Raw genomic sequence first — 72,089 nt, forward strand, 5'->3', positions numbered from 1 at the left:
ATTTTTCAAACGTATCTACACAGTTTAATTCAATGTTTTCTTTTTCAAATACACATTAATACCTCACTGTCATCATCAAACATTGCCTAATTCTCTATTGCCTCTACAATAAATTATTAATGCCTTACTGGCCCTATATAGAGTTTTATTTTTGTTGAGTATAATACATTTTAAAGATTTATTTTATTGAAGTGTTAGTTGATTTACAATGTTGTGTTAATTTCTGCTGTCCAGCAAAATGACTCAGTTATACATATATATATACATTCTTTTTTTTAACATCTTTATTGGAGTATAATTGCTTTATAGTGTTCTGTTAGTTTCTGCTGTATAACAAAGTAAATCAGCTATATGCATACATATATCCCCATATCCCCTCCCTCTTGCATCTCCCTCCCACCCTCCTTATCCCACCCCTCTAGGTGGTCACAAAGCACGGAGCTGATCTCCCTGTGCTATGCGGCTGCTTCTCACTAGCCATCTGTTTTACATTTGGTAGTGTATATATGTCCGTGCTACTCTCTCGCTTCGTCCCAGCTTACCCTTCCCCCTCCCCGTGTCCTCAAGTCCATACTCTATTCAGTCTGCGTCTTTATTCCTGCCCCTAGGTTCTTCAGAACCATTTTTTTTTTAGACTCCATATGTATGTGTTAGCATATGGTATTAGTTTTTCTCTTTCTGTCTGACTTCACTCTGTATGACAGACTCTAGGTCCATCCACCTCACTACAGATAGCTCAATTTCGTTTCTTTTTATGACTAAGTAATATTCCATTGTATATATGTGCCACATCTTCTTTATCCATTCGTCTGTCGATAGACACTTAGGTTGTTTCCATGTCCTGGCTATTGTAAATAGAGCTGCAGTGAACATTGTGGTACATGACTCTTTCTGAATTATGGTTTTCTCAGGGTATAGGCCCAGTAGTGGGTTTGCTGGATCATATGGTAGTCCTATTTTTAGTTTTTTAAGGAACCTCCATACTGTTCTCCATAGTGGCTGTATCAATTTACATTCCCACTAACAGTGCAAGAGGGTTCCCTTTTCTCCACACCCTCTCCAGCATTTATTGTTTGTAGATTTTTTGATGATGGCCATTCTGACTGGTGTGAGGTGATACCTCATTGTGGTTTTGATTTGCATTTCTCTCATGATTAATGATATTGAGCATCCTTTCATGTGTTTGTTGGCAATCTGTATATCTTCTTTGGAGAAATGTCTATTTAGGTCTTCTGCCCATTTTTGGATTGGGTTGTTAGTTTTTTTGATATTGAGCTGCATGAGCTGCTTGTAAATTTTGGAGATTAATCCTTTGTCAGTTGCTTCATTTGCAAATATTTTCTCCCATCCTGAGGGTTGTCTTTTCGTCTTGTGGTTTCCTTTGCTGTGCAAAAGCTTTGAAGTTTCCTAAGGTCCCATTTGTTTATTTTTGTTTTTATTTCCATTTCTCTAGGAGGTGGGTCAAAAAGGATCTTGCTGTGATTTATGTCATAGAGTGTTCTGCCTGTGTTTTCCTCTAAGAGTTTTATAGCGTCTGGCCTTACATTTAGGACTTTAATCCATTTTGAGTTTATTTTTGTGTATGGTGTTAGGAAGTGTTCTAATTTCATTCTTTTACATGTAGCTGTCCAGTTTTCCCAGCACCACTTTACATTCTTTTTCATATTTTCCATTATGGTTTATCCCAGGATTTTGAATATAGTTCCCTGTGCTATACAGTAGGACCTTGTTGTTTATCCATTCTCTATATAATAGTTTTCATCTGCTAATCCCAAACTCCCAATCCATTCCTCCCCCATTTTTAATAAACTTTATTTTTAGAGAAGTTTCATATTCACAGCAAAATTGAAGGAAAATACAGAGGTTTCCCATAGACCTGCTGACCCTACACATACCCCTAGTTTGATCTAAAGAGTTGACAGTTTCCAAAGATAATCCAATGCTGCTTGTGTTGTTTTTGTTCTACCACCATTGTTTAAACTGGCAAGTTTATTCTAAAGATAATATGAAAACGCAAAAAATATAGAATATCCAAATCGATCTTTAAAAATTGAATGACTTGTCATAATTAACATTCATGATTTAGGGTGAATCTTTTCATCCATCTTGTGAAGTTTCTCTTTATTATTTTGCCCAATTTGCCATTTGGTTTTTGGTCTTTTTCTCATTTTTAGAGCATTCTGATGCTATCCTTTTATCTGTCTTATATATTAAGGTCCCCTGAATCCTGTCTGAATGTCTAGGAATACTACTTCCTGAGATAAATCCTCAAAATAGAGAAGGAAAGACTGGTTGTCCAATGAGAGACAGGGGAGCAGTCCTCTTTTTTTTTCTTTCCTTAGTTTTTTTGGCCGTGCCACGTGGCTTGTGGGATCTTAGTTCCCCGACCAGGGATTGAACCCGAGGCCCTGCAGTGAAAGCGCTGAGTCCTAACCACTGGACTGCCAGGGAGTTCCTGGAAGCAGTCCTCTCTGGGTGATTTACGTAGCACATCACGTTCCCCAGTGGAATCAGGTGGACATTAGGGATGCTCACGGATTCTGAGGTGGGATACACTAACTTTACATGGGATACCCTCCAGGCTTAAAAGACCTGGGGCTACCTGTAGCAGGAATCATGGTACTTAAGGGAGAGGCCAGATTCCAGATCAAATGGAAATGTTCAGTATGAGCCAATCATAGGTGATAGTCTGATTTGAGAGACATGAGAGCATTGACCAAAATGCCCATTGGGAGTTCACGGCAGCACTATTCACAATAGCCAAGACATAGAAGCAACCTACGTGTCCGTCGACAGAGGAATGGATAAAGAAGAGGTGGTACATCTATACAATGGAATATTACTCAGCCAGAAAAAAGAACAAAATAATGCCATTTGCAGCAACATGGATGTACCTAGAGATTATCATACTAAATGAAGTAAAGCCAGACACAGAAAGACAAATATATGCTATCACTTATATGTGGAATCTAAAATATGACACAAATGAACTTGTTTACAAAACAGAAAGAGACTCAGACATAGAAAACAAACTTATGGTTACCAAAGGGAGAAGGGTGGGGAGGGATAAATTAGGAGATTGGGATTAACATATACACACTACTATATGTAAGATAGATAACGAATAAGAACCTACTGTATAGCACAGGGAACTATATTCAATAAGGGAATAGAATCTGTAAGGGAAAAGAATCTGAAAAAGAACATATATATAATGTATATGAACATATTATATGTATTATACATATATATATCTGAGTCACTTTGCTGTACACCTGAAACTAACACAACATTGTAAATCAACTATACTTCAATTAAAAAAAATTTTAAAAATGCCCATTGGGAAAAACCATATAGTTGTATAGTAGTGTAAAAGGAACCCTAGACCCAACCTCTAGTTCCAACTCCACCACAGATTACGACTTTGACTCTGAATTTCCACAGGGAATGTGGAAAATTTTCCTGCCCTCTGCTCAGCTGCTCATGTAGATCTTCTCAGTAATTGCCAGGAGTTGTCACTGATCCCCAGACGTGGGTGACGGTGATGAGCACTGAGGATACGGTTTCCTCCTCACTGGAGGTGCCCCAGACTCTCCACGCAGACAGTGTCACCTCTACTACAGATGACATGATAATGGCATCTCTGTGGGGAGATCGGGTCCAGGCACCCTGTCCCTCTAACTATGGCCCATCCTGATTGACAGTTCCCTGCACAGAGCGCTGGAGCCAAGTCCAGGCAGGCGACTGCTTCCTTGTGTTCAATCTCAGGGCAGAAAGCAGGACAGAAGGGCTCTCCAACAGGAGAGGAACTCAGGGCTGTGCTGTTAGCACAATTGGGCAGGACAGGTGCTCACCCTGCCTTGTCCTGGGGTGCCCCATTCATGCCCTAGCTGGCCTGGTATCTGGTGGGCATGTGCTGGGGAGTGTTGCAGGGTGAGACCACGATGGTGAGATTCACTGTAGGTCGTTCAGTCCTAGTGTTGACAATAGAGAAGAAAGGGTGGCGTCTCTTTGGAATCTCAGTCAGTCGTGCATGACCAGAGCCACTGAGCAACTCAGCCATGTACAAAAGTGTCTGCTTATTTTCTCAGACCTAACAGATGTTTTGGCTTGCGTGTGAATACATATGGGAAATGGATGTGCAAATTCTGGGTTATAACTTCAAACTCCTGACACATCAGATAAGTTCCACTGACATATATTTACTTACATGCACAGACAGATATTCACAGAGAAAAACAGGGTGTGGTAAAATGACATTATGTTTCTTTTTTTTTTCTTTTCTGAAACCTTTTGCAGTAGGACGCAGTTGACTCAGTGTTCCTCTAAAGATTTGGGGGGTCAGATTTTTCTTATGTTCTGTATTATGTGTGTGTGTGAGGCACCAAGGGGAGAAAGAAAACATTGAATGAGAAGAACTCTATTAAATTTTCCAGTCTCAGAAAGAGTGTTACCGGTGGAGCATACCTGACCTATCCTTCCCACTTTACATTTTAATATCCTTCCCTCCTATTCTTAGTAGTGAAGGATAATCAAACAGTATTTACTATAGTTTTTACTACTACTTCTACTAATGCTAGATTAGAACAAACTTTGTTCAAGCCACTATGATCAACAATGAACATGAAAAACGTGTTCACGCCAGCCTTGTTTTCTGTTTTTTTCAAAATGAAATAATTTTTTTTCTTGAGAAGAGCTTTGATTATTATTTTTTTTTACTAGAAAAGAATTTTTAATGTTCCTTTAAAAAGGCACCATGTAGTGACAGGAATCAATCATTCCTTGTCCCATTTGACCCCAAACTTTCCACCCCCATTCCTGGAAAATGGAAGAGGGTGACCCAGAATTGCGTGAGTTCAATCACTGCCCTCTGGCTATAGCATATATATGATTATATGGTTTTCAGGTTTTTTCCCTTACAGGTTATTACAAAATATTGAATATACTTCCCTGTTCTATACAGTAGGTCCTTGCTGTTTACCTGTCTTATATATAGTAGTGTGTATCTGTTAATCGCAATCTCCTAATTTATCCCTTCCCCCACCTTTCTTCCCCTTTGGTCACCATCAGTTTGTTTTCTGTGTCTGCGAGTCTCTTTCTGCTGCAAATGGAAGTTATCTTCTGATGCAAATAATTCCAACATGCACAGCCATATGGACAGGAGTTTTGAGGTCTCATTTTCATTTCACTGTCACGCCAGCCTTTGGATCTATGTTCTGCATTAATGCCTACTTTACATTTCTTATGAGGAATAGAGACACAGAGTGATAAATAAAATTCCCCAAGTCGGACTAAGCTAACAAGTGATCTTGACATAAAACAAGAACTCTCTGGTCCAGAGGCTGAAATTTTAACATATGCATGGCTTCTACCCACTGTGCTGTTAATACCCCATATTATAAATGAGGGAATAAGGTTTTGAGACTTTAAAGAGGTCCCAGCACCAGTGAGGGGGCAGTCAAGAAAAAGATCTGGTGAATCACAAGCTGATGGTCATAAGCTCTTCACTGTGCCACTTCCCTCGATTTTGCATAGATCATCACAAGACACACCGATTTTCCAGAAGAGGAGGGAATTTTGGTAACTCTGGGATTTTTTTGCAAATTCTTATCTCCTTTCCTATACCTGACAATGGCTTCTGAATCCTACAGAAATATTACAGATTACTGCCTCTGGGACACATTACTCCCTAAATCAGAATATGTCAACCTTTGTGCTCTGATGGAAACTTGTTACTCATGAGGGCTCAGATCAAACTTTAACATGACACCTTAGGTGCTGTGGGTGATTTTGAGCTCAGATAGCTAGCTGACTCTGATTTGTAAAACCCAGAACAAAGTAAAAAGTCAGAGAAGATGTAGGAACACGAAAGCTAATGAAGGTGTAAAACGATCTGCTGTGTAATGGGTCTAACGTTCAAAATGTTAATTTTTTTAATTTTTAAAAAATATTCATATTTATTGTGTATTTTCAGGTTTATAGTATAAATATAATTTTCCAATAGCATTTTTTAATTCTCTGAATATGTGCATAAGTGTGGATAATCATAATATTATATTTTCAGAGAGAGAAAATATCTTTTAAATGGAAGAGTTTATTTATGTAAACCAGGAATTTATATTAGTGAAATTCACTTTGTCTCTGCTCATTCTATTTCGAAGTGATTCCATTATACTGAAACCAGATTACCAGACAAGATTTTAAACTGAACTGTTAAGCATTGTCTAATAATATTATATTATCCGTTTGTTTTTTGTAGATATCCTAAGGTACATTCCCACCAACAGTGCAAGAGGGTTCCCTTTTCTCCACACCCTGTCCACCATTTATTGTTTGTAGATTTTTTTTTTTTTCGCGGTATGCGAGCCTCTTGCTGCTGTGGCCTCTCCCGTTGCGGAGCGCAGGCTCCGGACGCGCAGGCTCAACGGCCATGGCTCACGGGCCCAGCCGCTCCGCGGCATGTGGGATCTTCCCGGACCGGGGCACGAACCCATGTGCCCTGCATCGGCAGGCGGACTCTCAACCACTGCGCCACCAGGCAAGCCCTGCCCCAGGTTTGAACAATGGAAAATCTAAAGCTCCCATAATTTAACAAAAGGAATTGTTGCAGGCTTCTCAGGTACTGGTCCAGATGTATCAGTCATTTCACCAAAGAATACTGATTCCTTCAAATGGAGATCTGATTTTAGAATCCAAGGTCTACTATTAGCTTTGCCCACTGCTGCCAGTAGGTTTCTGGTTCCGGGAACTCTCAGCAAAAAGAGCTCAGAGTTACTTTGGCTTCATGCACGTGCACACACACATCCCAAATGCACAGACATATTTATAACGAGCTATGAGTTACTCATAATTCCTCCAATTCAGAGCGAACCCCAAGAACTCATTCTAGCCTTTCCCTCTTCTATACTTGTAAATATGCCACCAAAAGTGAGACTCCTGGACTACATCCACCTTAACATATTGGCTCAGTCTTTTTCTTGCAAGTTTAGGGTCCCAGTCTCACAGCCACACTGCCTCTCTCATCTTGCCCACCCCCACATCTCCTCAGCACCCGCCTGTAATGCAGGTTCACTGCTGCCATTCCTTCACACGGCTCCCCACCCCCTCACGGCAGCATCCCTGCCTTGTGACGAAAACACCCAACGACAAGGTCACCATGCCCACTCCCTCCCTCACTGCCCTGCCTATCCCACTACCAACGTGCGTATCTGCAGCTATGCCAACACCATCATGGCCTAAGAGGTGAGAGGAAATGACAAGAAAGGGATGAAGTGGATAAAGAGAAATACAGAGAAGAAGGTGTCGCCCTAACATCTGAAGATTGTTCTCACTGGATGCAAAATTCTGGGCTGACCCTTGGTTTCTTTCATTTACTCGAGCTATAACAGCAGGGCCAGGATTCGAAAATAGATAGGTCTGATAGGGAGTAGGAAATGTAAAAGGGATGATGCAAGTCGAACAGAGTGGTTGGCAACCACTGTAGAAAAAATACAATTGTTTTATAGCTATTAAAAAAATCTGTCGCACGACCCTGTGACTAGACCAAAAGGATCCTCTCTACTCAGTCCCAGAGTTGTTTTGGGGGGAAGCTGATTCAGTCCTGACACTGGCCAACCAAAGGGTATGAGCTTCTGCTCTGACTCTCCCTGAAGACAGTGTCACTGACACAGCAGATGATGTGATAATGGCATCGGTGCGGAGAGATCAGGGCCAGGAGCCTGGTCCCTATATCTGTGGCCTCAGGGCCCAGGGCTCATCCTGAGCGACACGTCCCTGCAAGGAGCTCTGAAACAAAGACCAGCCAGGTGAGTGCTTTTTTCTGTTCAATCTCAGGGCAAAAACCAGGAGGGAAGATATCTCCAACAAGAGGAACTGCATTAAAATTGGGCAGGACAGATGCAAACCCTGCCTCCCTCTGAGCGTCCCATCCATGCCCTGGCTGGGTGGAGGGTGTGTGTGCGCTGGGCAGTGTCTCAGGGTGGGACCAGGATGGTGTGGTTTGCTGGAAATTCCTGGGCCCTGGAGTTCTAAAACTGAGAGAAGAGGGCTGTGGTCTCTTTGGAGTCTGTGCCAAGCCTTGGATGACCAGAGTCACTGAGCTCCCCCTTGTGGCCGACAAGGACTCTGCTCTTTTTATCGGACCTCGTGGATCTCGGCTTGCAGGTGAACGAGTTCCCCCGCCCCTGTTCTCAGTGCGTCTCTGTCCAGGGCCTTATTCCGGTTCCTTTAGTCCCGCTGCCCTGGGCTCATGAAGATGCTCTAAGCAGCTCCTTCTCAGCTCTGCCTCAGCGCTTTGCTGCAAACCAGCCCCGGTTTCTGAGCTCACCTGTGATGAGTTACACACTCTGTTACCAGCGCATCAGAATTAATTCCTGCTTCCACTGTGCTGTAGGCATTTGTACTAACAGAAGTTTTAAAATCCCACAAGATACGAGGGAGCTAGTGGAGGAGAAAGAGCTCAGGCACAAGAGAGACACAAGTTTTGAAAAGCAAAACTTTTTAAATTTTTAAAATTAAAAAAATTTTTTTTCACAAAATTTTGCCTGTGAAAGCAGAGCTGTGTCCTCAGAAAAGGTGCTGGAAAAGAGGGCTTTGGGCTTCTCTCTATTTTCCTCGTAAAAGTTGCCTCCAGCTTGTCCTGTTCCATGGACACTGAGCTGCCCACGCCGGTCCCCGACTCCTGTGGGTGAAGAGCGGCTCGGGGGGCGGCGGCGGCGGCGCTGGGACGTGCGTTCCCGTCAGAGCACAAGGGCCCCTTCTGCAGCTTCCTTTGATGCTGGCTGTGGTGGTGCCCCGTGTGTGACCGTGTGGGGCTGGGGGTGATTCTCTGTGCAGGGTCAGGCGTGTCCTTCTGCGGTTCTGCCTGGTGATTGATGGTGTCGGGGAGACGCCTCACCTGTGGCTTGGTCTCTGCTGCACCGAATCTGCAGCTGGTAGGTCTGAGCACATCGCTCACCCCAGTAAACTCTCAGCCCCACGGGCGGGAGGCCATGGGCCATGTTCGTGGGAGGAGAGGTGCAAGGGGATGAGGGGACCCGCATGCGCTTAGGAGTCGCTGGGAGGTGTGAGGTAGGGAGCAGGGAGGGGGGTTTCGGGGGGATCCCGTGAGGATTTACTGGGCGTGAGACGCCAGTCATACATTTTGGCCTGTAAGATTCAGCAGGATGCGCTGAGGCCAGGGTAAAAGCTAGCACCTGGAGTGCCGGGGCCTTTCAGTTAATTACAACGAAAGGAGCGCTCTGGCCGCCGTAGGAGCAGACATGCAGCAGCGGTTCCCTGCGTCCAGGCCCTGTGGGCCGAGCATCTGCGAGGCAATAAGGAAACTCTTCCTTGCCTCTTACAGCTCTCAGATTATTAGGAAGACACAGGATGGAGAAGCAAAAGAACAAAAGAGGTATGACTTCCCTTCTGAGGTGAAGAGAGCGAATCAGTTATCAGCGTGACCGACGCTGACGGTCAGGTGATTGTGAGCAGGTGAAGTCAGCTGGGCCGGAGCCCAAGAAGGAGCAAAACAGTGGAAGTGATGGGAGAGGGGGTTCCAGGAAGAGGGAGGGTGGCAGCTCCTGGGATGCATCCATACGCGCTTCTGGTTTTGTAAAGACAGGAGTTCAGCTGCCGCTAGCAGGAGAAGGGAGAGAGGACGGGGCGAAGCTAGAAACGCCGGAGGTGCCCGACCGTGAATGTTCTCCCTCACGCTCCTGCCGGTGGTGAGTGACAAAACGAATGCTAATCCTATCAAAAACCCAGCTCTTGGTTTCACGGATCTTTTCTATTGTTTTCCTGGTGTCTTTTCATTTATTTGCGCTCTGATCTTTGTTATTTGCTTCCTTCTGCTAACTTTGGGCGTAGTTTGCTTGCCAGGAGGAGGGGAAGGGTGGTGGTGGTTCTCGTTTTCAGTTCCTTGAGGTGTAAGTGAGCTTGTTTATTGAGATTTCTTTTTTCTTATTGTGGGTTTTATTGCAATAAATTTTCCGATTAGAATAGCTTTTGCTGAATCCCATAACTTTTGGTGTGTTGCATTTCCATTCATGCTTGTCTCAAGATACTTTTAATTTTCCTTTTGATTTTTTCTTTGACACATCTGTTGTTTAGGAGTGCGTTGTTTCATCTCCATATATCTGTGAATTTTCCAGTTGAACTTAGGCATTGCCAGTCCTCCAGTGAATCTGGGGCAAGGCAAGGGAAACTCTGACTACAGACACATGGATAGAAAATTCTCTTTTTTTCTTAAACATCTTTATTGGAGTATAATTGCTTTACAATGGTGTGTTAGTTTCTGCTTTATAACAAAGTGAATCAGTTATACATATACACATGTTCCCATATCTCTTCCCTCTTGCATCTCCCTCCCTCCCACCCTCCCTATCCCACCCCTCTAGGTTGGTCACAAAGCACCGAGCTGATCTCCCTGTGTGATAGAAAATTCTTGTCTGCACATAGCCAAAGCTATGAACCTTTCTGCTTGTTACATGTAGGGTACAAATGTAGAGCAGAAAATTATGGAACAGTTAATGAATCATAAACAGAAATCATTTCCTATAAATAGAACATTGTATTTCCTATATTAAGTATTCTTATTGAAGTATAGTTGATTTACAATATTGTATTAGTTTCATTTGTACAGCATAGTGATTCACTATTTTTAGAGATTATACTCCATTAAAAGTTATTACAGGTTAATGGCTATAATTCCCTGCGCTATACAATATATCCTTGTTTTTCTGTTTTATACATAGTATATTGTATCTCTTAATCACACATCCCTCCCTATCTTGTACTTCCCCCCAAGAGAAAAGAGAGGGGAAACTCTACCCACTGGTAACCACGAGTTTGTTCTCTATATATGTGAGTCTCTTTCTGTTTTGTTATATACATTTATTTGGTTTATTTTACAGATTTACATATCTGATAACATACAGTGTTTGCCTTTCTCTGTCTGACTTATTTCATGAAGCATAATAATCTCTAGCTCCATCCACATTGCTGCAATGGTGGAATTTCATTTTTATGGCTGAGTAGTACTCCATTGTGCCTATACAGACCACATCTTTATCCATTCATCTGTTGATGGACACTCAGGTTGCTTCCATATCTTGGCTGTTGTAAATAATGCTGCCATGAACATTGGGGTTCATGAATCTTTTCAAATTGGTGTTTTCATTTTTTTGGATATACACCCAGGACAGGAATTTCTGGATTACATTATAGTTTTTGACGAACCTCCATAAAGTGTTCCATAGTGGCTGCACCAATTTATATTTGAAAAACAGTGTACAAGGGTCCCCTTTTTGCCACATATTCTCCAACATTTGTTATTTGTAGACATTTTGATGATGGCCATTCTGACAGGTGTGAGGTGATACCTTAATATGTTTTGAATTTGCATTTCTCTGAAGATTAGCAGTGTTGACCAACTTTTCACGTGTCTGTTGGCCATCTGTATGTTGTCTATGGAAAATTTTCCATTCAGGTCTTCTGCCCATTTTCAATTGGCTTTTTAATATTTAGTTGCATGAACAGTTTATGTATTATGGATATTAACCCCTTACCAGTCATATCATTTGCAAATATTTTTTTCCCATTCACTACATTGTCTTTTCATTTTGTTGATAGTAACCTTTTCTGTGGAAAAGCTTTTAAGTTTAATTAGGTCTCATTTGTTTGTTTTTGCTACATTGAACCTGAGGGCCAGGTTCAATCCCTGCTCTGGAATTAAAATCCCACAAGCATTACAGCACCGGTTTTAAAGTTGTTGTTACAGGAATCGGCCACAAGGCGGCAGCATTTCCCCAGGCCCAACTCTGGTTACAGTAGCAAGAGCCTTAGGGAGAGTCCTGCTTGGTTTCCCGGTAGGAAGGCCTGGGGGGATCTGGAGAGTGTGGTACCATGCAGAGAGGACAAGGCACTCCGAGTGCAAAGGGGGCCCGTTTGCCTGCACATCCTCCCAGCTCCCTCAGCCGCTCGACAGTCCAGCCTTGGGACCCAAGACTTGTCCGGCTCCAGGCCTGTGACATCAGCCAATGTCACCAAGGCCTCGGTTAGCGTCGGTGTTTCTTTTCTTTCTTTCCTTCCTTTTATTTTTTATTTTGTCTTGGGACGTAGGTGAATTATAATGCTGTGGAGGGTTTTTTGGGGGGCGTGGGTGATTTCCATCCCCTTGTTTCACTTATACCTAGACGTTTATATGTACTTTTTTAATCCCTGAAGATAGGACGGCACGTGTCCTTTCGAATTATGATTTTTTTCCGGATCCAAGCCCAGGAGTGGATTGCCACATCATAGGGTAACTCTGTGTTTACATTTTTAAGGAACCTCCTTAGAGTTCTCCATAGTGACTGCACGCATTTACATCCCCACCAATGGTGGAGGAGGATTCTCTTTCGCCCACGGATTCTCCAGCATGTACTCTTGTAGATTTTTTTGAGGATGGCCATTCTGAGCGCTGTGAGGTGACTTCTTACCGTTTTGATATGCATTCCTTTCGTAATTAGTGCTGTTGCCTATCCTTTCGTGTGCTTTTTTCGTTTTTTAATACATTGTGAGTAAAATTTACGTCTTGAAAGTGGCTTCTTCATCGTCGGCCCTGTTTTGCCTCTTTTTCCGATGATTTACCCCAGGATATTTCCTGAGGGCCGGCGTCAACTGCAACCCGCAGGCCTTGTGAATATTAAGTGGCCGTCAGCACAGGTTTTACAGTTGTTGTTGCGGAGAACGGCCACAAGGCGGCAGCATTTCCTCATGCCCGACTTTGGTTACTGTGGCAACAAGAGCCTTAGGGAGAGTCCTGCTCCTGGCTTGTCAGTTGCTGTGGAATCCGCCAGAAGAAGCACCCAAGGCTTGTGTCTCCTGACTTCTTCTCCCTTAGCCTTAACCCCGCCCCCGGATGTCTCCCAAGTGCTGCAACACCTCTCTGCTGAGGGTGCCGTCGTCTGTAGGTGGGGCGACCCAAAGGAACGAGGCTGGAGGAGGGAACCCCAGCACCAGGAGACGCGGAGCCCAAGGGACTCTTGAATGCTCTTCCAGCCCAGATGCTCCACCATCCTCTGGGTGCACGAGGCTTGGTTTCACGGTAGGAGGGCCTGCGGGGATCTGGAGAGTGTGGTCCCATGCAGAGAGGACCGGGCACTCCGAGTGCAAAGGGGGCCCGTTTGCCTGCACATCCTCCCAGCTCCCTCAACTGCTCGATAGTCCAGCCTTGGGACCCAAGACTTGTCCGGCTCCAGGGCTGTGACACCAGCCAATGTCACCAAGGCCACGGTTAGCGTCGGTGTTTCTTTTCTTTCTTTCCTTCCTTTTATTTTGTCTTGGGGCGTAGGTGAGTTATAATGCTGTGGAGGGCTTTTTTTGGGGGGGGTGATTTCCAGCTCCTTGTTTCACTTATACCTAGACGTTTATATGTCCTTTTTTGGCTTCCCTTCCCATAGAGCTTATCCCACAGTGTCTAGTAGGGTCCCCTGTGCTCTACAGTGGGTCCTTTTTGATTATTTTATAAAGACTAGTGTGTACATATTCATCTCAACTGGCTGATTTCTCCCTGCCCACCACCTTTCCCTTTTGGTAACCATAAGTTGTTTGTTTTCTAGGTCTGTGAGTCTGTTTCTCTTTTGTAAAGACGTTTATTTGTATCCATTTCTCAGCTCCACCTATAGGTGATATTATATGAGACTTTTGTTTCCCAGTTTCCCTTAGTTGACTTAGTAGCATCATCTCTACTTCCTTCCCCGTGGCTGGAAATGGCATTCTTTCATCCTGTATTATGGCTGAGGAATATGCCATGGAGTGTATGGACCACGTCTTCCTTATCCATTCATCTGTCCTTCTCCGCGTAGGTTGCTTGCTCGTCTTGGCTATTGTACACAGTGCTGCCAGGATCGTTGGGGTGCAGCTGTCTTCTAAGAGTTTGTTTTTCTCCGGATCCATGCCCAGGAGTGGGGCGGCTGTGTCACATGGTACTTGTATGTTTAGTGTTTTAATGAACCTCCACAGTGTTGTCCGTAGCGGAGGCACGGATATACGTCCCCACCAAGCGTGTAGGGGGTTCCCTCTCTCCATAGCCTCTCCAGCATTTATTGTTGTCCATTTTTGCATGACGGCCATTGTGACCTGTGTGAGGTGCTACCGCATTTTCCCCACTGATTAGCATTTCTCTCCTAATCGGGAATGCTGAGCACCTTTTCATGTGGTTTATGGTCATCTGTGCGTCTTCTTTGCAGAAATGTCCATTTAGTTTTTCTGCCCATTTTTTCCTGGGTTGTTTGTTTTTTAGATATTGAGCTACATGAGCTGCTTGTTTGTTATGGAGGTGAATTCCTTGTGGGTGTCTTGGTTTCCACTATTGTTTTCCCATTGTGAGGGTTGTCCTTTTCTTTCGTTTCTGGTTTCCTTTGCTGTGCCAATGCTTTTATGTTAGATTAGGTCCCATTTGTTTATTTTGTATTTATTTTTCATTGTTCTAAGATATGGATTGAAAGAGAACTTGCTGCAATTTATGTCAAAGCATGCTCTGCGTAGGTTTTCCTCAAGAGTTTTATGGTATGAGGCCTAAAGTTTAGAACTTTAACGTCTTCGGAGTTTACTTTTGTGTACGGTGGTGGGGAGTGTTCTAATTTCATTGTCTTCTTGATCGTCTAGGCACCCTCCCCACTGGGGCCCATAGTGGCTGTTACAAGTTTATATCCCCACCGATAGTGTAGGAGCGTATCATTTTCTCCACACCCTCTTCAGCATCTATTGTTTGTAGACTTGTTGACGGTGGCCATTCTGACCAGTGTGAGGTTATACCTCGCTTTAGTTTTGATTAGCATCTCTCTACTGTTTATCGACGTGGACCTCTTTTCATGTGGTATTTTGTAAGCAGGGTGAGTAAAACTAACTTCTTGAAATTGGCTTCTGGAATGTGGTCCCGGTTTTGAATTCCTTCTCGCTGACCTACACGAGGACGTTTCTTGAGCGCAGGTGTTTCTTCTTTACAGCCCCGCAGGCCCTGTGAAGAGCAAGTACCCATCAGCCCAGGTGTTCAAGGTGTAACTATGGAAAACAGCCACAAGGCAGCAGCTTTTCTACATGCCCCTCCTTTTTTGTTTTTCTCCTTTTTCGTTTTTTATTTAATTTTTATTTCACATCAGTGTACCGTTGATTTCCAATGTTGTGTTTGTGGTAGGTGTACATGAACTGGATTCAGTTATCCATAGATGTATATTGATTCTTTGAAGGGTTCTTATCCCATGTAGGTTATTAAAGTATGTTCAGAAGACTTCCCTGTGCTTTTCAGTAGGTCCTTGTGGATTACTTACTTGACATATATTGGCATGTATATATTAATCTCAACCTCCTAATGTATCGCTCCAGCCTTCCCACCCATTTTGATAATCATAAGTTTGTTTTCTAAGTCTGTGAGTCTTTTTCTGTGTTGTAAATTTGTTCCATTTCTATGAATGTAAGGATTCGCCTGTAAGGGATAGCTTATGATATTTGTGTTTCTCTCTGTGCCCTGCTTGACTTAGTATCACAGTCTCTCGGTCCATTCATCCATGGCGTTATTTTGTTCTTTTTTATGGCTGAGCAGTTTTCCATCGTACATATGTACCGCATCACGTTCACTTTTCTTTGGATGGACCTCTTGGTGGATTCCACGTCCTGGCTACTGTAAATAGCTCTGCCCTGAAGATAGGGCGGCACGTGTCCTTTTGAATTATGATTTTTTTCCCAGATCCAAGCCCAGGAGTGGATTGCCACATCATAGGGTAACTCTGTGTTTACATTTTTAAGGAACCTCCTTAGAGTTCTCCACAGTGACTGCACGCATTTACATCCCCACCAATGGTGGAGGAGGATTCCCATTTGCCCACGGCCTCTCCAGCATGTACTCTTGTAGATTTTTTTGAGGATGGCCATTCTGACCGGTGTGAGGTGACTTCTTACCGTTTTTTTTTTTTTTTTTTTTTTTGCGGTACGTGGGCCTCTCACTGTTGTGGCCTCTCCCGCTGCGGAGCACAGGCTCCGGACGCGCAGGCTCAGCGGCCATGGCTCACGGGCCCAGCCGCTCCTGGCACAACACTGTAAATCAACTATACTCCAATAAAAATTTAAAAGTAATAAAATAAACAACAATATCCTACTGTATAGCACAGGGAACTCTACTCAATATTTTGTAATAAGCTATAATGGAAAAGAATCTGAAAAAGAATATACATATATATACGAATCAGTGTGCTGTACACCTGAAACTAACCCAACAGTGTAAATCAACTATACTTCAATGAAAAAGGGAGCCAATTTCCAAATTAAAAAACAAAACCACAGTCGACAGAAATAAATAAACGCTTTAATATCCATGTATGTATTGCTATGTGTGTATATATCTATGTATGTGCATATGTAGATGTATAAGAAAATAAAGTGTAAACATAGTGTATCTACACAGGAGAGGCTAGTGAAGCGCTTAGGTCTGCAGCACCCAAGCCCAACCGCATCTTGTATACCAGATTCTCACTCACCGTTCAGCTCCATCTGTACCCGAAGGCACAGTTCTGCCTGGTCCATCTTGGCGAAGATGTCGTGAGTCACCTCCCAAGCGAGGCGTCCAGGGAAGGACTCGATTAGGAGGTGAACCACCTCCGCCCACCGGGCTGTCTTCAGCTGGTCCCAGCTGATCTGGAGGGAGCCAGGTCTGGGGCTCTCTTCCACTAAAAGCTGCTTGAACCTCTGGAGATTCTCCTCGCTTAAATAGACCATGTACAGCATGACTCCGTCTTTGAAAGGGAAGGCGGAGGAGGAAGAGGATGGGAAGAAAGAAGGCGAGTGAGCGGAGGAAGGAGGGGGAGAAGGAGATGAGGAAGAGCGGGGGGAAGAGTCAGAATCCCAGCTCACGTCACTCATCTTTACCCGAGGCCGAGAGCCTCAGCGCCAGCAATAAGGAGGACCGGTTGGAAGAGAGAAGAGACGCGACCTGGGGAGACATGAAGTTATAGGAACGTGAGAACACCACCCCAGGGGACAGATTTATGTAATCCATACTCGATGGAGCGTACCATGTGCTGGATATCCTCTTCCCCTCCCTTCCTCCAAGATTCTCTGGCCTGCGGAAAGACCTGGGAGCCCCTCCACTATTGGGGCTCAGTGTTTAGACTCAAAACCACGTTGTAGTTTTTAATTCTCTATGCCACTTATTAGCAAGGTGACTTTGGGGAAATTGCAGAGCCTCTTTGCGCCTCTTTTCTCATCTCTGGTACCGGGATCTTATCCTGTGTGCTCTTGGGGTTGTGAGGATTCTCAAAGAGATACACCCACAAGTACATTTAAGACAGTGCCTGGTTCATCATAGACAACAATGACTCAGGGCTTTCTTCTATTGTGTGTAAAAAGTGGAATGTGGAGGAGAAAAGAATGAAGTCACTAGGGGGAGTGGGGCTTTCGCCTTGGTCTACCTACTACTCCTATCCTATTGCTTTTCTGAGTTATCTTTTTTATATATCATCATCTGTTAATTCTCATCTCCATCACCCGAGAACTTCCTGGATACTTAAGTCATCATGTGTTCGGCACTGACTCAAAGTTTTGTCTCCTTCAATTCACTGCAGTAGTTTTGGAGAATTGCAAGTTCCCTGTGGATGACAACCACCTCTGAAGTAGCCTCGCTACTTAACCTTCACCTCCACTCTTGATTCTGTTATTCTGATATTTGAGCAGAAAGAAAAAGTCTACCTTAAGAGAAAAGAAAGGTCTCAAATAAACAACCTAACTTTACACCTCAAAGAACTGGAAAAAGAATGAACTTAGCTCAACTGGACCTGGTAAACTCAAGTATCTGGTGTAGTAACTGTAAGAAAGTGATGTGGAAAAATAGGAGGTAGAAGAGAGGAAAACAACACCACCACTCACCGCTGAAGGGAATGAGGCTTCCTGTCACAAACATCTCCCAAGGCAGAAAGAAAAAGCACTTGGTCTGCCCCACTTTCCACCCTAATAGGCTCTGGGGTTCTGGGCAACGTGCATCCTCCCTTCCCATTGGCTGGGGCTGGTGCGTTATCGTTCTTCTTCATGGCACAGATTTGAAAGCATTTAGCATCCTCGGTCAGAGGAATTGGGCTACAAGGCTTATTCTCACAGGTGCTTCCAGTTTGTGAAGGATCTGCTCCCCTACCTCTTAGATTCAGAAGAACAAGCAACTTTAGAAAATTACGGGATTGGAGTGTTCCCCAAACTCACAGAGGGCTAACACTGCTGTCAGCCCAAAGGTGCTGCGTCCAACGGAAAACATCTAGAGGAATTAGTTGGATGATCTTGTTTACATGAGCATCTCCTATTTGGAATGTAATCCTACTAAGCAAAAGGAGGGTTTCAGTATCACCAGGACCCAATGTGGGTCCCAAAGCAATAGACCCTATCGAAGGAGACTCAGAGACAGAGCAGGTAGGAAAATGACACACACACACCAGACATATATATAAACATATATTGGTAGTAGGTTTCCATGGGGTCTTTTGGGTCTTCTGAAATGTAATCAAGTTATCTGCACATACAGTTTTACCGGTTCCTTTCCAATTCTTATGCCTTTCTCTAATTGCTGATTTAAATTTAAAATTAGTTACAATTGTCAACTGTCTGTATCCCCAGAGCCTATTAAGGTGGAAGGTGGGGCAGACCAAGTGCATTTTCCTTCTGCTTTGGGATGATGTTTGTGACAGGGGTGAGTTAAATTAGTTAAAATTGCTAATTTAATTGGCTAATACCTCCAACATGATGTTAATTACTAGTGGCCATGAGATCATCTGTCTTGTTCCTGACTTCAGTGGAAAAGCCTCCGTGTTTGTGATGGAATGGCTTCATAGGTGGTTTTCCTGGCATTGGGAGAAGAAGTGGTCCCTGGATGTGGTTGCCTCCGTGATTTTCAGGGCTCATAGACTCTCTTTTAAAATTGTATTGAAGTAGAGTTGATTTACAATGTTATGTTAGTTTCTGCTGCACAGCAAAGTGATTCAGTTATACATATATATACATTCTTTTTCATATTCTTGTCCATGATGGTTTATCCCAGGAAATTGAATATAGTTCCCTGTGCTATACAGTAGGACCTTGTTGTTTATCCATTCAATATATAATAGTCTGCATCTGCTAACCCCAAACGCCCAATCCTTCCCTCCCCCACCTCACCTCCCCCTTGGCAACCGCTGGTCTGTTCTCTGTATCTGAGGCCTCAGGCACTCTTGATTCCTTTCTTCTTTCATTGTTCTACGAGATCCCTCAGATGGTAGGAGAGGTATTCACATCCGTGACCTTTGGCTGAAGTGGAAGATTCCATTTACAACAGATGGGTTTTTAATTAGAAACCCATCTCTGCCTCTCCTCTCCCAGGTGGAGATGATTGACACCTAAAAGAGAAGGACTCAGCAATTACCTGTAGCAGCTGAGTTTTGACCTATGCGGGGATAGGCTGCAATGGAGGGGGCGGGACGCCCAGAGACAGATCTGATAGGAGCTGAAGGGACCCGAGGGCCAATCACAGGCTGGGGAGGGCGTGGAGTTGCCTTCATCTTTGAGGTTCCCTGCAAAGGGCGTCTGGAAACGTGTATGAGATTAGAGGTCTGATGGGTAAGTGCTGTCTCCTTTCTCTGGGGCTTCAAACTTTCCTGTCCTTTGATTTTTATTTTCTTTTTTAAAAGAACAGCTTTATTGTGATTGATTTAAAGTAGTGGGGTGGGTAGAAACAACCAGCTTTTTTGAGGTATAATTAATATACGAAAAAAACACTGCACGTATTTAACACACGTAACTTGATGAGTTTGGACACAGGCATACACCACAATCAGGGAATAGACATAGCCAGCACCTCCAAAAGTTTCTTGTGGGTTTCCCTGGAGGCGCAGTGGTTGAGGGTCCGCCTGCCGATGCAGGGGACGCGGGTTCGTGCCCCGGTCCGGGAAGATCCCACACGCCGCGGAGCGACTCGGTCCGTGAGCCATGGCCGCTGAGCCTGCGCGTCCGGAGCCTGTGCTCCGCAACGGGAGAGGCCGCAGTGGTGAGAGGCCCGCGTACCGCAAAAACAAAAAACAAAAGTTTCTTTGTGTCCTGTGTGTGTATGTGTGTGTGTAGTAGGAACATTTAACATGACACCTATTCTCTGAAAATTTTCAGGGTACAGTTCAGTATTGATGACTGTGGGTACTTTGAGGTAGGGCAGGTCCCCAGGACTAATTCATCTTGCATAACTGAAACTTAAACCATGGGTGAAACATACAATAGAATCTTTTTCGTTTTTTTTTAACTTTAATGAGAACAGGGTTAAGCACATTTATTTATTTATTTATTTAGGCTGCGCTGGTCTTCGTTGCAGCATGTGGGATCTTTTTTTTGTTTAGTTGCGGCATGTAGGGTCTAGTTCCCTGACCAGGGATGGAACCTGGGCCCCCTGCATTGGGAGCGCAGTCTTACCCACTGGATCACCAGGGAAGTCCGTAGAGAGTCTTATTCAGCCTTAAAATAGAAGGAAATCCCCGCCATTTGTGACAGCATGGATGACGCTGGAGAACATTTTCCTAGGTGAAGTAAGCCAGTTCCAGTAGGAAAATACTGCAGGATTCCAGTCTGTGAGGTACAGAAAACACTCCGAGTTTTAGAAGCAGAGACTAGCAAGGTGGTTACCGGGAGCTTGGGGCCGGGGAGCGGAAGGTGGGGAGTTAGTTGTTGCTGGCGTTTTCTTAATCAGCAGGAATCTGTTGCACCTCTGTCCTCTCGTAAGTGAAAGTGGGATCAGGCTGCTCGCCGCGCAAAAGCCAATAAAGAGGCAAGGTTGGTGGAAAGGAAAGTCTGCTTTATCTTGGATGCCAGCAACTGCGGGGCGGGAATGAGGACTCCTGTCCGAAGGCCGACTCCCCCCTCCCTGACAATCAAGGGGCAAGAGCTTTTAGAGATGGAGGGAGGGGGCTACATGCAGAAACAGCAGTCACCTCTGACATTCATCTTGAAATTGGTCATCCGTGGTCTGATCAGCTTCACTGATTGTTTTAAGTACAATTAGTCTTCAGGTCCAGGGTCATTTTGTTTCCATTTCTTTGAGGCCAGTTCTCAGAATTGTGGCAGCTTATGTCATGGCTACAGTCTGGTCATCATCTAGTTAACTTCTTCCTCCTGGTGGGCGTTTCAGTATCTACAAGACAGCTCACAGGATATGGCTCAGAATATTACTTTATAGCTCTTAAGGAGGAACTAAAGTCCTTGACTATGCTTAAAGACTAAATGATTATTACGCAGTTTTGTTGGAGTGTTTTCCTTTGTTTCTGCACTTTTTTACTTCTCTGATTAGACTTATTCTTTGACTAAAGTTTTCCCACAGACAAAAGGCAGGCTGAGGACGTGGGGGGCAAGGACCATAGGGTTCTGCTCTGTTTCACTCTCCTTTGAAGGTTCCCACTTTCTAGACCCAGGAGATTTGATAGGTCTTTGAGAAACTTCAGCTGAATCTCTCCCTTCCTGTATTTTCTCCCTGCAGCGTTTCTGCACCTGTTTTCATTGACCACTGCCCTGTAACCCTATTTCCACCCTCCTTGCCTCAATCTGATGCATCCTTCAAGTCTCTTGTAATTCCCTTTCCTAGGCTTGCTTGTTCTACACGACATAATCTCATGGACCCTGTGGGATCCCGTCTTACACTCAACACACATGATACTCATTACAGCTGATCTTCCCTATTCATGGATTCCATGCTTTTGAATTCACCCAATCACTAAAGTTTATTTGTAACTCCCCAAATCAGTGCTTGTGGTGCTTTCCAAAGTCATTCTTAGGCACGCACAGAAAGGTTGAAGAAATATTTTTTAAAAATTGAAGTACTGTTGATTTACAGCGTTGTGTTAATTTCTGCTGCACAGCAAAGTGATTCAGTTACACCTATATATGCTTTCTTTTTCATATTCTTTTCCATTATGGTTTATCACAGGATATTGAATACAGTTCCTTGTGCTACACAGTAGGACCTTGTCGTTTATTCATTCTATATAGAATAATAATTTCCATCAGGTAATCTTGAACTCCCAATCCAACCCTCCCCCTACTTGTTCACTTCGTTATTGAGATGTGGGTTTAAATCTCCAATTATTCTTTTAGTTCTGTTTTTCGCTTTATATATTTTGAAGCTATACTATTTGGTACATAAAATTTTAGACTTGCTGTATCTTCCTGCTGGACTGATTCTGTTATGAAGTGTGCTGTATTCAGTAACAATTTTGCCTTAAAATCTATTTTGGTAATGATACAGCTGTACCCATGTTTTTCGTGTTGGGGTGTGCACACTGCATTTTCCCCATTAATTTATGTTAAACGTTTTATGCTCTTGTACTTGAAGTGTACCTTTTATTTTTTATCTAATTTGACAAAGTCTTCTTTAGTGTTTAGCCCCCTTATGCTTATATAATTGCTGACACATTTGGAATTTAGTATATTTTCTTGTTTTCTGTTGTTCCTTTTCTACCATTTTTTTTTTTTTTTTTTTTTTGCGGTACGCGGACCTCTCACTGTTGTGGCCTCCCCTGTTGCGGAGCACAGGCTCCGGACGCGCAGGCTCAGCGGCCATGGCTCACGGGCCCAGCCACTCCGCAGCATGTGGGATCTTCCCAGACCGGGGCACAAACCTGTGTCCCCTGCAGCGGCAGGCGGACTCTCAACCACTGCGCCACCAGGAAAGCCCTCTACCATTTTTTGAATAAACGAAATACTTTGTAATATCATTTTTCTTTAACTTAGTTACACTCTTTTATTCTTATAGAGTGGTTGCCCCAGAGAGTTCAATATTCATCTTTCACCAGTAGTTGACCTGAGATTACATCCGGACTTTACAGTCAATGCAAGAACCTTGAAACAGTTGTTTCATTTACTTTCTTTCATCCTTTGTGTTATTGTTTTCATATTTTACTACGTATGTTATAAAGTCCAGAAGATGTTGTTGTTGTCCAGGGGTAATATTCATTCACATTGATTCACACACCAGCTACTTCTGTGCTTTTTCTTTCCTTCTGTGCTGCTATACTTTCATCTGAAAAAGTTTTTAGACGGTTTTTAGTGGTATGTATGTCTGCTGGCAATAAATTCTGTTTTTAAAAGTTTAAAAATTTACGGCTTTATCGAGCTAAGATGGACAAATAAAAATTGTTCATGTCTAAGTTGTACAAAATGATTTTTTTTGTTTTTTTTTGTTTTTTTTTTGTTGGTACAAAATGATTTTTAAAGCTATTCAACATTATTTAACACACATACGCATCGTGAAATAATCACTACAATCAAGTTAATGAACACATCCATCACCTCACATAGTTGACTTTGTGTGTGATGAGAACACTTAAGACTTACTCTCTGCAAATTCCAAGAATACAGTAAGGTATTAACCATAGCCACGAAGGTGTGCATTACATCCCTAGATATTACTCATTGTGTAATGGAAATGTGTACCGTTTGACTAACATCTCCCATTTCTCCCACCTCCCGGCGGCCCCTGGCTACTCAGCATTTGATTGGAAATCTCTTTATTTTCCCCTCATTTTTAAAGGATATTTTCACTGGACATAGAATCTAAGTGGCAGGGTATTTTATTTTTTACATCACTGTGAAGATGTCATTTCATTTTCACTTTTTTTAACATCTTTATTGGAGTATAATTGCTATACAATGGTGTGTTAGTTTCTGCTTTATAACAAGGTGAATCAGCTATACGTATACATATATCCCCATATCTCATCCCTCTTGCATCTCCCACCCTCCCTATCCCACCCCTCCAGGTGGTCACAAAGCACCGAGCTGATCTCCCTGTGCTATGCGGCTGCTTCCCACTGGCTATTGGTCTTACGTTTGGTAGTGTATATATGTCCATGCCACTCTCTCACTTTGTCCCAGCTTACCCTTCCCCCTCCCCATATCCTCAAGTCCATTCTCTAGTAGGTCTGCGTCTTTATTCCTGTATTTGCCCCTAGGTTCTTCATGACCATTTCTTTTTTTCTTAGATTTTAAAAAATAGAATTAGTAAACAAAACTGTGTGTGACTGGTTGTTTAGATAATGAAATGAGGGTAACAGTTCATGGTATATAGGAAGTGCTTAGTATTGTTGATGTAAATAATAAACAATCTGTAATAAGATTAGAAGACTTTTTTTGGAGCCAAACTGAGGATTATAGCCTGGGAAACAGCCTCTCAGTAGCTGTGAGGGGACTCTCCAAAGAGGTAAAGGAGGGGCCAGGATATATGATTTTTTTTTTTTTTGGTTGGGAAATGCATGCAGTCAGTCATACATCTTTGTAAAAGATGACTGTCAATCACAAAGAACAGGTGTCTCAAGTTGATTTTAGTGTTTATCTATGGAAAGATGCAAGAGTCTGGGGTCACTGAAATTCTTCCTTAGATGTGCATTTCACTATGTAGGAGCCTGAAGATGAGAGCACAGGAAGCTTCATCCTGTGTTTCCCACCCTGAATTCCCTTCGGGGCACTGATGGTGGGAGACTGCGGGGGGAGGGGGGTGAGACTTAACCCTTCCTGTAACTGGATGATGAGCCGCACTTCATGGTTAAAGCAGATGGACGATGTATGTGTGACAGGCCCGAAGACAGGCTGTTCTAGCATCAAGTTCAGGCCAAATCATGTTTCATCCAGGAGGACCTCCCCACACCTCACGACGTGAACATTTCTTCCAGCAGTATCGTTTTTCCTTCTCCTTAGAGCTGAGGTCCTCACGTCTGTCCAGTGCTTTTCTAGGCACTGGTGGTACAGCCTAGGACAGGCAAGGTCTGTGTTCAGAGCGACTTGACATTCACGTGGAAGAGAGAGAGAGAAATAAGCCACACAAACACAGGAGAGGTGCTGTGAGGAGAAAACAGGACACGTGGCTAGATGAGACAGTCTTGAAGGAGGTGGAAGTCATGGTTCATGGTCTTGGCTGTCTGTCTTCTACGTGCTATTCATTTTGTGGCTGCCAGCGTTCTTGAGTGAAGCTGGAAACCTTGCATGTTGGGCCAGATGACTTCTTCTCCTAGCGTCTTTGTAGATGATGACTCCAGCGATAAGCTACTGTCTCACCTGATAGGCTGGGGTTGGTGTCAGCTGGAGGATTTCAAACTTTGCTTCTGGTCCCCACAGCTGCTGCCTGAACATCCAGTAGATCTCCTGGGCAAACTTGAAAGCCATCAGGCCCACTCACCTGCTCGGTCTGTTGAAGGAACACTTATCCGTAAGGCAGATATGGGACGGGACCCTCCACATCTTTCAGCACATGAAGCTGACTTCGCTATACGAGCAAATGAGAGCAGAGATGAATGGTGAGTGGGTCTGTGCGGGGGATAGCTTCCTGGTGCTCGTGGGAGCAGGAAGGTTGCTGCTGGATTTCTACGGGGTCCTTCCAAGTTGCTGGTCTCCCCCTAAGAAAGACTCTCCCTGCCAGGAATGAAAGTTTAAAAGTACGAAGGCTGTGAGAGCTTGGAGCTCTAGCCTCGGAGGGGATGGTGATCAAAAGCAAGAAGAGGGAATTGAAACATGCATACCTAGTTTTGTTCCAAGGCTGCTTTCAAAAATGCAGATTTGTGCCAATGCAATGGTTGCACTAGGGGATGATTTGCTCACCACAGGAATTTCATGTTTGCTTATGCATGATTTTTTCCAAAGAGGTAAATGCAAAAGAAAAAACCTACAACGAGGGCTTCCCTGGTGGCGCAGTGGTTGAGGGTCTGCCTGCCGATGCAGGGGACACGGGTTCGTGCCCCGGTCCACGAAGATCCCACATGCCGTGGAGCAGCTGGGCCCGTGAGCCATGGCTGCTAAGCCTGCGCGTCCAGAGCCTGTGCTCCGCAACGGGAGAGGCCACAGCAGTGACAGGCCCGCGTACCGCAAAAACAAACAAAAAACCCACGAAACTGTACCCGGCTGTAGTATTCATTTATCTATTGTAATAGTGTAGCATTGCAGTATTTATTGTACCAGTCATGTGTTTCATAGTTAGCAAGTATAAAACTGCACTACCATCTTAATTGTTTGTCTTTTTAAAATGTATCACGGATCCCATTTTCCATCTGGATTTTGCTTGCGACTTTACTTACTGCAGAGAGTTTGAGGAATGCGTATGTCACTTTCTGGCAGACCTGGCTGCCTCTGAGACCTGTAGAAATTAATAACTTTTGCTGGTGCCTGTTACAAGGCAGGCACTAATCTTAATGCTTTCTATGCATTGGTACTGACTTTTCACACTCTCATAAGAAGGGGATTCTGTTATTCCTGTTTTACAGACAAGGAAACTGAGGCACAAACAAGGTCACAGAGGTGGGATGTGAACCCAGGCAGTGGGTCTCCACGTCCTCTGTGCTTAACCATGTACTGCTTCTCTTGCCGTAGAATGAGAGCATGAGTTCAAGGAGTGGGATGGGAGTTGGCAACATGAAGTCTTCCCCATCAGAGCTTTGGGCATTGGAGGTTCTGAGTCACAGAAATTCAGGCTTCGAGCATCTTCTGGGCAGGACGAGGGGATGGGGACTCAATTTCCCTGTATCTTCAGTTCCGTCTTCCTCTCCTCCCCTCTCCCCATCATAAATCCCTTACATATGGTTGTCTGGAATAGGCAGGTGTTGAGCAGAGAGCCTGGGAATGGGATCTAGAATCCTTAAATCCCATTTGGCAATCCCGGAGAGAGACATTGGCACAGAGGAGAATGACATTAAAGGAAGAACTTCCCTCCTGGCCACTGGTCCTAATTGGCAATGTCATGTCCTGCTTGAAGCTGCATCACAGGAGCCCCTTTTCCCCAGTCCTTACCTGGTTCCCACCTGGCCTTCTAAAAGGGTGGGGCTTGCAGAAGATACCTCCTAAGCAGGAGGAAGCCCTAGACCACACCCATCCCACAGCAATGTGGGAGATGACGTAAAGGGACGGTGGACAGGTCAGGATCACTGATGCCCCCGTCAGCTCCGTCTTCTAGGAAACATGGCACAGTGAGAGTTTCTGTGCTTGAATGGAGCTGTGGCAGAGGGATTTGTGACTGAGTCTGTGAATGCACATGTTTATAGGCACACGTGTGCCGTCTTTTAGGGACTATGGGTTTAAGAGTTCAGGTTTTAACAACGGAGCTGGATTCAAAGGCTGGTTCCACGTCACCAACTGTAACCCAGGACAAATTATGTACCACGGGGCCCCGTTCTCTCTTATTGAAAACAGCTGCACCTAACTGAGTTTCTAGGGTGAAAACTTACAAGGCATTGGGTGCAGTGTAGATTCTCAGTCATTTGTTCATCTTTGGGACAGTTTTTCTCTTAACAGTATCACCTTCCCTGGTGGTTTCCAGATCCTGCATCATCACTGAGGATGACGCCAGACAGGCAGTACCAGAAGTGGGAGGGTGTTTAGCATCTCACTGTGCACACCCTCCACCCCACCAGGACTAGTTCATCAGATCTGGGAGAAGGGGTGAATCTGTAGTTCAACAGGCTTCCATAGATGGCCAAAGGGAAGTGAGAGCTGGGTTTTTTTTTTTATTAAGAAATTAGATTTAAATTCCAGGCTGTTCATTTGGAACAGCCCAGCTCTTTTTTTTTGTACTTTCTGATTTTTTTTAAATTTTAATTTTATTGGAGTATAGTTGATTTACAATGTTTCAGGTGTACAGCAAAGCGATTCAGTTATACATATACATATATTCATTCTTTTTTTAGATACTTTTCCCACATAGGTTATCATAGAATACTGAGTAGATTTTCCTGTGCTATACAGTAGGTCCTTGTTGGTTATCTATCTTGTGTGTATGTCAATCCAAAACTCCTCAATTTATCCCTCCTCCCCAGTGTTCCCTCTCTTGGTAACCGTAAGTTTGTTTTTGAAAACTGTAAGTCTGTTTCTGTTGTGTGGATAAGTTCATTTGTACCATTTTTAAAAACATTAGATTCCACATACGAGTGATACATGATACTTGTCTTTGTCCATCTGACTTGCTTTACTTAGTATGGTCATCTCTAGTTGCATCCATGTTGCTGCAGATGGTATTATTTCATTCTTTTCTATGGCTGAGTGATACTCCATTGTTCATATGTACCACATCTTCTTTATTCCTCTGTTGATGGGCACTTAGGTTGCTTCCACGACCTGGCTATTGTAAATAGTGCTGCAATGAACATTGGGGTGCATGTGTCTTTTTGGATTATGGTTTTCTGCAGATAATATGCCCAGGAGTGGGATTGCTGGGTCATATGGTGCATGGGGAGACATGGAAGGGGTCCTTTTAGTTTTTGAGAATAGGACTTTGTGAGTGGCTATGTGAAACACATCAGGGGGCTGGGGTTAGACCATTTCTCAGTGCTTTTCTTCCGTGGCATTTTATTTCCAAAATATTAGAGTGGCTTCTGTGTGCTGGCATTGCTGTGCACACTTGGGGTACATCAGTGAACAAACACAGGTTGGCTACCCGTCTCCTCCTCCGGGGTGGGGAGACGGGTAATGGACGTGATGAATAAGTACATTATAGGGTGTGCTAGGAGGCGACAAATGCAGTGGAGAGTGGAGGGGAGGGCGGGTGGGGTCTGCCTAAGGTGTGTGCTCCAGGAATCAGGTGCGGTGTTGATCGGGACCATCAGGCACTACTGAGGCGCTAAGATTTGAGCAGAGACTCGGAAGGGAGGGAATGAGTCAAGTGGATATTGGGGTTGGGGGGAGAGCATTCCAGACAGGAGGCTGGCTGCATCCAAGGCCCCCAGGCAGGGATGAGCTTTTAATGTGTGCTGTGGTCTTTGCAAAGTAGCATGTTTCCAAAGTAGTTGGGTTGATGAGGCTTGAAGATAACGATTTTCAGTCTCTTCAATTCCAAGTCTGTCAGAGAAATGGTTGGTTCTACTAAGACCATCCATCATTATTAATTTTTTTTTTTTTTTTTTGGCGGTACGCGGGCCTCTCACTGTTATGGCTTCTCCCGTTGCAGAGCACAGGCTCCGGACGCGCAGGCTCAGCGGCCATGGCTCACGGGCCCAGCCGCTCCGCGGCATGTGGGATCTTCCCGGACCGGGGCACGAACCCATGTCCCCTGCATCGGCAGGCGGACTCTCAACCACTGCGCCACCAGGGAAGCCCCATTATTAACTCTTTTTTCAGCCAGGGGAAATCTCACTACCCCATCATCACTGTTTTATTTCAGAGATGGCACAGGTATGGGGACCCCAAGATCCAGACCAAGAAGAACCAGAGATGCTGGAAGAAGAAACAGGTTTGGCTCCTACTTTGTGATGATTACAGACAAATTGCTGGACGGAACCTTCATTTTATGGGTCCCACATTGGCCACCTCCTTTGAAACTGTCTTCAGTTTATAGTCTGCCAGAAACTTGCCAATCTGTTCTTCCTGTGCTGCCTACTGAGGAATAGGTTACCATAAACTGGACATTTCCTCTGGGTCCGCTCCAAGGTCTGAGATACCAGTGTCTGTTTCTGCTCTGTGTTGCATTAATAGGTATATGTATTTTTTTTAATTTTTATTTTTCCCACAATTTTTAAAGGCTGCACCCTATTTACAGTTATTACAAACTATTGGCTATATTTCCCGTGTTGTACACTACATCCTTGTAGCCTATCTCACACACAATAGTTTGTACACCCCAGTCCCCCACCCTCTCTCCGAGCCCTCCCTGCTTCCCTTTCGCCACTGGCAACCACTGGTTTGTTCTCTGTATCTGTGAGTCTGCTGCTTTTTCGTTACTATCTCTAGTTTTTCTGCATTTTTTAGATGCCACATATAAGCGATATTGTATAGTATTTGTCTTTCTCTGTCTGACTTACTTCACTGAGCATGATACCCTCCAAGTCCATCGAAGTTGCTACAGTGGCAAAATTTCTTCCTTTTTATGTCTGAGTAATAGTCCATTGTGTATGTGTTCCACATCTTCCTTATCCATTCACCTGCTGATGGACACTGACGTTGCTTCCATAGTTTGGCTGTTGTGAGTACTGTAGCTGTATTTTTTTTGTATGGGTGGCCCCGTGGAGATTTTTCACACGGACAAACTAATACCTACTGTGATGGAACAAGTTAAGGTGCGTCAAAGAAATACATGCTGTACTTGTGGATAATCCAAAAAGAATCACAGAAAATGCAAAACGTGCAATGAAAAGCATCGATGCTTTGCCCAGCCCTGGACTTCTGTGGAATCCACCACAGCCTCTCTTGGCTACCACTTCAGCTGTTTATTTCTATGTTCATAAGTGATGAACATATACTGCCATTTCTTAGGTTTTCAGTCAATTATCTGCTGACTCATCATGGCAGGTAAGTATCTCTTCTCATTTATTCTCCAATAAAAGTTGGAGGAACAGGGATTGAGTGTCATGTGGGTATAAGTCAGTGCTGAGCCATGTAATTAATCAGGATTACATGCTATGTTCATTTTCTAGGGCTGCTGTAATAAACTAACACAGACTGGCTGCTTAAACAATAGAAGTTTATTTTTATTTTCTAAGTGCTGGAGAGAAAATGCCCAAAACCAGGGGGTCAGCAGGGCTGTGCTTCCTCCAGAAGCCTGGGGAGAGAATCAGTCCTTCGTCTTTCCAGCTTCCTGTGGCTGTTGGCATTCCTGGGGTTGTGGGAGCATCACTTCAATTCCCACTCTGTGGTCACATGGCCTCCTCTTTTGTCTCGGAATTCTCTCTGCCTCTCTTTTATGGAAATATATCTGATTGCATTGGGCGCAATCCAGGGTAAGCTTCTCCTCTCATGGTCCTTAATCACATCTTTTGTCACATAAGGTTCTGGGGATTCAGATGTGGATATATCTTTTGGGGGGTCACTATTGAGCCCACTACACATGACTTTTGGGGGAACCATTTTCTATTTTTTAAAAAAAAGTTTATTGGGCTTCCCTGCTGGTGCAGTGGTTGAGAGTCCGCCTGCCAATGCAGGGGACACGGGTTCGAGCCCCGGTCAGGGAAGATCCCACATGCCGCAGAGCGGCTGGGCCCATGAGCCATGGCCGCTGAGCCTGCACGTCTGGAGCCTGTGCTCCGCAACGGGAGAGGCCACAACAGTGAGAGGCCCGCATACTGCAAAAAAAAAAAAATTATTTATTTTTGGCTGCGTTGGGTCTTTGTTGCTGTTTGTGGGCTCTATCTAGTTGCGGTGAGCGGGGGCTACTCTTTATTGCGGCACATGGGCTTCTCATTGCAGTGGCTTCTCTTGTCACAGAGCACAGGCTCTAGGCACACAGGCTTCTGTAGATGTGGTGCATGGACTCAGTACTTGTGGCACTCGGGCACTAGATTGCAAGCTCAATAGTTGTGGTGCACGGGCTTAGTTGCTCTGTGGCATGTGGAATCTTCCTGGACCAGGGCTTGAACCCGTGTCCCCTGCATTGGCAGGCATATTCTTAACCACTGCACCACCAGAGAAGCCTCCATTTTCTATTTTTGTTTGAGGTAATCATTGCTTTGTTTTGTTTTAACTTTCTATGCAACTACCATTACATCATCCCACAGTTCTTTGGGAAGCATAACACCATCAAACATATCAAGGAATCAGTCGGCTCCCTTGTCATAATTTCTAGACAGTTTCCAGAAGCCGCATATCCTTCTCCATTCCATATCGGTTGTCACGTAGCTGCCATCCTGGGACTCCATTTAATCTTAAATTCCACTTTCTTTTTAAATTGAAGTATAGCTGATGTACAATGTTGTGTTAGTTTCAGTTATCCAGCACAGTGATTCACACATATATATATCCACTCCTCTGTTGATGGACATTTAGGTTGCTTCCATGTCTTGACTATCGTAAGTAATGCTGCAGTGAACATTGGGGTGCATGTATCTCTTCAGATTATGGTTTTCTTCAGATACATGCCCAGGAATGGGCATATGGTAGCTGTATTTTGAGTTGTTTTTTTTTTTTTTTTTTTTTGGCGGTATGCGGGCCTCTCACTGCTGTGGCCTCTCCCGCTGCGGAGCACAGGCTCCAGATGCGCAGGCTCAGCGGCCATGGCTCACGGGCCCAGCCACCCCGCGGCATGTGGGATCTTCCTGGACTGGGGCACGAACCCGTGTCCCCTGCATCGGCAGGCGGGCTCTCAACCACTGCGCCACCAGGGAAGCCCTATTTTGAGTTTTCTAAGGAACCTCCATACTGTTCTCCATAGTGGCTGCACAAATTTACGTTCCCACCAACAGTGTAGGAGGGTTCCCTTTTCTCCACACCCTCTCCAGCATTTATTATTTATACATTTTATAGATTTATAGATTTTTTGATGATGGCCGTTCTGGCTGGTGTGAGGTGACAACTCGTTATAGTTTTGATTTGCATTGCTCTGATAATTAACAGTGTTGAGTATCCTTTCATGTGCCTTTTGGCCATCTCTTTTGCCTCCCTTCTGTTTTAGCTCACAGAAGAAGGTACAGAGAGAAGATGAGGATGAAAATATTGGTTCTGTGGGACAGCACCCCTTGGCCTGATGACCATATATATCTCCACAACACGGTGGAGCACAGGAACGCAGAGAGCTGAGGAGACTACTGCATCCGAGCCGGCCTGGAGCCCAGCCACCGACAGTAGCATTGGAGGGCCTGGCGGTGTTGGGAGGACCACCCTGGCCATGAAGGTCATGCCACACTGGGCAGAGGGCATACTCTTTCAGCACCAGTTCTCCTGTGTTTTCTACCTCAGCTGCCACAAGGTGGGAGAGATTGTGAACACCACCTTTGCTGGCCTGCTCTCCTGGGACTGGCCTGACTCTCAGGTCCCCATTGAAGAGTTCAGGAGTCATCCCGAGAGCCTCCTGTTTGCCATTGATGGCTTTGAAGAAATGACTGTGTCTTCCAACTTGTACGAAAGCCCGCCCTGTACAGACTGGTACCAGCAGCTCCCAGTGGCCAGAATCCTACTCCACTTGTTGAAGAAGGAGTTGGTTCCCACAGCTACCTTACTGATAACGACCAGAGACTGTGGTAATCAAGATCTTAAAAATTTGTTAGTGAATCCATGAAGCTTGGGGAGAGAATCGGTTGTCGTCTCAGGGTTCACAGAGGGAGACCGGGAGGAGTATTTCATCAAGTTCTTTGGTGACCTAGACAAAGCTAATAAAATCTTGAATTGGTTAAGAAAAATGGAAACTCTTTTTGATTCCTGCTCTGCCCCCCTGGTGTGCTGGACTGTGTGTTCCAGCCTGAAGTGGCAGACGGCAAGTAATCCTTCTTTCTGGCTGGCCACACAGACCACCACCAGCATCTATGCCTATTTTTTCTGCAGCTTGTTTGCCACGGCGGAGGTGAGCTTGTCAGATCAGAGCTTGCCGGCACAGTGGAGAGCCTTGTGCCCTCTGGCTGCAGAGGGGATGTGGTTCTCAAACTTCACATTTGCAAAAGAGGTCATGGAACAAGGGCATCTGGAAGCCTCTTTTATTGATTCTCTCTTGAGGTTGAATATTCTTCGAAAGGTCAGTGACTGGGAAGAGTGCATTTCTTTCACTCACCGAGGTTTCCAGGCATTTTGGGGGGCCATGTTTCATGTGCTCTGGGGAACAAGAGGATCCCTTGGTGGTCCCTCAAAGCATCAAGAGATGAGGGTTGGGGCTTCCCTGGTGGCGCAGTGGTTGGGAGTCCGCCTGCCGATGCGGGGGACACGGGTTCGTGCCCCGGTCCGGGAGGATCCCGCGTGCCGCGGAGCGGCTGGGCCCGTGGGCCGTGGCCGCTGGGCCTGCGCGTCCGGAGCCTGTGCTCCGCAACGGGGGAGGCCGCAGCAGTGGGAGGCCTGCGTAACGCAAAAAAAAAAAAAAAAAAAAAAGAGATGAGGGTGTTCCTGAATGACGCCTTTGCTAACACAAACTTCTGCTGGCATCAGATGGCTCTTTTATCCTTTGGTCTTTTAAATACAGACCTAGCAAGAGAGCTAGAAGATACTTTACACTGTGAAATGTCTCCCAGGGTAATGGACGAATTATTAGACTGGGCAGAAGGGTTGGAGAACCATGATGCTGTCTCAGTCCACTTCGGATTCCTACAGTTCTTCCAGTGCTTACGTGAGACTCAGGACGAAAATTTTATAAGGCAGATTTTGAATCACCTCCTTGAAGCTGATCCTGACATTCATGGGTATCAGCGCCTCCAGGTTTCTTCCTTTTGCCTAAAGCACGGTCAAAAGTTACGTAAGCTGAGGCTCTCTGTCAGCGGTCCCATCCTTGAGATGAAATTAACTTCTGCCGTGGAAACTCTGGAGTGAGTAATGCAAAACCTTCTCTAAGTTTCTCTCATCTTCACAGGCTCTGCCCAAGTTCTTCCATGAAAAACTGGGGGTCTGTGGTTGTGTTATCAATGGTTATGATTGACCAGATATTCTAGATGAGCTCCAGTCTGTGAGAACGTTTTCCTTTAGGTGTCATGGAGGATTCCCTGGGTACTCAACCCATCTACTTAGAGGTAGATTTTATATCTCAGGCACTGCGTGTTGAAGGTGTGTGTGCCAGGCATTGTACTATAACACCTACTTGTGTCAAAATGATGCCCATAACTCAATGGAGGGGGATCTCTTATTCAGAGATGAGAAAACGGCAGAATAAAAGCACAATTTTCTTAGTCAATGTGACTATTAAGTAGCCCAGCTCCCTTTCAGAGCTCCAGACCTTAAATAAAATGCTGTATGCCTCTCCTTTGAGCATACATTGGAGCCAGGGTGGGACCGGTGGTGTCAACAAAATCTTAAAGCTTGTTCTGATGAGTTTGTCCCTTTGTCCTCCTGGAAGAAGAAACTTAAAAATACTTGAGCCACTTTTGGCTCTTCTCCTACGACCTTATCCCATCACTGACACTTCTGGCTTCTGAGCTGGAAGGTAAGGAAACCTGACTGTTCTGTTACTTATTTCAGGTCCCGGGAATGTTTTCTAAATTCTTATCTTGAGACAGGAGCTGCTGTTCATGTCTCAGATTCTTTCCTGTTTAACCCTCAAATCTATAAGAAGCCCCAGTCCAATTTGGATTGAACAAGTTAAGATTTTGAATAGATGAATTTCTTTGTGTTCACCCACATTGGAGTATTAGTAAGATGCTTGGTTTGGGGGTCTGGGGTAATTAATGTCCAATACATGTAGACTATCATTTGTCCTATTTGGAATCCGTAAAAGTTAAGTAGGGGACTTGATTCAGGTAGCATTCACTGTTGGGTCATGTGAGTGCCCTTTACTATAAGTGATTTTCTAAGGATCATCCCACTTATCATGAGAATTAATGCCCAGACATCAGTCCTCACTTTATGCGTGACCACCCTAAGACTTAAGGAAGTTTAAGACCTTCCCTAAAGTTCCTAACAGATCTTCTGATGTTGGGTTATGTCCTACTTTTCTACAGCACAGCTTCTTACTGCTTTTTCTCCTCAGCGGTTTTAAACTCTGTATATCAGTATTAACTGGGGTGTTAAACACATGAAAGTACAGGCGTGTATACACAACACACACGCCCACACATACAAGTACACTTGAGGTTGGAAACAACTACTTTAACCAGTTACAGTTCTGGACTATGGAGTAGAACTTTATATATCCTCCAGGTGCTTTCAGAATATATTCTTCGTTTTACTTCCCTCATCTCATCTGAGATAAAAAAATTTAATTTCTGACTGTATTGCTCTTTTTTTTTTTTTTTTTTTTCTGCGGTACGCAGGCCTCTTACCGCTGCGGCCTCTCCCGTCGCGGAGCACAGGCTCCGGACGCGCAGGCTCAGCGGCCATGGCTCACGGGCCCAGCCGCTCCACGGCATGTGGGATCTTCCCCGATCGGGGCACGAACCCGTGTCCCCTGCATCGGCAGGCGGAGTCTCAACCACTGCGCCACCAGGGAAGCCCTGTATTGCTCTTTTATTGTTAACATTGAGAGCCTACTGCATAAGCGAAATTCTAAATAATTAGAATTCTAATAATTCTAAGATCTAAATATTTGCATGAATCTTCTTTAATCCTCACAAAACCCTATGAGAGTTAATTTTTTTTTTTTTTTGCGGTACGCGGGCCTCTCACTGCTGTGGCCTCTCCCGTTGCGGAGCACAGGCTCAGGAGGCGCAGGCTCAACGGCCACGGCTCACGGGCCCAGCCGCTCCGCGGCATGCAGGATCTTCTCGGACCGGGGCACGAACCCGCGTCCCCTGCATCGGCAGGCAGACTCTCAACCACTGCGCCACCAGGGAAGCCCGAGAGTTAATTTTACTAGGCACATTTTGGAGATAGAAAAGTGGAGCACAGAGATTAGATACTAAGAGGCAGAGCTCTGAATCTGTCTTAAGTCTATTTAAGTCTGAACGCTTAGGGATTATACCTGTGGTCCGCCTCACTTACGTGTTTGCTTTTCTCCAAAAAGAATTGTTCAGGATTGTGGGAATAAAACACCTGGTGTTGTGCAAACTAGGCTTTTTTGGTTACACATTTTCATATTCAGAACTCCAGTGAGTCTCTTTTGTTAAGATCTTTTCTTGCCTCCTGTAGATCATATTCTGGGTGTTGGTTGAGTTTTATTTACTCTCATCAGCCTTCTCTCTCTCCCTCAGAGGACAGGGGTTGCCGATTTCAGGAAACATCAGTGGGAGGACATTTGCTCTGTGTTGTGCAATGGGAACATGAGAGAGCTGGACCTGAGTAACAGCAAGCGTAATACTTCATCTATGAAGGAACTCTGTTATAAGCTGAGAAGTCCAAGGTGCAAACTCCAAAAACTGACGTAAGTGTGAGACTCTCGTGGTTTGAAGAATGCAATAGGAGAATAACCCACTTTTTTTTTTTCCTTTTTGATGACAGCCGTGAGTTATCTATTGGCCAGAAAGTAAGCTAGGTACGCGGGAGAATAAAATAAAGGGACTTACATTCATGAAGCCACTAATTAGGCAAAGTAGATTGAAATTTAAGAAAAGGGCCATCTGCGGCGGCTGTAGGTGGCAAGTTGGTCAGAAGGGATTTGACCATTCTAGAGCACGTTGTTTTAGAGCCATTCACAACTCACTTCTTGTCATGAATGTGGCGTTAGAATTCAGTTAGTATATGACATTTCCTTGTAAAGGGCATCCTTTATTTCTGCTTGGTGTATTTGAAGCTGAACCTTTAATAGTTTAGCTATCACAGCGGCAACTCAGATGGGGGGTTCTGGCATCACCTCTACAGAAAGTTGTACAGTGTGATTTTCTGAGAGGAAGTACCCACAAAACATAGAAGATGGAATATTTAGGGTACCACCGTGAAACTAAAAATGATGACTCAGAAAAATAATTCATCTCATATTTTTAACTAAAAAAGGGCAATCTATCTTGCACGAGAGATACATGTAGACAAAGTACTTTTTCCTTAAGACGTTTGAGGTGGAGTGCTTTTTGAGCCAAATACGAAGGAATAGAAAATCTCTAGGGCATGGTAGGGGCAGAGTGTTTGAGAAGAGCTAAAGGTATGTGGAGTCCATGAGACGTGCTCTGTGTCTTAAGGAAAGGTGAGTCATTTGTGGTACAGCATTTATTCATTCAATAGATATTTATTGAGCATCTGCTATCTGTTCTGAGGTTATAGCAGTGAACAGAACAGGTCATTCTTGCCTTCGTGGAGCCTACACTGGGTTGGAGAAACAAACTTAAATAATCAGGATGGTATATGAGATGGTGACATCTCCCAAAGCAGAAGGAAATCAGTTCAGCAACTCAGAAAGGGTGTGAAAGAGGGAAGCTTTGCACTTTTAGATAGGGGAGGCCCCCTCTGCCTTCCCTATCTACCTGAAAGATATTTGAGTAAAGATCTGTACATTGGATATGAAGCATAATTTGGGATTGAAACTTAGTGGTCCTGTAGCATGCTGCAAGTAGAAACGACAGATTCTCAAATCTGGCCCAAAGATAGGGAAGAATTAGCAGGTGGAGTTCGACCTTGAGGGAGAAGCCAGGGAAGAAATTAACTGATAAGGACACAGCAAGTAGTACTTAGAGTGGAATTTGAGATGGAATTTGGTTAGATGTTCTGGAGTCTAGGACAACTAACTCTATCCTACTCTTCCTCCACCTTTCTCAAGGTCATGCCTCAAGGTCTAAAAATCAGATGCAGGCACTGATTCAACGATTTAAGAGCAGAAGAGTTGACGATGTTTTTCCTCACACTTCTGTGTGTTGAGTGAACCAGATCAAATACACGGGTGGCAGGCTTAAACAGCCTTTGATGTCCTTTTCCTTTCTCTCTCCCCCTCTCCCCCTCTCCCCCTCTCCCCCTCTCCCCCTCTCCCCCTCTCTCCCTCTCCTCCCCTCCCCCTCCCTTTCTTCCTTCCTTCCTTCCTTCTTTCCTTTCTTCTATTTTCATTCTATAACTTAGTTCTCAAGATAAGGAGAAACAAGTTCAAGAAAAAAACGAGAGAGTTGTTCTCACCAGTCCTCTCTGGGTTGGTGTGGGATGGGTGGTCACCTCCCTAGAAGAGTGTCGGCAGCCCCAGGACATCTTACATTAGATCTGGGGAGGAGGGGAGAAGATGGATTCCTGACTTCATACATCCAACTGAGCTTAGTGATCATATTTGACATTGCCTTTTCAACATTTTAGTACCATGACTCAAATCAATGTTTGGACTCCTCTTATGTTTTTTTGTTTTAAAAAATTAATTAAATTTATTTTTGGCCGCTTTGGGTCTTCGTTGCTGCATGTGGGCTTTCTCTAGTTGTGGCGAGCAGGGGCTATTCTTTGTTGTGGTGTGTGGGCTTCTCATTGCGGTGACTTCTCTTGTTGCAGAGCACGGGCTCTAGAGCGCAGGCTCAGTAGTTGTGGTGCACAGGCTTAGTTGCTCCGCAGCATGTGGGATCTTCCTGGACCAGAGCTCAAACCCGTGTCCCCTGCATTGGCAGGTGGATTCTTAACCACTGCGCCACCAGGGAAGTCCCTCCTCTTATGTCTTGTACATCATCCTTGAGGTTGTGTACATGTGTGTTAGAAAGGAAAGATGAGGAAGCAGGCTTCTCTCCCCAAACTTTCTCACTGCCTCTCTTCCTCAGGTGCAAGTCGGTGTCTCCTGTGAAGATTCTGAAGGAGCTTGTCATCGTGCTTCATGGTAACCACAAGCTGACCCACCTGGATCTGAGCTCTAACAACCTAGGAATTACTGTGTCCAAGATGATTTTTAGAACTTTGAGGCACTCAGCCTGCAACCTCAAGTATCTGTGGTAAGTCTTTGCTCTTCCAGATCTGTCCCCAAGATCACGCGTAGGTTTGATGATTCATTGGGAGGACAGGAGTCAACACTGCAGGAAAAGAATACAGAGAAAGACTAGCAAAAAGGGAAAAAAATGCATGGGTGTAGAGCAGTTGTTCTCAAATTTTAACATATATCAGAATTACTCAAGGGGGCATGTTAAAACACAGATTCCTGGAATCCACCCCCAGGATCCAGCAGGTCTATTGAGGGGCCTGATAATTAGCATTTCTAATAGACTCTGAGGTGATGCCGGACTGTGGACCACACTTTGAGTAGCACTGACTTGAAAGGGCGTAGCCGTCTTGTCTTTGAAGGGATGAGAAACGGGGAGAAATCAGCTCTTGTTCATGGAGCAAGGGGGTCTCTAAACAAAGACCACTCTTCCCAGGAGTAACTGCCTATCCTGGGGCCTCTCTGATAGGTTGGGATCGTGTGGCCTCACCCCTAGGGTTTGTCTTGAGCTCTTTGTGGAACTCAGCAAGAACTCAAGTCTGAAATGCCTCAGCCTGGGGGACAGTGATTTCTCTAACGTTGAGCTGAAAAGACTGCAGGGGCCCATTGGGATGTCCAAGTGCTCCCTGAAGCAGCTGTCGTAAGTCCTCCTGCTTTTTCAAAACTACTTTCTTTGCGAGTTTGAGTGGCAGTGTCGGGTTGGCAGTGCGACTGTGTTTTGGGAGCCTTGGGGATCCCCCTGTTGGTCCCGCATCCCGCTGACACGGTTCTTGTCATCTTCATCCTTCTCACCATTCTCCTTAGGGCTCCATCTCAGCCAGCTTTGCCTTCACCTTGGTCTTGGGCACCTTGACCATCAGCTTCTTTTGTACAACCTCCTTAGGCTTCTGCCAGCCTCCTCCAAACACAGTGGTTTTCAGCGAGGGCCAGTTTTGTCCCCACTGGGCACATTAGGCAGTGTCTGGACACATGCTTGTCTTTCAGCTTTGGGAAGGGGAGGACGCTCCAGGCATCTAGTGGGTAATCTCGTGCTCCTGGCACTGACCAGGTGTGATCAATATCCTACGATGTACTGGAGGGCCCCCTACAATCAAGAATGATCTGCCCTAAAGGTCAGTAGGAATGAGAATGAGACATCTTACCTTTACCCACATTATTCTCCTCCATGAAAATTATGTTCCTTATCTAATTTAACTTTTCCATGATTTTGGGTCCCAGATGTATGGCCCAAGGGACTGAGAGTTTGAGAAGGAGATAGGAAACCGGGCATAGCTGTGGCTCACCTTGCACCTTCCCCTCCCACAGCCTGGAGAAATGCAGCCTGTTGGCGGCCCACCGTCAGGACCTGGCCTTGCTTCTCATCAGCACCCAGGGAATGACTCGACTGTGCCTGGGAATTAATCAGCTCCAGGATGATGATGTGAGGCTGCTGTGTGCTTCCCTGCCTCACCCCGAGTGTGTCTGAGAGAGACTGGTGTAAGTTCCTCCTCATTCGGTGTCTGGAAATGACCCTCCGTGGGGTTAGGCGTTGAAGAAGACAGTGGCTCCTTCATTCGGGATCCAGTTATGTCGTTGAAAACTAACGTTCATGGAGCACTTACTCAATGTGCTAGTCATTGCTCTAAACACAGATTCTGAGTAGCACCCCCAAATCTGTTGAATCAGTCTCTGGAGATGGTGACAAGAAATTCAGTTTTAACAGGGACTCCAGGAAATTTTTAAAAGATACTTATTTATTTATTTGGCTGTGCCAGGTCTTAGTTGCGGCATGTGGGATCTTCACTGCAGCATGCGGGATCTTTAGTTGTGGCATGTGGGATCTTTTTTTTTCTTTTAATTAATTTTTATTGGGGTATAGCTGCTTTACAACGTTGTGTTAGCTTCTACTGCACAGCAAAATGAATCGGCCATACATATACATATATCCCCTCCACTTCGGACACTACAGTGCATTAAGTAGAGTTCCCTGTGCTATACAGTGTGTTCCCATCAGTTGTCTATTCTATACATAGTACCAATAGTGTATAGTGTCAATCCCAATCTCCCAATTCCTCCCACCCCACCCCTTTCCCCCTTCATATCCATACATTTGTTTTTTACATCTGTCTCTGTATTTCTGCTTGGCAATTAAGGTCATCTATACCATTTTTCTAGATTCTACATATATGCGTTAATATACGATATTTTTCTCTTTCTGACTTACTTCACTCTGTATGACAGTCTCTAGGTCCATCCACCTCACTACAAATAACTCAACTTCGTTTCTTTTAATGGCTGAGTAATATTCCGTTGTATATATGTGCCACATCTTCTTTATCCATTCATCTGATGATGGACACTTAGGTTGTTTCCATCTCCAGGCTATTGTAAATAGAGCTGCAATGAACATTTTGGTACATGACTCTTTTTGAATTATGGTTTCTCAGGGTATATGCCCAGCAGTGGGATTGCTGGGTTGTATGGCAGTTCTATTTTTAGATTTGTAAGGAACCTCCATACTGTTCTCCATAGTGGCTGTATCAATTTACATTCGTACCAACAGTGCAATAGGGTTCCCTTTTCTATGCAACCTCTCCAGCATTTATTGTTTGTAGATTTTTTGATGATGGCCATTCTGACTGGTGTGAGATGATATCTCATTGTAGTTTTTTTGTTTTTTTTTCTTTTTTTGCGGTTGGCGGGCCTCTCACTGTTGTGGCCTCTCCCGTTGCGGAGCACAGGCTCCGGACGCGCAGGCTCAGCGGCCACGGCTCACGAGCCTAGCCGCTCCGCGGCATGTGGGATCTTCCCGGATCGGGGCACGAACCCGTGTGCCTTGCATCGGCAGGCAAACTCTCAAACACCGCACCACCAGGGAAGCCCTCATTGTAGTTTTGATTTGCATTTCTCTAATGATTAATGATGTTGAGCATTCTTTCATGTGTTTGTTGGCAGTCTGTATATCTTCTTTGGAGAAATGTCTGTTTAGGTCTTCTGCCCATTTTTGAATTGGGTTGTTTGTTTTTTTGATATTGAGCTGCATGAGCTGCTTGTAAATTTTGGAGATTAATCCTTTGTCAGTTGCTTCATTTGCAAATATTTTCTCCCATTCTGAGGGTTGTCTTTTGGTCTTGTTTATGGTTTCCTTTGCTGTGCAAAAGCTTTGAAGTTTCATAAGGTCCCATTTGTTTATTTTTGTTTTTATTTCCATGTCTCTAGGAGGTGGGTCAAAAAGGATCTTGCTGTGATTTATGTCATAGAATGTTCTGCCTATGTTTTCCTCTAAGAGTTTGATAGTTTCTGGCCTTACATTTAGGTCTTTAATCCATTTTGAGCTTATTTTTGTGTATGGTGTTAGGGAGTGATCTAACCTCATACTTTTACATGTACCTGTCCAGTTTTCCTAGCACCACTTACTGAAGAGGCTGTCCTTTCTCCACTGTATATTCCTGCCTCCTTTATCAAAGTTAGGGTGACCATATGTGCGTGGGTTTATCTCTGGGCTTTCTATCCTGTTCCATTGATCTATCTTTCTGTTTTTGTGCCAGTACCATACTGTCTTGATTACTGTAGCTTTGTAGTATAGTCTGAAGCCAGGGAGCCTGATTCCTCCAGCTCCGTTTTTCGTTCTCAAGATTACTTTGGCTATTCGGGGTCTTTTGTGTTTCCATACAAATTGTGAAATTTTTTGTCCTAGTTCTGTGAAAAATGCCAGTGGTAGTTTGATAGGGATTGCATTGAATCTGTAGATTGCTTTGGGTAGTAGAGTCATTTTCAAAATGTTGATTCTTCCAATCCAAGAACATGATATATCTCTCCATCTATTTGTATCATCTTTAATTTCTTTCATCAGTGTCTTATACTTTTCTGCATACAGGTCTTTTGTCTCCTTAGGTAGGTTTAATCCTAGATATTTTATTCTTTTTGTTGCAGTAGTAAATGGGAGTGTTTTCTTAATTTCACTTTCAGATTCTTCATCATTAGTGTATAGGAATGGCAGAGATTTCTGTGCATTAATTTTGTATCCTGCTACTTTACCAGATTCATTGATTAGCTCTAGTAGTTTTCTGGTAGCATCTTTAGGATTCTCTATGTAGAGTATCATGTCATCTGCAAACAGTGACAGCTTTATTTCTTCTTTTCCGATTTGGATTCCTTTTCTTTTCTTTTCTTCTCTGATTGCTGTGGCTAAAACTTCCAAAACTATGTGGAATAACAGTGGTGAGAGTGGGCAACCTTGTCTTATTCCTGATCTTAGTGGAAATGCTTTCAGTTTTTCACCATTGAGGACAATGTTGGCTGTGGATTTGTCATATATGGCCTTTATTATGTTGAGGAAAGTTCCCTCTGCCTACTTTCTGCAGGGTTTTTATCATAAATGGGTGTTGAATTTTGTCGAAAGCTTTCTCTGCATCTATTGAGATGATCATGTGGTTTTTCTCCTTCAATTTGTTAATATGGTTTATCACATTGATTGATTTGCGTATATTGAAGAATCCTTGCATTCCTGGAATAAACCCCCCTTGATCATGGTGTATGATCCTTTTAATGTGCTGTTGGATTCTGTTTGCTAGTATTTTGTTGAGGATTTTTGCATCTATGTTCATCAGTGATATTGGCCTGTAGTTTTCTTTCTTTGTGACTTCCTTATCTGGTTTTGGTATCAAGGTGATGGTGGCCTTGTAGAATGAGTTTGGGAGTGTTCCTCCCTCTGCTATATTTTGGAAGAGTTTGAGAAGGATAGGTGTTAGCTCTTCTCTAAATGTTTGATAGAATTTGCCTGTGAAGCCATCTGGTTCTGGCTTTTGTTTGTTGGAAGATTTTTAATCACAGTTTCAGTTTCAGTGCTTGTGATTGGTCTGTTCATGTTTTCTATTTCTTCCTGATTCAGTCTTGGCAGGTTGTGCATTTCTAAGAATTTGTCCATTTCTTCCGGGTTGTCCATTTTATTGGCATAGAGTTGCTTGTAGTAGTCTCTCATGATCTTTTGTATTTCTGCAGTGTCAGTTGTTACTTCTCCTTTTTCATTTCTAATTCTATTGATTTGAGTCTTCTCCCTTTTCTCTTGATGAGTCTGGCTAATGGTTTATCAATTTTGTTTATCTTCTCAAAGAACCAGCTTTTAGTTTTATTGATCTTTGCTATCGTTTCCTTCATTTCTTTTTCATTTATTTCTGATCTGATTTTTATGATTTCTTTCCTTCTGCTAACTTTGGGGTTTTTTTGTTCTTCTTTCTCTAATTGCTTTAGGTGCAAGGTTAGGTTGTTTATTTGAGATGTTTCTTGTTTCTTGAGGTACACTTGTATAGCTATAAACTTCCCTCTTAGAACTGCTTTTGCTGCATCCCATAGGTTTGGGGTCGTCGTGTCTCCATTGTCATTTGTTTCTAGGTATTTTTTGATTTCCTCTTTGATTGCTTCAGTGATCACTTCGTTATTTAGTAGCATATTGTTTAGCCTCCATGTGTTTGTAATTTTTACAGATCTTTTCCTGTAATTGATATCTAGTCTCATAGTGTTGTGGTCAGAAAAGATACTTAATAGAATTTCAATTTTCTTAAATTTACCAAGGCTTGATTTGTGACCCAAGATATGATCTATCCTGGAGAATGTTCCATGAGCACTTGAGAAAAATGTGTATTCTGTTGTTTTTGGATGGAATGTCCTATAAATATCAATTAAGTCCATCTTGTTTAATGTATCATTTAAAGCTTGTGTTTCCTTATTTATTTTCATTTTGGATGATCTGTCCATTGGTGAAAGTGGGGTGTTAAAGTCCCCTACTATGAATGTGTTACTGTCGATTTCCCCTTTTATGGCTGTTAGTATTTGCCTTATGTATTGAGGTGCTCCTATGTTGGGTGCATAAATATTTACAATTGTTATATCTTCTTCTTGAATCGATCCCTTGATCATTATGTAGTGTCCTTCTTTGTCTCTTCTACTAGTCTTTATTTTAAAGTCTATTTTGTCTGATATGAGAATTGCTACTCCAGCTTTCTTTTGGTTTCCATTTGCATGGAATATCTTTTTCCATCCCCTTACTTTTCAGTCTGTATGTGTCTCTAGGTCTGAAGTGGGTCTCTTGTAGACGGCATATATATGGGTCTTGTTTTTGTATCCATTCATCCAGTCTTTGTCTTTTGGTTGGAGCATTTAGTCCATTTACATTTAAGGTAATTATCGATATGTATGTTCCTATTCCCATTTTCTTAATTGTTTTGGGTTTGTTATTGTACGTCTTTTCCTTCTCTTGTGTTTCTTGCCTAGAGAAGTTCCTTTAGCATTTGTTGTAGAGCTGGTTTGGTGGTGCTGAACTCTCTCAGCTTTTGCTTGTCTTAAATGTTTAAATTTCTCCATCAAATCTGAATGAGATCCTTGCTGGGTAGAGTAATCTTGGTTGCAGGTTTTTCTCCTTCATCACTTTTTTTTTTTTGCGGTATGTGGGCCTTTCACTGTTGTGGCCTCTCCCATTGTGGAGCACAGGCTCCGGACGTGCAGGCTCAATGGCCATGGCTCACGGGCCCAGCCGCTCCGTGGCATGTGGGATCCTCCCGGACCAGGGCATGAATCCGTGTCCCTTGCTTCGGCAGGCGGACTCTCAACCACGGTGCCGCCAGGGAAGCCCCATCCTTCATCACTTTAAATATGTCCTGCCAGTCCCTTCTGGCTTGCAGAGTTTCTGCTGAAAGATCAGCTGTTAACCTTATGGGGATTCCCTTGTGTGTTATTTGTTGTTTTTCCCTTGCTGCTTTTTAAAAAATTAATTAATTAATTAATTAATTTTTGGCTGTGTTGGGTCTTCGTTTCTGTGCGAGGGCTTTCTCTAGTTGCGGCGAGCGGGGGCCACTCTTCATCGCGGTGCGCGGGCCTCTCACTGTCATGGCCTCTCTTGTTGCGGAGCCCAGGCTCCAGACGCGCAGGCTCAGTAATTGTAGCTCACGGGCCTAGTTGCTCCGCGGCATGTGGGATCTTCCCAGACCAGGGCTCGAACCCGTGTCCCCTGCATTGGCAGGCAGATCCTCAACCACTGTGCCACCAGGGAAGCCCCCCTTGCTGCTTTTAATATGTTTTCTTTGTATTTAATTTTTGACAGTTTGATTAATATGTATCTTGGTGTATTTCTCCTTGGATTTATCCTGTATGGGACTCTCTGTGCTTCCTGGACTTGATTAACTATTTCCTTTCCCATATTAGGGAAGTTTTCAATTATAATCTCTTCAAATATTTTCTCAGTCCCTTTTTCTCTTCTTCTTCTGGAACCCCTATAATTCGAATGTTGGTGCATTTAATGTTGTCCCAGAGGTCTCCAAGACTGTCCTCAGTTCTTTTTATTCTTTTTTCTTTATTCTGCTCTGCAGTAGTTATTTCCACTATTTTATCTTCCAGGTCACTTATCCGTTCTTCTGCCTCAGTTATTCTGCTATTGATCCCATCTAGAGTATTTTTCATTTCATTTACTGTGTTGTTCATCATTGTTTGTTTCATCTTTAGTTCTTCTAGGTCCTTGTTAAATGTTTCTTGCATTTTGTCTATTCTATATCCAAAATTTTGGATCATCCTTACTATCATTATTCTGAATTCTTTTTCAGGTAGACTGCCTATTTCCTCTTCATTTGTTAGGTCTGGTGGGTTTTTATCCACTCCTTCATCTGCTGTCTGTTTTTCTGTCTTCTCATTTTGCTTATCTTACTGTGTTTGGGGGTCTCCTTTTTGCAGGCTGCAGGTTCGTAGTTCCTGTTGTTTTTGGTGTTGTCCCCAGTGGCTAAAGTTGGTTCAGTGGGTTGTGTAGGCTTCCTGGTGGAGGGGACTAGTGCCTGTGTTCCGGTGGATGAGGCTGGATCTTGTCTTTCTGGTGGGCAGGTCCACGTCTGGTGGTATGTTTTGGGGTGTCTGTGGACTTATTATGATTTTAGGCAGCCTCTCTGCTAATGGGTGGGGTTGTGTTCCTGTCTTGCTAGTTGTTTGGCATAGGATGTCCAGCACTGTAGCTTGCTGGTCGTTGAGTGAAGCAGAGTGCTGGTGTTGAGATGGAGATCTCTGGGAGATTTTCGCCGTTTGATGTTATGTGGAGCTGGGAGGTCTCTTGTGGACAGTGTCCTGAAGTTGGCTCTCCCACCTCAGAGGCACAGCAGTGACTCCTGGCTGAGCACAAGAGCCTTTCATCACATGGCTCAGAATAAAAGGGAGAAAAAGTAGAAAGAAAGAATTAGTAGAAGTAGAAAGAAAGAAAGGAGGGAAGGAGGAAGGAAGGAAGGAGGGAAGGAAGGAAAAATAGAAAGAAAGAAGATAAAGTAAAATAAAGTAAGATAAAATATAATAAAGTTATTAAAATAAAAAATAATTATTAAGAAAAAAATTTAAAAAAAAAGGGACGGATAGAACCCTAGGAGAAATGGTGGAAGCAAAGCTATACAGACAAAATCTCACACAGAAGCATACACATACACACTCACAAAAAGAGGAAAAGGGAAAAAATCATAGATCTTGCTCTCAACGTCCACCTCCTCAATTTGGGATGATTCGTTATCTATTCAGGTATTCTACAGATGCAGGTACATCAGGTTGATTGTGGAGCTTTAATCCGCTGCTCCTGAGGCTGCGGGGAGAGATTTCCCTTTCTCTTCTTTGTTCGCACAGCTCCCGGGGCTCAGCTTTGGATTTGGCCCCGCTTCTGCGTGTAGGTCGCTGGAGGGCGTCTGTTTTTCGCTCAGACAGGACGGGGTTAAAGGAGCCGCTGACTGGGGGCTGTGGCTCACTCAGGCCTGGGGGGAAGGAGGGGTACGGAGTGCGGGCCGAGCCTGCGGCGGCAGAGGCCAGTGTGACATTGCACCAGCCTGAGGTGCGCCGTGCGTTCTCCCGGGGAAGTTGTCCCTGGATCCCGGGACCCTGGCAGTGGCGGGCTGCACAGGCTCCCCGGAAGGAGGGTGTGGATGGTGACCTGTGCTCGCACATAGGCCCCTTGGTGGCGGTAGCAGCAGCCTTAGCGTCTCATGCCCGTCTCTGGGGTCCGCGCTGATACCCGCGGCTCGCGCCCATCTCTGGAGCTCCTTTAAGCATGCTCTTAATCCCCTCTTCTCGCGCACCAGGAAACAAAGAGGGAAGAAAAAGTCTCTTGCCTCTTAGGCTGGTCCAGACTTTCCCCCGGACTCCCTCCCGTGTAGCCGTGGTGCACTAACGCCCTGCAGGCTGTGCTCACGCCGCCAGCCCCAGTCCTCTCCCTGCGCTCCGACTGAAGCCCGAGCCTCAGCTCGCAGCCCCGCCTGCCCCGGCGGGTGAGCAGACAAGCCTCTCGGGCTGGTGAGTGCCGGTTGGCACCGATCCTCTGTGTGGGAGTCTCTCCGCTTTGTCCTCCACACCCCTGTTGCTGTGCTCTCCTCCATGGCTCCGAAGCTCCCCCCACTCTGCCACCCGCAGTCTCTGCCCGAGAAGGGGCTCCTAGCATGTGGAAACCTTTTCTCCTTCACAGCTCCCTCCCACTGGTGCAGGTCCCGTCCCTATCCTTTTGTCTCTGTTTATTCTTTTTTTCTTTTGCCCTACCCAGGTACGTGGGGAGTTTCTTGCCTTTTGGGAGGTCTGAGGTCTTCCGCCAGCGTTCAGTAGGTGTTCCGTAGGAGTTGTTCCACGTGTAGATGTATTTCTGGTGTATCCGTGGGGAGGAAGGTGATCTCCGCGTCTTACTCTTCTGCCATCTTCCGCTCGTCCCCCGATCCCAAGTTTTGATCTAAGGACAGCCAAAGAAGATCTGGTTAACCTCTTGACAACCTCTTAGGAGGCACAGCACATCTGGAATATGATGTTCAGTATCTTTCAGAAGATCCATCGTAAAGATCTCTGTGAGGTCAACACCAGATGAAACCATGAGTCATGGGTAAGGCTGGGGGCAGTTTCTAGGAAGCCTTATGATTTTGATAAACTAAGAGCCAGCCTTCAGATCTGGAAGCCATAAGAAGACCAGTGATAGACTAGATGTGAGTCTTGTCCTGTCTTGGGACTTTCTGATTCTACCCAATTTTCTTCCATCCTTCTGTTAGGAAAGCAGCCAGCCAAAGGATTAGACCCAGCCAAAGAAAGTGCTCAAGCTAATGTAGATTCCAAGCATGACACTTTGCCATAGAACTGTAAGATCTGGCCAAAGAGATCCGTGGACGTGTGTGCAAAGGTTATGGAGAATTAACATACGAAGTACTTTGCTAAGTATATCGTGTTCATTGGCTCATTAAGATGATTAACAAACATCTCTGAGATAGATGTAATTACTCCAACTGAAAGAAATGTAGTACCTGAGACGTTAAGAGAAATTACCAAGATCATGAGTCTAGTCCAAAGTCGCTTAGGTAGCAGAGCGAAGACGCAAGCCAAATGTAGCCAAGTCTAAATGCTGGGATCTTCTCTCATATCTTTTCCATCCCTTGTATGTTCTCCATCCATCTAGAAAGACTCAGATATGTACAGGGACCATCAATCCAGGAAATACAAATGTGCAAAGTAGTTGCCAGTTGTAGACAAAATGTGTATTGAGGTTCACTACTATTCCTCAGCTCATGTTACCTTCCAGACAGTTACAACTTGTCTTATGGGGAAAAGATGTCAGTTTGTCTCCAGTCCTAGCCAAAAATAGATTATAGGGTATCCGTATTAAACTGTTGCTGATTTTTTATGTTAATGAGGTCCCAGTGTTTCCAGATCTTCTGATGCGAGAAGAGAAGTCCGGGATCTGGAATGTTTGTAACTTTCAACTCTTAACTGTTGAAAAATATTTCAAATGAAAAGAACATGGCTTATACTTCAAGGAAAACCATCTTATGGGACAGGTCTTTGTTTAGTGATGCTTGCTTTAAACCTCTGGCATGAAATGAGAGGGTACTGGGGCGGGCAGGCGGGTGTGTGTGTGTCTGTCTGTCTGTCTGTGGCTATGCAGTAGGACCTGGTAGGCGATAGAGAAACTTGGCTAGGACATCTCACACACCCACCTTTTTTGAAAACTGAAAATTGCTTTTTTTTTAGTTATAATTAACACACAATATTATGTTAGTTTCAGGTGTATGACGTAGTGATTCGATATTTTTATGCATTATGAAACAATCACCGCAGTAAGTCCAGTTACTATCCGTCACCATTCAAAGTTATTACAATATTATTGACTATATTCCTTATGTGTGCATTACATCCCTCTGACTTATTTATTGTATAGCTGGAAGTTTGTACTTCTTAATCTATTTAACCTGTTTTGTTCAACCCTCCCAGCCCCCTCCCCCTCTGTGTACCAGTTTGTTTTCTGTATCTATCTGCTTTTCAGATCTGCTCCCTGAAGATGTGTTTATAGTCAGAAAATATAAATCTAATAAATAGCAAAGCATATAAAGAGAATACAAAAAATTAGAAAAAGTCACCTGAAATTATCCCACCCTGAGCTATATCCAGTAGCTTATAATAGCCGTATCCTTCAGGAATAGCCATATCCTTCAGCCGTATCCTTTCTTTTTTTTAATTTATTTTAATTTATTTATTTAGGCTGCTTTGGGTTTTTGTTGCTGTGCATGGGCTTTCTCTAGTGGTGACGAGCGGGAGCAACTGTTCGTTGCGGTGCGCGGGCTTCTTGTTGCGGTGCTTCTCTTGTTACGGAGCACAGGCTCTAGGCACATGGGCTTCCCTAGCTGTGGAACGTGGGCTCAGTAGTTGTGGCACACGGGCTCTAGAGCACAGGCTCAGTAGTTGCGGTGCATGGGCTTAGTTGCTCCGCAGCATGTGGGATCTTCCAGGATCAGGGCTCGAACCCTTGTCCCCTGCATTGGCAGGCAGATTCTTAACTACTGCTCCAACAGGGAAGCCCCCTTCAGGAACTTTCTAAGCAGGTAGGCAGATACAAATGTACCCAAACGGAGTCATACTATACATTTCATTTTTTAAAATTTTATTCATTTATTTTTGCTGCATTGGGTCTTCGTTGCTGTGCATGGGCTTTCTCTAGTTGTGGCGAGCGGGGGCTACTCCTCATTGCGGTGCGCGGGCTTCTCACTGTGGTGGCTTCTCTTGTTGCAGAGCACAGGCTCTAGGCACACAGGCTTCAGTAGTTGTGGCTCGTGGGTTCTAGAGCACAGGCTCAGTAGTTGTGGCGCACGGGCTTAGTTGCTCCGCAGCATGTGGGATCTTCCCAGACCAGGGCTCGAACCCTTGTCCCCTGCATTGGCAGGTGGATTCTTAACCACTGTGCCACCAGGGAAGCCCCTACATTTAATTTTTGAGCCATTTTTTACCACCAAACTTCATAAACCTTTTCAAATCAGGTTAAAAGCATATTAAATCTTCCCAGTTCTGGGTCTCCCTCCCAAGAGGTAACAATTTACCAGTTTTCATAGGTATCCTTCCAAAGTTTGTACAGTGAACTCACATCAATATATTTAGACAGGAGAGTAAGTTTAACAGGAGTAGTGAAGCTCTCATATGTAAAAAGCTTCAAGTAGTAGGTTCTGTTAGAGAACCTGCCTTTTCCCTGTCAGGGAACTATATCTACCCCACTGTCTAACAGCTAACTTCTGCTGTTCTCATGGGAAGAGTCCATTGTTTACCTTTGTAATTTGTTCGGGTCAGTACACTCCATTCCCCTATGGGTGAGGCCACAAGGCCACTGAGGTATGGACAGTGACAACCCACTGCCTCAAAAACTGACACTGTGTACCAGCTACTTCCCATAGAGGGACAGTCGTGGGAAGATGAACAAAATGTGAGAATATCCCTCCTCACCTATTCTTAGGGCCTCCCTTGGTTAAGGGCATAGACGCTTGAGTCCTCTAGACCAACCTTCAAACCCCAATCATGTTTACTAAAGAGGTAACTTTGGGAGGGCTCTTTTTTTTTAAAAAGAACATCTTTATTGAGGTGTAATTGATACACAGAAATCTGCACGTATTTAAGGTACACAGTCTGAATTTGGACACACAAACCTGTGAAACCACCACCACAATAAAGCTAATAAATACACTCATCACCTCCAAAAGCTTCCTTGTGCTTCTCTCTTTTTTGTGGTAGGAACATTTAACATAAGTCTGCCCACTTAAATTTTTAAATGCATAATGTGGTATTGATTATGAACAGTATACTGTACAGCAGATCTCTAGAATGTACTTATCGTTTAAAAAATTAATTAATTTATGGCTGCATTGGGTCTTCGTTGCTGCACGCAGGCTTTCTCTAGTTGTGAGCTCACAGGCTCTAGAGCGCAGGCTCAGTAGTTGTGGCGCATGGGCTTAGTTGCTCCGCGGCATGTGGGATCTTCCTGGACCAGGGCTCGAACCCGTGTCCCCTGCACTGGTAGGCGGATTCTTAACCACTGTGCCACCAGTGAAGACCCTAGAATGTACTCATCTTGCATGAATGTAAACTTTCAAAAAAAAGTTTTATTGGAGTATAGTTGATTTACAGTGTTGTGTTAGTTTCAGGTGTATAGCATAGTGATTCAGTTATACGTATACATATATTCATTCTTTTTCATATTCTTTTCTCATATAGGTTATCACAGAATGTTGGGTAGGGTTCTTTGTGCTATACAATAGGTCCTTGTTGGTTATCTGTCTTATATATAGTAGTGTGTGTATGTTAATCCCAAGCTCCTAATTTATCCCTCCCCCCACATTTCCCCTTTGGTAACCATAAGTTTGTTTTCAAAATCTGAGTCTGTTTCTGTTTTGTAAGTAAGTTCATTTACATCATTTTTAAATTAGATTGCACATATGAGTGGTATCATATGATATTTGTCTTTCTCTGTCTTACTTCACTTAGTATGAAAATCTCTAGGTCCATCCATGTTGCTGCAAATGGTATTATTTCATTTTTCTTATGGCTGAGTAATATTCCATTGTATGTATGTACCACATTTTCTTTATCCATTCCTCTGTCGATGGACGTTTAGGTTGTTTCCATATCTTGGCTATTGTAAGCAGTGAGACAGTGAACATTGCGGTGCATGTATCTTTTCAAATTATGGTTTTCTCTGGATATACACCCAGGAGTGGGATTGCTGGATCATATGGTAGCTCTATTTTTCATTTTTTAAGGAACATCCATACTGTTCTCCATAGTGGCTGCACCAATTTACATTCCCACCAACAGTGCAGGAGGGTTCCCTTTTCTCCACACCCTCTCCAGCATTTATTGTTTGTAGATTTTTTCATGATGACCATTCTGACCAGTGTGAGGTGGTACTTCATTGTGGTTTTGATTGGCATTTCTCTGATAATTAGTGATGTTGAGAATCTTTTCATGTGCTTTTGGGGCATCTGTATGTCTTCTTGGAGAAATGTCTGTTTAGGTCTTCTGCCCACTTTTTGATTGGGTTTTTTTTTTTTTTGGTGGTACACGGGCCTCCCACTGTTGTGGCCTCTCCCGTTGCGGAGCACAGGCTCTGGATGCGCAAGCCCAGTGGCCATGGCCCACAGGCCCAGCCGCTCCACAGCACGCGGGATCCTCCCGGACCGGGGCACAAACCCGCGTCCCCCGCATTGGCAGGCGGATCCCCACCACTGCGCCACCAGGGAAGCCCGGGTTGGTTATTTTTTTGATGTAGAGCTGCATTAAACAGGCTCACTATTTAAAATGTCTGGAAATAAAGCTATGTCAAAAAAACCACAACCCTTCCAAATCACACCTTCAAAATGTAACTACAGTTAATATTTTAATTGGTCTCCTAAACATCAATTAGGTGACTTCTAAGTAAAAATTGTTACTAGAGTGTTCACGTTTAGAAGTAAACTAAAGTGAAGAAATTATATGACAGATCTTTTTTAAAAAATGATGAACAGTTTGGTCCTTAAAATTCCCTTCTACTATCGAATAGAAAATTTATTAAGTTCATTGAACTTCGTTTTTCTAGCTTTATTGAGGCATAACTGACAAAAATATATATCTTTAAGGTGTACAACGTGATGATTTGATACATGTATACATTGTGGAACGATTACATATCAAACTATGTATTTTCTTGATTAAACATTATAGTATGGATTCACTTCTGGCTATGAAAGATGTGTCATGTTTTTCCTTTGCCTCCTTCACACTGCTTATGTAGAATCTATATTGTCAAGAAATAAAATATTGGCTCTTGACGGCAATTGTAAATATCTCCTCGGTTGAGCTCATTTCCATATCCCAGGCCCTGCAGTGTTGAATATTCCTATGACTTCATGGATGCTGGATTCCTTGATTTAACTTTGTTTGCCCAAATGATATTTCGACTAGACATAATACTCTTTAGTCATTCCTTTTAGTACTGTAGGAATTGCTTCCATGTCTTCTGGCATTAAATATTTCTGGAGGAATCTTAGGAAAGCATGTTACAGGTTGTTTTCCTTCTTTTTAAAATTATTTACTTATTTGTCTGGGCCAGGTCTTAGTTGCAGCATGCAGGATCTTTATTTGCAGCAGGCGGGATCTTTAGTTGTGGCATGTGGGATCTAGTTCCGGGACCAGGGATCCAACCCAGGCCCCCTGCATTGGGAGTGTGGAATCTTAACCACTGGGCCACCAGGGAAGTCCCTGTTTTCTTTCTTAATACATTTTGTTTCTGCAGAATCCAAAGGAAAAGAAATCCTTCCAAAAGTTGGAGACCTTCATAGAAGTGTATCACAGTGTTGATTATTTTCTTTTCAAAAATTTAATTTGTATTTACACATTTAGTCATTAATGACAAGGATTTTCTTCCCTAACATTTTCTGTTTATGCTCTCTATTTTGAAGAAATAAATTATCCTTGTCTTCCTGTACCTTTCTCTTCGATAGCTATTGTTTTGTCTAAATTCTTTGGACGTTTTCTTCTATAGTCAATGCATTTATCTCTAGCCTTTTAAACTTGGTAGCCCTTTAACTATCAACCATGTCCCTATTTCTAATATTAAAGCTGTATTAGTGTGCTCTTGGTCACTAATTTCCCTAGTTTTGCAATATCCCATTTCAGTTCAGGTCACTATGTTTATTTTATATTTTAGATCTTTATAAATTATGTTGTATGTTGTTTGAAGAAATGGTGGAAAGCTTTTTTCCTTGAGTGCTTCTCTTCTGAATTATGTTTTCATTATGTTTGTGTTACAGAGTTGTCCTGTCATTTTGTTTCTTTGGGTTTTTTTCCCTTAGACACATCTTTTATCTATTTATTTTTTATTGTGGTAAGAACAGTTCACATAGATCTTCCCTCAACAAAATTTTATTTATCTATTTGGCTGCATGGGTCTTATGCGGCATGCGGGGGCATGCAGGATCTAGTTCCCTGACCAGGGGTTGAACCTGGGCCCCCTGAGTTGGGAGGGCAGAGTCTTAACCGCTGGACCACCAGGGAAGTCCCTACCCTCAACAAAATTTTAAATGTATAATACAGTATTGTTAACTATAGGCACTATGTTTTATAGCAAATCTCTAGAACTTACTCGGTTTTTAAAAAATAAATTTATTTATTTTTCACTGCTACTCTTCGTTGCAGTGCCGTGCTTCTCATTGTGGTGGCTTCTTTTGTTGCAGAGCATGGGCTCTAGGTGCATGGGCTTCAGTAGTTGTGGCATGCAGGCTCAGTAGTTGTGGCTCATGGACTCTAGAGCACAGGTTCTGTAGTTGTGGCACATGGGCTTAGCTGCTCTGTGGCATGTGGGATCTTCCCAGACCAGGGCTCGAACCCGTGTCCCTGCATTGGTAGGTGGATTCTTAACCACTGTGCCACCAGGAAAGTCCCTGGAACTTACTCATTTTTAATTGAAGTATAGTATATGTGCAATATTATATGCTACAGGTGTACAATTTAGTGATTCACAATTTTTAAAGTTTATACTCCATTTATAGTTATTGTAAAACATTGGCTATATTCGCAGTGGGGTGTATGCATATCCTGTGGCTTATTTTATATCAAATGTTTTGTATCTCTTAGTCTTCCACCCCTATACTGTCCTTACTGCTTCCCTCTGCCCACTGGTGATCACTAATTTGTTCTCTGTATCTGTGAGTCTGCTGCTTTTTTGTTATATTCATTAGTTTGTTGTATTTTTTTAGGTGCCACATATAAGCGATATCATACAGTGTTTGTCTTTTTCTGTGACTTATTTCACTTAGCAAAATGCCCTCCAAGTCCATCCATGTTGCTGCAAATGGCAAAATTTTATTCTTTTTTATGGCCGAGTAGTATTCCATTGTGTACATATCAACCACATCTTCTTTCTTTATCCATTCATCAGTTGATGGGCACTTAGGCTGCTTCCATATCTTGGCAGTTGTAAATAGTGGAACTATCAACATTGGGGTACATGTATCTTTTTGAACTTAGTGTTTTTGTTTTTTGGGGGTTATATATCCAGGAATGGAATTGCTGGATCATATGGTAGTTCTATTTTCAGTTTTTTGAGAAACCTCCATTCTGTTTCTCACAGTGGCTGCACTAATTTACATTCCCACCGATAGCATAGAACGGTTCCCTTTTCTCCACATCCTTGCCAGCATTTGTTATTTGTGTGGGTTTTAGTTTTGTTTTGTTTTTATGATAGCCATTCTGACAAGTGTGAGGTGATAACTCATTGTGGTTTTGATTTGCATTTCCCTGATGATTAGCAATATTGAACATCTTTTCATTTGCCTGTTGGCCATATGCATTTCCTCTTTGGAAAAATATCTGTTTAGTTTTTCTGCCCATTTTTTAATTGGGTTTGATTTTTTTTTGATGTTGAGTTGTATGAGCTGTTTATATATGTTGGATATTAACCCCTTTTGGGTCATATCGTTTGCAAATATTTTCTCCCATTCAGCAGGTTGTCTTTTCATTTTGTCAATAGTTTCCTTTGTTGTGCAAATGCTTTTGAATTTAATTAGTTACCATTTGTTTATTTTTGCTTTTATATCCTTTGCTATCGAAAATGAATCCAAAAAAATATTGGTATAATTTATGTCAAAGAGTATTCTGCCTATGTTTTCCTCTAGCATTTTTATGGTATCCAGTCTTACATTTAGGTCTTTAATTCATTTTGAATTTATTTTTGTGTATGGTATTAGAGACTGTTCTAATTACATTCTTTTCCATGCAGCTGTCCAGTTTTCCCAGCACCACTTGTTGAAGAGACTGTCTTTCCTCCATTGTGTATATTGCCTCTTTTGTCATAGATTAATTGACCATAAGTGTGTGGTTTTACTTCTGGGATCTCTATTCTGTTCTGTTGATCTGTGTGTCTGTTTTTGTGCCAGTACCATGCTATTTTGACTTCTTTAGCTTTGTAGTATAGTTAGAAGTCAGGGAGTGTGATTCTTCCCGATCTGTTCTTCTTACTTAAGATCTTTTTGGTTACTTGGGGTTTTTTGTGTTTCCATACAAATTTTTTAAATTTTATTTATTTTATTTACTTATTTTTGGTTGTGTTGAGTCTTCGTTGCTGCATGTGGGCTTTCTCTAGTTGCGGCGAGTGGGGGCTACTCTTCGTTGTGGTGCACGGGCTTCTCATTGCAGTGGCTTCTCTTGTGGAGCACAGGCTCTAGGCACGTGGGGCTTCAGTAGTTGTGACATGTGGGTTCAGTAGTTGTGGCTTGTGGGTTCTAGAGTGCAGGCTCAGTGGTTGTGGTGCACTGGCTTAGTTGCTCCACAGCATGTGGGATCTTCCCTGACCAGGTATCAAACGCGTGTCCCCTGTATTGGCAGGCAGATTCTTAACTGCTGTGTCACCAGGGAAGCTCCACCATATCTTCTTTATCCATTCATCTGTTGATGGACGTTTAGGTTGTTTCCATGTCTTGGCTATTGTGAATACTGCTGCTATGAACATAGGGCTGCATGTATCTTTTTGAATTACAGTTTTGTCCAGATATATGCCCAGGAGTGGGATTGCAGGATCATATGATAACTCTATTTTTAGTTTTTTGAGGAACCTCCATACTGTTTTCCATAGTGGCTGCACTAACTTACATTCCCACCAACAGTGTAGGAGGGTTCCCTTTTTTCCACACCCTCTCTGGCATTTGTTATTTGTAGACTTCTTAATGATGGCCATCCTGACCAGTGTGAGGTGATACCTCATTGTATGCAATTGTTTTGATTTGCATTTCTCTAATAGTAAGTGATGCTGAGCATCTTTTCATATGACTGTTGGCCATCTGTATGTCACCTTTGGAGAAATGTCTATTTAGGTTTTCTGCCCATTTTTTGATTGGGTGGGTTTTTTGTTGCTGAGTTGGATGAGCTGTTTGTACAATATAGTTTGGAAATTAAGCCCTTGTTGGTCGCATCATCTGCAAATATTTTCTCCCATTCCATAGATTGTTTTCATTTTGTTTATGGTTTCCTTTGCTGTGCAAAAACTTGTAAGTTTGATTAGGTCTCATTTATTTACTTTTGTTTCTATTTCTATTGTCTTGAGAGACTGACCTGAGAAAACATCAGTATGATTTATGCCAGAGAACGTTTTGTCTATGTTCTCTTCTAGGAGTTTTATGGTGTCATGTCTTACATTTAAGTCTTTAAGCCATTTTGAGTTTATTTTTGTGTGTGATGTGAGGGTGTGTTCTAACTTCATTTATTTACATGTGGCTGTCCAGCTTTCCCAATACCTCTTGCCAAAGAGACTGTCTTTTCCCCATTGTATATTCTTGCCTCCTTTGTAGAAGATTAATTGTAGGTGTGTGGGTTTATTTCTGGGCTTTCTATCGGTTCTGTTGATCCATATGTCTGTTTTTGTGCCAATACCATGCCATTTTGATTACCGTAGCTTTGTAGGATTGTCTGCAGTCTGGGAGGGTTATGACTCCAGCTTTCTTCCTTTTCCTCAGGATTGCTTTGGCAATTCTGGGTCTTTTATGGTTGCACATAAATTTTAGGATTATTTGTTCTAGTTCTGTGAAAAATGTCATGGGTAATTTGATAGGGATCACATTAAATCTATAGATTGCTTTGGGTAGTATGGCCATTTAAATGACATTAATTATTTCAATCCAAGAGCATGGGATGTCTTTCCATTTCTTTGTATCATCTTCAGTTTTCTTTATCAATGTTTTATAGTTCTCAGCATGTAAGTCTTTAACCTCCTTGGTCAGGTTTATTGCTAAGTTTTGTTTTATTTTGTTTTGGTGTGATTTTAAAAGGTACCATTTGTTCTGTTTACATTCCCTATCTAATACTTCATAGTTAGTGTAAAATGCAACCAATTTCTGTATGTTAATTCTGTATCCTGCTAGCTTGCTGAATTTATAGTAGGTTTTGTGTTGAGTCTTTAAGGTTTTCTATATGTACTATCATGTCATCTACATGTAATGACAATTTAACCCCTTCCCTTCCTATATGAATACTTTTATTTCTTTTTTTTCTTTTGTCTTATTGCTGAGGCTAGGATTTCCAATACTGTATTGAATAGAAGTGGTGAGAGAGGGTATCCTTTTCTTGTTCCAGATTTTAGCAGGAACGCTTTCATCTTTTTACCATTGATTATTATATTGGCTGTGGGTTTGTCATAAATAGCTTTTATTATGTTGAGATATATTCTCTCTGTACCCACTTCAGTAAGAGTTTTTATCATGAATGGATGTTGAATTTTATCAATGCTTTTTCTGCATCTGTTGAGATGATCATGTGGTTTTTGTCTTTTGTTCAATGTGGTGTATCACATTCATTGATTTCTGTATGTTGAACTATCCTTGTGACCCTGGGATGAATCCAGGTTGATTGTGGTATATGACCTTTTTTATGTGTTGTTGGATTCGGTTTGCTAATATTTTGTCAAGAATCTTTGCATCTATATTCATCAAAGTTATTAATCTGTAATTTTCTTTTTTGGTGGCATCTTTGTCTGGTTTTGGTATCAGGGTGATGGTGGCTTCATAGAATGTCTTTGGGGGTGTTCCCTCCTCCTCAATCTTTTGGAAGAGTTTAAGAAGGATCAGTGTAAGTTCTTCTTTATATGTTTGGTAGAATTCACCTGTGAAGCCATCTGGTTCTGGACTTTTGCAGGGAGTTGTTTTTTTTTCTGTACGCGGGCCTCTCACTGTTGTGGCCTCTCCCGTTGCAGAGCACAGGCTCTGGACGCACAGGCTCAGTGGCCATGGCTCATGGGCCTAGCCACTCCGCGGCATGTGGGATCCTCCCGGACTGGGGCACGAACCCATGTCCCCTGCATTGGCAGGCGGACTCTCAACCACTGCACCAACAGGGAAGCCCCTGTAGGGAGTTTATAAAATTATTATTACAATTTCTATTTCACTTCTAGTGATTGGTCTTTTCAAATTATCTACTATTTCTTGATTCAATTGTGGTGGGCTGTATGTTTCTAGAAACTTGTCCATTTCTTCTAGGTTGGCGAATTTGTTAGTGTATAATTGTTCATAATATTTACTTACTTTTTATTGTATTTCTGTGGTATTGGTTGCTGTTTCTCCTTTTCCATTTCTTTTTTCTTTTGGCTGCGTTGGGTCTTTGGTGCTGCGTGTGGGCTTTCTCTAGTTGCAGCAAGTGGAGGCTACTCTTCATTGCGGTGTGTGGGCTTCTCATTTGCAGTGGCTTCTCTTGTTGTGGAGCATGGGCTCTAATGCATGGGCTTCAGTAGTTGCAGCACATGGGCCCTAGAGCACAGGGGCTTCAGTAGTTATGGTGTGTGGGCTTGGTAGTTGCGGCACACAGGTTCTAGGACATGGGGGCTTCAGTAGTTGTGGCTCGTGGGTTCAGTAGTTGTGGCTCACAGGCTCTAGAGCACAGGCTTAGTAGTTGTGGCACACAGGCTCAGTTGCTCTGCGGCATGTCGGACCTTCCTGGACCAGGGATCAAACCCGTGTCCCCTGCATTGGCAGGTGGATTGATAACCAATGCACCGGGAGGGCAGTCCCCTTTCATTTCTTATTTTGCTTATTTGGGTTCTCTCTTTTCTTCTTGGTGAGTCTGGTCAGAGGTTTGTCAATTCTTTTACCCTTTCAAGAAACCAGCTCTTGGTTTTATTGATATTTTCTATGGTTTTTTAAATCTGTATTTTATTTATTTCCCCTCTGATCTTTATTATTTCCTCCCGTCTGCTAACTTTAGGTTTTGTTTCTTCTTCTTTTTCTTGTTCTTCAAGGTTGTAGGTTAGGTTGTTTGAGATTTTTCTTGTTTTTTGAGGAAGGCCTGTATTGCTGTGCACTTCCCTCTAAGCACTGCTTTGCTGCATCCCGTAGATTTTGTGTGGTTGTTTTCATTGTCATTTATCTGAAGGTATTTTTAAATTTCCTCTTTGATTTCATCATTGACCCATTGATATTTTTTAGAAGCTTGTTGTTTAGTCTCCTTGTAATCATTTTTTTTCTCATTTCTTTTACTGTGGTTGATTTCTAGTTTCATTCCATTGTGGTCAGAAAAGATGCTTGAAATAATTTCTGTACCCTTTAATTGGTTGAGGCTTGTTTTGTGCCCTAGTATGTGGTCAATCCTAGAGCTTGTTCCATGTGTACTTGAAAAGAATATGTATTCTGGTTGTGGGTTTTTTTTTTATGTAATGTCCTGAAAATATCAATTAAGTCTAACTGTTGTATCATTTAGGATCTCTGTCTAGGAGACTTACTGACTTTCTGTCTAGGATATCAGTCTGTTGATGTGAACGGGGTGTTAATGTCTCCTACTATTATGGTGTTCCCTTCAGTTTCTCCCTTTATGTCTGTTAGTATTTTATGTAGTTGGGTGCTCCTATATTAGGTGCATATATGTTGATGAGTGTAATACCCCCTTCTTGTATTGATCGTTTTATCACTATATAGTGTCCTTCTTTATCTTTCTTTATGGCCTTTGTTTTATTTATTTATTTTATATTATTATTTTTATTTATTTATTTTAACTTTTTATTGGAGTATAATTGTTTTACAATGGCGTGTTAGTTTCTGCTTTATAACAAAGTGAATCAGTTATACATGTATCCCCATATCTCTTCCCTCTTGCATCTCCCTCCCTCCCACCCTCCCTATCCCACCCCTCTAGGTGGTCACAAAGCACCGAGCTGATCTCCATGTGCTATGCAACTGCTTCCCACTAGCTATCGATTTTACAGTTGGTAGTGTATATATGTCCATGCCTCTCTCTCACTTTGTCCCATCTTACCCTTTCCCCTCCCCATGTCCTCAAGTCTATTCTCTAGTAGCTCTGCGTCTTTATTCCCGTCTTGCCCCTAGGTTCTTCATGACCTTTTTTTTTTTTTTAGATTCCACATATATGTGTTAGCATACGGTATTTGTTTTTCTCTTTCTGACTTACTTCACTCTGTATGACAGACTCTAGGTCCATCCACCTCACTACAAATAACTCAATTTCATTTCTTTTAATGGCTGAGTAATATTCCATTGTATATATGTGCCACATCTTCTTTATCCATTCATCCGATGATGGACACTTGGGTTATTTCCATCTCTGGGCTATTGTAAATAAGAGTTGCAATGAACATTGTGATACAAGACTCTCTTTTTTTTTTTTTTTTTTTTGCGGTATGCGGGCCTCTCACTGTTATGGCCTCTCCCATTGCAGAGCACAGGCTCTGGACGCACAGGCTCAGTGGCCATGGCTCATGGGCCCAACCGCTCTGCAGCATGTGGGATCTTCCCAGACTGGGGCACGGGCCCGTGTCCCCTGCATTGGTAGATGGACTCTCAACCACTGTGCCACCAGGGAAGCCCGCATGACTCTTTTTGAATTATGGTTTTCTCAGGGTATATGCCTAGCAGTGGGATTGCTGGGTCGTATGGCAGTTCATTTTTAGATTTTTAAGGAACCTCCATACTGTTCTCCATAGTGGCTGTATCAATTTACATTCCCACCAACAGTGCAAGAGGGTTCCCTTTTCTACGCACCCACTCCAGCACTTATCGTTGTAGATTTTTTGATGATAGCCATTCTGACCTGTATGAGATGATACCACATTGTAATTTTGATTTGCATTTCTCTAATGATTAATGATATTGAGCATCCTTTCATGTGTTTGTTGGCAATCTGTATATCTTCTTTGGAGAAATGTCTGTTTAGGTCTTCTGCCCATTTTTGGATTGGGTTGTTTGTTTTTTTGATATTGAGCTGCATGAGCTGCTTGTAAATTTTGGAGATTAATCCTTTGTCAGTTGCTTCATTTGCAAATACTTTCTCCCATTCTGAGGGTTGTCTTTTTGTCTTGTTTATGGTTTTCTTTGCTGTGCAAAAGCTTTGAAGTTTCATTAGGTCCCATTTGTTTATTTTTGTTTTTATTCCCATTTCTCTAGGAGGTGGGTTAAAAAGGATCTTGCTGTGATTTATGTCATAGAGTGTTCTGCCTATGTTTTCCTCTAAGAGTTTGATAGTATCTGGCCTTATATTTAGGTCTTTAATCCACTTTGAGTTTATTTTTGTGTATGGTGTTAGGGAGTGATCTAATCTCATCCTTTTACATGTACCTGTCCAGTTTTCCCAGCACCACTTATTGAAGAGGCTGTCTTTTCTTCATTATATATTCTTGCCTCCTTTATCAAAGATAAGGTCACCATATGTGCGTGGGTTTATCTCTGGGCTTTCTATCCTGTTCCATTTATCTATATTTCTGTTTTTGTGCCAGCAGCATACTGTCTTGATTACTATAGCTTTGTAGTATAGGCTGAAGTCGGGGAGCCTGATTCCTCCAGCACCGTTTTTCTTTCTCAAGATTGCTTTGGCTATTCGGGGTCTTTTGTGTTTCCATACAAATTATGAAACTTTGTTCTAGTTCTGTGAAAAATGCCAGTGGTAGTTTGATAGAGATTGCATTGAATCTGTAGATTGCTTTGGGTAGCATAGTCATTTTCACAATGTTGATTCTTCCAATCCAAGAACATGGTATATCTCTCCATCTGTTTGTATCATCTTTAATTTCTTTCATCAGTGTCTTATAATTTTCTGCATACAGGTCTTTTGTCTCCTTAGGTAGGTTTACTCCTAGGTTTTTTTTTTTGTTTTTTTTTTTTTTTTTTTTTTTGCAGTACACGGGCCTCTCACTGCCGTGGCCTCCCCCGTTGCGGAGCACAGGCTCCGGACGCGCAGGCTCAGCGGCCATGGCTCACGGGCCCAGCCGCTCCGCGGCACGCGGGCTCCTCCCGGACCGGGGCACGAACCCGTGTCCCCTGCATCGGCAGGCAGACTCTCAACCACTGCGCCACCAGGGAAGCCCCACTCCTAGGTTTTTTATTCCTTTTGTTGCAAAGGTAAATAGGAGTGTTTTCTTAATTTCACTTTCAGATATTTCATTATTAGTGTGTAGGAATGCAAGAGATTTCTGTGCACTAATTTTGTATCCTGCTACTTTACCAAATTTATTGATTAGCTCTCGTAGTTTTCTGGTAGCATCTTTAGGATTCTCTATGTATAGTATCATGTCATCTGCAAACAGTGACAGCTTTACTTCTTCTTTTCTGATTTGGATTCCTTTTATTTCCTTTTCTTCTCTGATTGCTGTGGCTAAAACTCCAAAACTATGTTGAATAATAGTGGTGAGCATGACAACCTTGTCTTGTACCTGATCTTAGTGGAAATAGTTTCAGTTTTTCACCATTGAGGACGATGTTGGCTGTGGGTTTGTCATATATGGCCTTTATTATGTTGAGGAAAGTTCCCTCAATGCCTGCTTTCTGGAGGGTTTTTTATCATAAATGGGTGTTGAATTTTGTTGAAAGCTTTGTTGAAAACTTTGCATCTGTTGAGATGATCATATGGTTTTTCTCCTTCAATTTGTTAATATGGTGTATCACATTGATTGATTTGCATATATTGAAGAATCCTTGCATTCCTGAGATAAACCCCACTTGATCATGGTGTATGATCCTTTTACTGTGCTGTTGGATTTTGTTTGCTAGTATTTTGTTGAGGATTTTTGCATCTATGTTCATCAGTGATATTGGCCTGTAGTTTTCTTTTTTTGCGACATCTTTTTCTGCTTTTGGTATCAGGGTGATGGTGGCCTCATAGAATGAGTTTGGGAGTGTTCCTCCCTCTGCTATATTTTGGAAGAGTTTGAGAAGGATAGGTGTTAGCTCTTCTCTAAATGTTTGATAGAATTTGCCTGTGAAGCCATCTGGTCCTGGGCTTTTGTTTGTTGGAAGATTTTAAATCACAGTTTCAATTTCAGTGCTTGTGATTGGTCTGTTCATACTTTCTATTTCTTCCTGGTTGAGTATTGGAAGGTTATGCATTTCTAAGAATTTGTCCATTTCTTCCGGGTTGTCCATTTTATTGGCATATAGTTGCTTGTAGTAATCTCTCATGATCTTTTGTATTTCTGCAGTGTCAGTTGTTACTTCCTTTTCATTTCTAATTCTGTTGATTTGAGTCTTCTCCCTTCTTTTCTTTCTGAGTATGGCTAATGGTTTATCAATTTTGTTTATCTTCTCAAAGAACTAGCTTTTATTTTTATTGATCTTTGCTATTGTTTCCTTCATTCCTTTTTCATTTATTTCTGATCTGATCTTTATGATTTCTTCGCTTCTGCGAACTTTGGGGGTTTTTTTGTTGTTCTTTCTCTAATTGCTTTAGGTGTAAGGTTAGGTTGTTTATTTGAGGTGTTTCTTGCTTCTTAAGGTAGGATTGTATTGCTATAAACTTCCCTCTTAGAACTGCTTTTGCTGCATCCCATAGGTTTTGGATTGTCGTGTTTTCATTGTCATTTGTTTCTAGGTATTTTTTGATTTCCTCTTTGGTTTCCTCAGTGATCTCTTGGTTATTAGGTAGTGTATGGTTTAGCCTCCATGTGTTTGTATTTTTTTACAGTCTTTTTCCTGTAATTGATATCTAGTCTCATAGTGTTGTGGTCAGAAAAGATACTTGATACGATTCCAATTTTCTTAAATTAACCAAGGCTTGATTTGTGACTTAAGATATGATCTATCCTGGAGAATATTCCATGAGCACTTGAGAAGAAAGTGTATTCTGTTGTTTTTTGGATGGAATGTCCTATAAATATTAAATCCATCTTGTTTAATGTGCCACTTAAAACTTGTGTTTCCTTATTTATTTTCATTTTGGATCATCTGTCCATTGGTGAAAGTGGGGTGTTAGTCCCCTACTATGATTGTGTTACTGTTGATTTCCCCTTTTATGGTTGTTAGCATTTGCCTTATGTATTGAGGTGCTCCTATCTTCTTGGATTGATCCCTTGATCATTATGTAGTGTGCTTCTTTGTCTCTTGTAATAGTCTTTGTTTTAAAGTCTATTTTGTCTGATATGAGAATTGCTACTCCAGCTTTCTTTTGATTTCCATTTGCATGGAATATCTTTTTCCATCCCCTCTCTTTCAGTCTGTATGTGTCCCTAGGTCTGAAGTGGGTCTCTTGTAGACAGCATATATACAGGTCTTGTTTTTGCATCCATTCAGCCAGTCTATGTCTTTTGGTTGGAGCATTTAATCTATTTACATTTAAGGTAATTATCAATATGTATGTTCCTATTACCATTTTCTTAATTGTTTTGGGTTTGTTATTGTAAGTCTTTTCCTTCTCTTGTGTTCCCTTCCTAGAGAAGTTCCTTTAGCATTTGTTGTAGAGCTGGTTTGGTGGTGCTGAATTCTTTTAGCTTTTGCTTGTCTGTAAAGTTTTTAATTTCTCCATCAAATCTGAATGAGATCCTTGCTGGGTAGAGTAGTCTTGGATACAGGTGTTTCCCTTTCATCACTTTAAATCTGTACTGCCACTCCCTTCTGGCTTGCAGAGTTTCTGCTGAAAGATCAGCTTTTAACCTTATGGGGATTCCCTTGTACGTTATTTGTTGCTTTTCCCTTGTTGCTTTCAATATTTTTTCTTTGTATTTAATTTTTTTTTTTTTTTTTTGTGGTACGCGGGCCTCTCACTGTTCTGGCCTCTCCCATTGCAGAGCACAGGCTCCGGACGCGCAGGCTCAGCGGCCATGGCTCACGGGCCTAGCAGCTCCGCGGCATGTGGGATCTTCCCAGACCGGGGCACGAACCCACATCCCATGCATCGGCAGGCGGACTCTCAACCACTGCGCCACCAGGGAAGCCCTGTATTTAATTTTTGATAGTTTGATTAATATGTGTCTTGGTGTGTTTCTCTTTAGATTTATCCTGAATTGGACTCTGTGCTTCCTGGACTTGATTGACTATTTCCTTTCCCATCTTAGGGAAGTTTTCAACTATAATCTCTTCAAATATTTTCTCAGTCCCTTTCTTTTTCTCTTCTTCTTCTGGGACCCCTATAATTCGAATGTTGGTGCATTTAATATTGTCCTCGAGGTCTCCAAGACTGTCCTCAATTCTTTTCATTCTTTTTTCTTTTTTCTGCTCTGTGGTAGTTATTTCCACTATTTTATCTTCCAGGTCACTTATCCATTCTTCTGCCTCAGTTATTCTGCTATTGATTCCTTCTAGAGAATTTTTAATTTCATTTATTGTGTTGTTCACCATTGTTTGTTTGCTCTTTAGTTCTTCTAGGTCCTTGTTAAACTTTTTTTTATTTTTTCTGTTCTATTTCCAAGATTTTGTATCATCTTTACTATCATTACTATGTATTCTTTTTCAGGCAGATTGCCTATTTCTTCTTCATTTGTTTGGTCTGGTGGGTTTTTATCTTGCTCCTTCATCTGCTGTGTATTTCCCTGTCTTCTCATTTTGCTTACCTTACTGTGTTTGGGGTCTCCTTTTCAGAGGCTGCACGTTTGTAGTTCCCATTGTTTTTGGTGTCTGCCCCCCGTGGGTAAGATTAGTTCAGTGGGTTGTGTAGGCTTCCTGGTGAAGGGGACTGGTGTCTGTGTTCTGGTGGATGAAGCTGGATCTTGTCTTTCTGGTGGGAAGGACCACGTCCAGTGGTGTGTTTTGGGGTGTCTGTGAACTTAGTATGATGTTAGGCAGCCTCTCTGCTGATGCGTGGGGTTGTGTTCCTGTCTTGCTAGTTGTTTGGCATGGGGTGTCCAGCACTGTAGCTTGCTGGTCATTAAGTGGAGCTGGGTCTTAGCGTTGAGATGGACATCTCTGGGAAAGCTTTCTCCATTTGATATTACATGTGGCTGGGAGGTGGACCAATGTCCTGAACTCGGTTCTCCCACCTCAGAGGCTCAGGCCTGACAGCTGACCAGAGCACCAAGACCTTGTCAGCCTCACAGCTCAGAAGAAAACGGAGGAAAAAAAAGAAGGAAAGAAAAAATAAAATAAAATAAAGATATTAAAATAAAAAATAAAAATATATATTATTAAAATAAAAACAGTAATAATAGGAAAAAGAGAGCAACGAAACCAATAAATAAATCCACCAATGATGACAAGCACTAAAAACTAAGCTAAAATAAACGTAAAAATCAGAAAATGGTCTGTCATATACAGCAAACCCCAAGTCTACAGTTGCTCCCAAAGTCCACCGCCTCAATTTTGGGATGATTCATTGTCTATTCAGGTATTCCACTGATGCAGGTACATCAAGTCGATTGGGGAGATTTAATCCACTGCTCCTGAGGCTCCTGGGAGAGATTTCCCTTTCTCTTCTTTGTTCTCACAGCTCCCGGGGCTCAGCTTTGGATTGGGCCCCGCCTCTGCGTGTAGGTCGCCTGAGGGCGTCTGTTCCCGGCCAGACAGGAGGGAGTTAATGGAGCGGCTGATTAGAGGGCTCTGGCTCACTCAGGCCTGGGGGAGGGAGGGGCACGGATGCAGGGTGAGCCTGCGGCAGCAGAGGGCAGTGTGACGTTGCTCCAGCCTGAAGCACGCCGTGTGTTCTCCTGGGGAAGTTCTCCCTGGATCACTGGACCCTGGCAGTGGCGGGCTGCACAGGCTCCCGGGAGGGGAGGTGTGGAGAGTGACCTGTGCTCGCACACGGGCTTCTTGGTGGCTGCAGCAGCAGCCTTAGCGTCTCATGCGCGTCTCTGGGGTCTGTGCTGATAGCCGTGGCTCGCGCCCATCTCTGGAGCTTGTTTAGGTGGGTGGTACTTTGAATCCCCTCTCTTCGCGCACCCGAAACAATGGTCTCTTGCCTCTTAGGCAGGTCCAGACTTTTTCCCAGACTCCCTCCCGGCTAGCTGTGGTGCACTAGCCCTCTTTAGGCTGTGTTCATGCAGCCAACCCCAGTCCTCTCCCAGGGGTGTGACCTCCGAAGCCCGACCCTCAGCTCTCAGCCCCTACCTGCCCCGGCAGGTGAGCAGACAAGCCTCTCGGGCTGGTGAGTGCCGGTCGGCACCGATCCTCTTGGCAGGAATCTCCCCGCTTTGCCCTCTGCACCCCTGTTGCTGTGCTCTCCTCCGTGGCTCCAAAGCTTCTCCCCTGCCATCCCCCATCTCCTCCAGTGAAGGGGCTTCCTAGTGTGTGGAAACTTTCCTCCTTCACAGCTACCTCCCAGAGGGGCAGGTCCCATCCCTATTCTTTTGGCTCTGTTTTTTCTTTTGCCCTATCCAGATACGTGGGGGAGTTTCTTGCCTTTTGGGAAGTCTAAGGTCTTCTGCCAGCATTCAGTAGGTGTCCTGTAGGAGTTGTTCCACATGTAGATGTATTTTATTTTAATTAATTAATTTAATTTATTTATTTTTGACTGCCTTGGGTCTTCATTGCTCTGTGCAGGCTTTCTCTAGATGTGGTGAGCGCGGGGTACTCTTCGCTGTGGTTCGCGGGCTTCTCACTGCGGTGGCTTCTCCTGTTGCAGAGCACAGGCTCTAGGCATGCAGGCTTCAGTAGTTGTGGCATGCGGGCTCAGTAGTTGTGGCTCACAGCCTCTAGAGCACAGGCTCAGTAGTTGTGGCACACAGGCTTAGTTGCTCCGTGGCATGTGGGATCTTCCCAGACCAGGGCTCAAACCCATGTCCCCTGCATTGGCAGGAGGATTCTTAACCACTGCGCCACCAGGGGAGCCCAAGATGTGTTTCTGATGTGTCTGTGGGGAGGAAGGTGATCTCCACGTCTTACTCCTCCACCATCTTGAAGGTCTCCCCCATTTGTCTCTTTGTAGATTTTTAGATGATGGCCATTCTGTGGGAGGTGACACCTCATTGTAGTTTTGATTGGCATTCCTTTCATAATTAGTGATGTTGCCTATATTTCCATGTGCTTTTTTTTAATACAGGTTGAGTAAAATTTAGCTCTTAACATGGGCTTCGTGAACATCTGCCCGGTTTTGGATTTTTTTTCAATGACCTATCCCAGGACATTTCTTGAGGGCAGGTGTTTCCAGCCCACAGGCCTTGTGACTACTAAATGACCATCAGCACCCGTTTTAAAGTTGTTGTTGTGGGGAAAGACCACAAGGCGGCAGCATTTCTTCATGCCCAAGTCTGGTTACTGTGGCAACAAGAGCCTTAGGGAAAGTCCTGTTCCTGGGTCCTCAACTAGCGTGGAATATGCCAGAAGAAACACCCGAAGTCTTGTGTCTCATTGCTTCTTCTCACTTACCCTTCACTCCCAGGACAAATCCCACCCCCTGCCATATCGCTCTGCTCGGGATCTGTGGTCCTCAGGCGGGTTGACTTCTAGGAAGGAGGCTGGAGGAGGGAACCCCCACCCCCAGGAGATGTGGATCCCAGGGGCCTTTTTAAGGCTCCGCCGGCCCAGAGGACCCACCCTCCTTTGGGTGCATGGGGCTCGGTTCAGCTGTAGGGGGCGCTGCCTGGATCTAGAGATTATGGTCTCAGGCAGAGGGGACCGGGCACTCCAGGGCCAGGGGGCGGGGCTAACTTGCTGGCACACCCTTCTGAGCTCCCTCAGCCCCACGACAGTCCAGTCTTGAAACCCAAGCCTGCTTAGGCTCCAGGGATGTGACACCAGCCCTGGTTATTGAGGCCTGAAGGGGAGTAGAGTTGGCATTTTTGATTTGTTTTAATTTTTATTTTGTATTGGAGTATAGATGATTTACAATGTTGTGGGTTGTTTTTCATTTTTGGGGGGCGGTGGTGGTGTGTAGCAACTTGATACTGTTATATATGGGAGTACATATATTCCGTTTTGGGTTTTTTTCCCATATAGGTTATGACAGAGTGTTGAGTAGATTTCCTTCTACATTACAGTGGGTCCTGGTTGATTATCTATTTTATAAATATTAGTGTGTTATATGTTAATGTCAATGTGCTAATGTCTCCCTCCACCCTTCCCCTTTGGTAACAATGTTTTCAAAGTCTGAGGTTGTTTCTGATTTGTATAGACATTCATTTGTATCCATTTTTAGATTCCACCTTTAAGTGATATCATATGATACTTGTCTTCCTCTGTTTGACTTACTTCACTTAGTATGGTCATCTCTACTTCCTTCCCTGTGGCTGGAAATCCACTATTTCATCCTTTTTTATGGCTGAGTAATATTCCATTGTATATATGTATCACGTCTTCTTTATGCATTCATTTGTCAATAGATATTTAGGTTGCTTCCCTGTCTTGGCTATTGTAAACAACACTGTAATGAACACTGTGGTGCATGTATCTTTTTGACCATGGTTTTCTCCAGATATATGCCCAGAATTGTGATTGCTGCATCCTATGGTGGTGCTATTTCATCTTTAAGGTACCTCCCTATTGTTTTCCATAGTGGTTGTACCAATTTACACTCCCACCAACCATGTAGGAGGGTTCTTTTTTTGGAAGAAAATTTGAAAGAAAGATTTCTGTAATAATGGAAAATTCAAGTCTTCTCCACATATATTAGAAAATTTTTTCCCATCTGAGCTGGGACCTTTACTTGTCCCATCATTAAGAAACATATTTGGGATCAAGTAGTTTTTTAATAAACTAATTAATTTTGAATTATAATACCTGACACAGGGCTAAAAGTTTTAAAGCTGTAAGATCTATTTGCAGCTCTCTGTATGGTTTTGCATCTCTATGTACATTTGTATTCCTGGTATTTTTTACCTCCAGATCATATTGATATAAATTAGTCTGTATAATAGCTTTATTTAACTGGCTTAAATAAAGACTAGTCAAACAAATTTATGCTATAGCAATTAAATGTTTTAGATGATGTTATTAATTTAGCCTAAGAATAAAACATACTCCCAAGTGAACTGCTTAATATATGTCAAGCATAACTGTAAAAAAATTTTTTTTCAAGCCATATGCTTAAATGTTTAGGTTCTTAA

At 43.2% G+C, this 72,089-nt stretch overlaps 1 protein-coding gene across 1 annotated transcript; it reads left to right on the forward strand.

Annotated features, from left to right (window-relative positions):
* Window positions 1-24,996: 24,996 nt before the first annotated feature.
* On the forward strand, window positions 24,997-40,595 carry NLRP13 (NLR family pyrin domain containing 13). Its single transcript, XM_049702770.1, is given in 12 exon segments — window positions 24,997-25,130; window positions 25,132-25,295; window positions 29,143-29,209; window positions 30,456-30,692; window positions 32,367-32,460; window positions 32,463-32,541; window positions 32,544-33,541; window positions 33,763-34,190; window positions 36,506-36,673; window positions 38,964-39,131; window positions 39,585-39,755; window positions 40,421-40,595. Coding segments are annotated over 12 exon segments (2,883 nt in total).
* Window positions 40,596-72,089: the final 31,494 nt, after the last annotated feature.

Source organism: Orcinus orca, chromosome 20, assembly GCF_937001465.1.
Source record: "Orcinus orca chromosome 20, mOrcOrc1.1, whole genome shotgun sequence".
Classification (NCBI taxonomy): Eukaryota; Metazoa; Chordata; class Mammalia; order Artiodactyla; family Delphinidae; genus Orcinus; species Orcinus orca.